At 38.1% G+C, this 70,192-nt stretch overlaps 6 protein-coding genes and 1 long non-coding RNA gene across 13 annotated transcripts; 4 read left to right on the top strand and 3 right to left on the bottom strand.

The window, feature by feature from the left end:
• The first annotated feature begins 18,013 nt into the window (after positions 1-18,013).
• Positions 18,014-22,641, top strand: LOC133851199 (uncharacterized). The gene is made up of 3 exons (XM_062287529.1): positions 18,014-18,562; positions 19,363-20,860; positions 20,956-22,641. Exons 1-3 carry the CDS (start codon positions 18,292-18,294, stop codon positions 21,131-21,133), a joined length of 1,947 nt encoding a protein of 648 aa, XP_062143513.1. The 5' UTR covers positions 18,014-18,291; the 3' UTR covers positions 21,134-22,641.
• A 1,355-nt stretch (positions 22,642-23,996) lies between these two features.
• Positions 23,997-32,142, bottom strand: LOC133851375 (uncharacterized). Of its 4 annotated transcripts, XR_009895800.1 has the most exons (11): positions 31,839-32,142; positions 31,475-31,567; positions 30,313-30,343; positions 27,642-29,025; positions 26,852-27,538; positions 26,684-26,767; positions 26,403-26,478; positions 25,981-26,297; positions 25,633-25,855; positions 24,738-24,764; positions 24,519-24,631 (listed from the first exon to the last, which is right to left on the bottom strand). XR_009895800.1 is itself a non-coding variant. In XM_062287774.1 (9 exons), exons 4-9 carry the CDS (start codon positions 28,983-28,985, stop codon positions 25,664-25,666), a joined length of 2,700 nt encoding a protein of 899 aa, XP_062143758.1. In that variant the 5' UTR covers positions 28,986-29,025; positions 30,313-30,343; positions 31,475-31,567; positions 31,839-32,142; the 3' UTR covers positions 25,488-25,663. The 4 variants fall into 4 exon arrangements, 3 of the variants coding, with proteins under 3 accessions (XP_062143760.1, XP_062143758.1, XP_062143759.1); XM_062287774.1 differs by lacking the exons at positions 24,519-24,631; positions 24,738-24,764 and having other exon boundaries at positions 25,488-25,855; XM_062287775.1 differs by lacking the exons at positions 24,519-24,631; positions 24,738-24,764; positions 30,313-30,343; positions 31,475-31,567; positions 31,839-32,142 and adding an exon at positions 29,774-29,873 and having other exon boundaries at positions 25,488-25,855.
• Positions 32,143-35,298: 3,156 nt separating this feature from the next.
• LOC133851457 (pectinesterase-like) lies at positions 35,299-37,680 on the top strand. The gene is made up of 2 exons (XM_062287892.1): positions 35,299-36,280; positions 36,986-37,680. The coding sequence occupies exons 1-2, from the start codon at positions 35,302-35,304 to the stop codon at positions 37,678-37,680; spliced, it is 1,674 nt and encodes a 557-aa protein (XP_062143876.1). The 5' UTR covers positions 35,299-35,301.
• A 931-nt stretch (positions 37,681-38,611) lies between these two features.
• Positions 38,612-48,886, top strand: LOC133883112 (peptide chain release factor 1, mitochondrial). 2 transcript variants are annotated; one of them, XM_062322324.1, is made up of 11 exons: positions 38,612-38,790; positions 38,896-38,999; positions 39,101-39,199; positions 45,991-46,174; positions 46,319-46,367; positions 46,459-46,537; positions 46,725-46,799; positions 46,886-46,963; positions 47,235-47,393; positions 48,193-48,288; positions 48,483-48,886. In XM_062322324.1, the coding sequence occupies exons 1-11, from the start codon at positions 38,706-38,708 to the stop codon at positions 48,684-48,686; spliced, it is 1,212 nt and encodes a 403-aa protein (XP_062178308.1). In that variant the 5' UTR covers positions 38,612-38,705; the 3' UTR covers positions 48,687-48,886. The 2 variants fall into 2 exon arrangements, with proteins under 2 accessions (XP_062178308.1, XP_062178309.1); XM_062322325.1 differs by having other exon boundaries at positions 48,193-48,298; positions 48,483-48,625.
• A 3,082-nt stretch (positions 48,887-51,968) lies between these two features.
• On the top strand, positions 51,969-58,813 carry LOC133851346 (protein RADIALIS-like 3). Of its 3 annotated transcripts, XR_009895797.1 has the most exons (3): positions 51,969-53,002; positions 54,928-58,658; positions 58,799-58,813. XR_009895797.1 is itself a non-coding variant. In XM_062287718.1 (2 exons), the coding sequence occupies exons 1-2, from the start codon at positions 52,716-52,718 to the stop codon at positions 53,922-53,924; spliced, it is 495 nt and encodes a 164-aa protein (XP_062143702.1). In that variant the 5' UTR covers positions 52,233-52,715; the 3' UTR covers positions 53,925-54,047. The 3 variants fall into 3 exon arrangements, 2 of the variants coding, with proteins under 2 accessions (XP_062143702.1, XP_062143703.1); XM_062287718.1 differs by lacking the exons at positions 54,928-58,658; positions 58,799-58,813 and adding an exon at positions 53,717-54,047 and having other exon boundaries at positions 52,233-53,002; XM_062287719.1 differs by lacking the exon at positions 58,799-58,813 and having other exon boundaries at positions 52,321-53,002; positions 54,928-55,276.
• A 2,335-nt stretch (positions 58,814-61,148) lies between these two features.
• On the bottom strand, positions 61,149-64,181 carry LOC133851096 (uncharacterized). The gene is made up of 2 exons (XR_009895739.1): positions 63,765-64,181; positions 61,149-62,992 (listed from the first exon to the last, which is right to left on the bottom strand). It is a non-coding gene; the product is annotated as an uncharacterized LOC133851096 (long non-coding RNA).
• A 2,362-nt stretch (positions 64,182-66,543) lies between these two features.
• Positions 66,544-69,912, bottom strand: LOC133852495 (uncharacterized). The gene is made up of 4 exons (XM_062289262.1): positions 69,599-69,912; positions 68,701-69,281; positions 67,321-67,836; positions 66,544-67,111 (listed from the first exon to the last, which is right to left on the bottom strand). Exons 1-4 carry the CDS (start codon positions 69,822-69,824, stop codon positions 66,971-66,973), a joined length of 1,464 nt encoding a protein of 487 aa, XP_062145246.1. The 5' UTR covers positions 69,825-69,912; the 3' UTR covers positions 66,544-66,970.
• Positions 69,913-70,192: the final 280 nt, after the last annotated feature.

Below are 70,192 nucleotides of genomic sequence, written 5' to 3'. Positions count from 1 at the left end.
GATGAGCATTCCGAGAAAAAGAATGGAGATTTTACGATCCACTGTCGGTACCACTTGCACCGACCCTTCTCAAATCTCTTCTATAAATTCGCTCATCTTCTCCCTTGAAAAGCACACCTTTGAGCTCTCAACTCTTCACGCTTTGAAAGCCAAAATTTTTCTTCTGGTCTAAGCTTGTCATCGCTTCCTGAGAAGGAAGATGTAGTTTCATAACCAATTCCAAAGTCTAAAGTTGGAAAAATGCAACATCACAACCAGATTCACAAACAGCGAAACAAGATTATTCTTGATCATGCAAGACCTTCTCTTCCCCATCTTCCTCTCCTTCGAGGCTTCCATGTTCTCATTTGGCAAGCTTTCCACCACGATTATCAGAAAACATCTGCACAAAGGAAAATGTTATATAAGAAATTTTTTCCTGTAATGAGGATTTCTTAAATGAAGTTTAGATTTTCAATTATGATGATGTTTTGAAGTATGAATATGATATGTTTTGGCTGATTCGAGTACTTTTGAGTATATTGAAATTTTGATGAACTGTCGGGATTCTAAAGAAAGATTTCCAATCTGATTTATATGGGATGAGTTTGAGGTTTAAAAGATTAATATCAATTCTATGATAGTAGCCAGTGATTACGGATTTTGATGATAGGTTAATATTTTAAGGCAATTCTGAATTTCGGAACTAGAAATATATGATTTTGTTATTGGAGGAATTTTTGGTGTTATGGAAATATGATTTGCAAAATTTTGTTGGAAAACAACATGTTATGATTAAATCCCATTTTTGAGGTTTATTTAGACCAGAATAATTTTTATGGGATAATACTGTTTCTGACCAGAATCGTGATGATTGTAATGTCAAATGTGGAGACTAGGTTTCGATACATTTCTGATATTGATGCTTAGTTGATTTTTGGAAAGTGAGAAACGCTACATGGTAGCCAATGGAATCAATTATATATCCGATAATATGATCAAGGAAACTAATTATGTTAATTGAGGATTAAGCCTTAGATTTTGAAATTTGCTGATTTACAGATGTGATGTTATACTTGATGATCTTAGAATTTCTGCATCTCTATTAAATATTAAGTATACCTTTGATGATTAATTGATCTATACTTCGAGGTTAAATCTTGCAATGGAATGCAAGGATATTGCCTGATTATAATTTGAGGTTTACCTATGATTAGAGACAAGATTTGGAATGTTATTGTCTTACACACTTTTTGTTGATAAAGGAAATAAAGATTATATTGTAGGACCTGATCTTAAGCCTTTATACCTTTGTCATGATATTAAGGATAGTTATGATTGATTTGAGTTACGTGTCTATGATATGATCTATGTTTTTTTTTAGGTTTGAAGAATTAAGACTGTCTTACTTGAGGATAGGAACTGTTGGATTTAGTAATAACGTTTAAGGATTTTCTAATGGAAAGGAATTTCAACCCCTAAGGATTATTAAGCACGGTTTTTTTATCGAGACGTTGAACTTTGAATAAGATTCTTCCCTAGTTTTGGAGGTGGAATTTCAATAACACAAGATGAAAGACTTTTCTTTGGGGAACATCGAATAGCAAGGTCAGAGTTACGTATTCTTAAGGTAGAAGACTGAATCTAAGTTAGGTGAGACCTTATCGGATAAATATCCTTTATAAGTATGTGACACCGCTCAAGTACAAGTATACTCTCTTGTTTCTTCGACAAGGTAATATGAAAAATGCAATAGTTTCTTTGTTTGGGGAAAACTTTATAGCTTTTGAATTTCGGGGACGAAATTCTGTTAAGGGGGGAAGAATGTAGCGCCCCAGATTTTTAAGCTATAAATTATAATGGTTTAAATTAATTTTAAAAAATTTTTAATAAGGAAGAAGAATAACTACGATTATTTATAAATGTGTATTTTTGTTTGTAGAAACGTTTATAGTTGCAATTTGATAAAAACTCAAAACAGACCTTAAACTTTGGAATAACGGAAACAGGGTCAAACGAACTCCGTTTTGGTCGATTCAAAATTCTGAACGCTCGTCTTGAAGTCCTCTAGCTACCCTCCAAATTTCATAATTTTTGGACTTTATTTGGTACCCGAAAACATCCGTGAAAAATATGACCCCTGTTCTGGACGGAAATTCACATTTTTCTTTAATGGGCCATCTTTGAACTTAACCCAACCCATTCCAATTGCTATCTACAAACCCAACCCACATTTCACATGTTAAATTCATATTTGGGCCATCTTTGAACTTAACCCAACCCATTCCAATTGATATCTACAAACCCAACCCACCTTTGAGAAAATAGTAATTTCCTTGAGTGAGAAACTAGGCATAGTAGATTGGTCTAGCAATGAGAATGGTTAAAAAATAATAATAATAATAATAATAATAATAATAATAATAATAATAATAATAATAATAATAATGTTAGAATAATATATTAAGGTTTGAGTGCATTATGGTAGGTAAATTTGAGTGCATTGTGGTAGGTAAGGTTAATTCCCATCCATTGGATCAAAATGTGTCTACTTGATCCTAACCATTCATTGTGCATTATGATAGGTAAATTTGAGTGCATTGTGGTAGGTAAGGTTGAGTGCATTGTGGTAGGTAAATTTGAGTGCATTGTGGTAGGTAAGGTTGAGTGCATTGTGGTAGGTAAGTTTGAGTGCATTGTGGTAGGTAAGGTTAATTCCCATCCATTGGATCAAATGTGTCTACTTGATCCTAACCATTCATTCTCTTATAAATAGAACCAAGATGGAAGACACAATACCCATCAAGCTTCACTCACACACACACACCTAAGGCCAAGAGAGAAAATTGTGGGATTTGTGTAGTTTTGTGTGGTTTAAGGCTTGAAGTGTGAGCTAGGAAGTATTTTGGTAAAAGCTCGATCCCGATGCTAATGGGAAGTCCAAGTAAGGGATTCTCTACCCCTTCTCAAATTATTTTATTACTTTAATTATTCCTTTATTTGCATAATTGCGATTTGATTCAGTATTTCAAATTATTTTGTTTACACGAAGGATTTGTTTTTTAATTGGTTTTGATGTGAAAATTATTGAGTAAAAATAATATTTTGAGAAATTATTATTTTAACCGAGATGTGAAGTCAACATTTTTGGAAGTGACAATAAAAGAAGAAAAATATTTGTAAAACCCTCCAACACGTTGCCCCTGGATATACAAGAAAAGAATGAGAAAGTTTTGTGAGAAAACTCTATGAGATATATATAAAGGAGAAATTTTTGAAAAAAGGGCACGTGTGTGGAGGAGACTATTTTGAGCCCAGTCGCAGAGATTCGCAGAGATTAAGTTCGGTACCGTAGCTCGAGATGGAAGCGCACCCGCTGATTCACTTAGTGAAAGCGGTATCTGTCTCTATGTCAGTCTAAGTGCACTTCAATTAATTAGCTGACGGGGGTGGGGCTTGTGGCCACAGGTAAACCGCGTTACCTGCCCAAGGTCACAGCAACGACCGCGCAACCCTACGTACACAGGGCGTAATAGTGTACTGGGCATATTATGAGTAATGATTAATTTCAAACATATATTATATCTTGTATATAAAAATGAGTTTTTGACAATTGTTTTGAGGTTTTAAAGAAAAAGAATTTAACTCAACTGTTTTATGGTTGAGGATTTCCTTACTGAGCATATTTTTGTGCTCACCCCTTATTTTGTTTTTTGTTTTCAGGTTATGAACATAGAGACGTAGGTGGCCGAGATGGGATCTAGGAATGCATTAGGTCATTGCATTTATGTTTTTCTTAATAAGTGCACTTGCACAACAAATTTAGTTTTCTTTGGATTTTTAATTATTAAATCAAAAATAATTGTTTATTTCGAAATAACCGTTTCCGCATTTATTAAAAGCTCTGAGTTTTAAAATCTTTATTATTTTTAATTTATTTAAATCAGCATACTAGTTAAGATATTTGGCAGACCTTACGAATCTTTGCAGTTTTTAAAGAGAAAAGGACGAACCTAACCCTTAGTGGTTTGGGGGCGTTACAAACTCGATCCCGAATGGGAAGTCCAAGTAAGGGAACCCTCTACCCCTTCTCAAATTATTTTATTACTTTAATTATTCCTTTATTTGCATAATTGCGATTTGATTTAGTATTTCAAATTATTTTGTTTACACGAAGGATTTGTTTTTAATTGGTTTTGATGTGAAAATTTTTGAGTAAAAATAATATTTTGGAAATTGTGATTTTGAGAAAAACCTCGGTTCTAAAGGACTTTGCAAATTTTGAGAAATTATTATTTTAACCGAGATGTGAAGTCAACATTTTTGGAAGTGACAATAAAAGAAGAAAATTTTTGTGAAAACCCTCCAACACGTTGCCCCTGGATATACAAGAAAAGGATGAGAAAGTTTTGTGAGAACTTTATGAGATATATAAAGGAGAAATTTTTGAGAAAAAGGGCACGTGTGTGGAGGAGACTATTTTGAGCCCCATTCGCAGAGATTCGCAGAGATTAAGCTCGGTACCGTAGCTCGAGATGGAAGCGCACCCGCTGATGAACTTTTTTCAAAGCGGTATCCGTCTCTATGTCAGTCTAAGTGCACTTTAATTAATTAGCTGACGGGGGCAGGGCCTGTGGCCACAGGTAAACCGCGTTACCTGCCCGAGGTCACAGCAACGACCGCGCAACCCTACTTACACAGGGCGTAAGAGTGTATAGGGGCTTAGTATGAGTAATGATTAATTTCAAACATTTATTATATCTTGTGTATAAAAAAATGAGTTTTTGACAATTGTTTTGGAGATTTTTAAAAGAATTTAACTCAACTGTTTTATGGTTGAGGATTTCCTTACTGAGCATATTTTTGTGCTCACCCCTTATTTTGTTTTTGTTTTCAGGTTATGAACAGAGAGACGTAGGCGGCCGGGATGGGATCTAGGAATGCATTAGATCATTGCATTTATGTTTTCTTAATAAGTGCACTTGCACAACAAATTTAGTTTTCTTTGGATTTTTAAATATTGAATCAAACATAATTGTTTATTTCGAAATAACCGTTTCCGCATTTATTAAAAGCTCTGAGTTTTAAAATCATTATTATTTTTAATTTATTTAAATCAGCATACTAGTTAAGATATTTGGCAGACCTTACGAATCTTTGCAGTTTTTAAAGAGAAAAGGACGAACCTAACCCTTAGTGGTTTGGGGGCGTTACAGCCGGTGTCAACCCAGGGGCATGTCCGGCGGTTCTGGCCGTACCCGGATCCCGGCAACCCAGCGAACCCGAAGACCCGATCAACCCGTTCTGGCCGTGACCCAGTGAACCCAGGGATAACCCGACCCCCTCAAACGACTAGCAACCTACAAACCCGTGTGTGTGTGTGTATACGACCCAACCAGACCAATAAACCAAGAGCCAAACCCGACCGGCCTATGTGAGACCCGATCCAGCAACCCAACTAGCCAAAACCCATCAAACCCAGTCGACCCGAAGCCCATCAAACACAGCAGCGATCCAACTCAGCCCAAATCTGGTCGACCCATCAATCATAAAGACCCATGACACCATGGGCTGACTTCAGCCCAGACCCGCTAAGCCGACCCGGCAGTCATCCCAACCCGTGACCCAAACCCGGAGACCCGACCCAGCGGCGACCCGTCTCCGGCAGACTTCTGGCGACTTTTCCGGCAACTTTCCGGCAGACTTTTCCGGCGATTTTTCCCGTGACCAAACTCACTATTCTCACTGGATTTTCTAGTAAAAATCCTCAATATGATAAACTAAGAAGAGTAAAGCTTGATCCCCATGCTAATGGGAAGTCCAAGTAAGGGACCCTCTACCCCTTCTCAAATTGTTGTGTTGTGTTATTTTAATTATTCCTTTATTTGCATAATTGCGATTTGATTAATCTTAAATCGGTATTTCAAATTATTTTGTTTACATGAAGGATTTGTCTTAAATTGGTTTTTGATGTGAAAGTTATTGAGTAAAAATGATATTTTGGAAATTGTGATTTTGAGAAAAACCTCGGTTCTAAAGGACTTTGCAATTTTTGAGAAATTATTATTTTAACCGAGATGTGAAGTCAACTTTTTGGAAGTGACAATAAAAGAAGAAAAAAATTTTGTGAAACCCTCCAACACGTTGCCCCTGGTTATACAAGAAAAGAATGAGAAAGTTTTGTGAGAAAACTTTATGAGATATATATAAAGGAGAAATTTTTGAGAAAAAGGGCACGTGTGTGGAGGAGACTATTATTTTGAGCCCCATATATATTCGCAGAGATTAAGCTCGGTACCGTAGCTTGAGATGGAAGCGCACCCGCTGATCAACCTTTTTGAAAGCGGTAATCCGTCTCTATGTCAGTCTAAGTACACTTTAATTAATTAGCTGACGGGGGCAGGGCCTGTGGCCACAGGTAAACCGCGTTACCTGCCCGAGGTCACAGCAACGACCGCGCAACCCTACCTACACAGGGCGTAAGAGTGTACAGGGGCTTATTATGAGTAATGACTAATTTCAAACATATATTATATCTTGTGTATAAAAAAAATGAGTTTTTGACAATTGTTTTGGAGATTTTTAAAAGAATTTAACTCAACTGTTTTATGGTTGAGGATTTCCTTACTGAGCATATTTTTGTGCTCACCCCTTATTTTGTTTTTGTTTTCAGGTTATGAACAGAGAGACCTAGGCTGCCGGGATGGGATCTAGGAATGCATTAGAATATTGCATTTGTGTTTTCTTAATAAGTGCACTTGCACAACAAATTTAGTTTTTCTTTGGATTTTTAATTATTGAATCAAACATAATTGTTTATTTCAAAATAACCGTTTCCGCATTTATTAAAAGCTCTGAGTTTTAAAATCATTATTATTTTTAACTTATTTAAATCAGCATACTAGTTAAGATATTTGGCAGACCTTACGAATCTTTGCAGTTTTTAAAGAGAAAATGACGAACCTAACCCTTAGTGGTTTGGGGGCGTTACAGTTTTGGTATCAGAGCAAAGGTTATAAGGTTCTGTAGACTTTAGGAGCTAGATCATTAAGATAGACTTAGTGGGGTAATGGGGAATCACATTCCGGCCTAGCAGAGTCCGTCCTTTCTTGTCTTGTATTCAGTGCTAGGGAATCATTCCCTATTTTTTTTAACACCTCGCTAAGGATTGCAGGGGAACAACGGAATACTACGCCTGCACGTGTATATACCCTAACTCCAGGTGATGTAGAAGCGTCAAACGAAGTAGTGACGGGTACACTTTTGATTTCATTCCACCAGGTTACTGTGCTCTTTGACTCTGGTACAACACATTCATTTGTGTCATACTCTTTTTCACGAGACTATAACTTGATGTCTGAGTAGTTAGATGTAGACCTAGCAGTAGCTACCCCTGTAGGGAATTGTATCATAGCAGTTTGACTTTGTGAACCCTAGGATTGATCTTATTAAGGTTGAAGTCTCTAAGTTGGAATCAATACTAAGGAGTAAGTTATGATCAGTATCAAAGTATGATAGGTTTTCAAGACTTGTTAACTAAGTGTTAAGTTGTACAATCTTTCTCGAGGAATAGCAAATTGCATCGGTTATAGATCAACTTGTTTGGATGGTTAGGTATTGATGATCACAATATTTTGAGGTATAGTCATGATTTATGGAATGCTTTTAAGGATATAGATTATAGAAATTCGGATGCTTAACATCTTGGCAGATTTATGGATATTAAGTCAATAAATATATTAAGCATCACATAGATATTTTAAGTGCATAGAGAAAAATATTGAAGTTTAGAGATTTCTTGATTTACTGTAGGATGTAAACAAAGATATCTATGATCTTGAATCTGGTATCCTTTTGGAGATGGACACTTAATCTATAGATACTGATTCATGTGTTTTAAGGACATATAAGAAAATAAGTTGGTCGAGTAAATTGATGATATTTGGGGCAATTATATTCTTGTGATCAGATAACTTTAGTGAAGTTAGAATATATTGAGAAATTATTGAAGTTTTCTAGAGGATAAGATAATCCACATGATAAGATGAATCTTTCGGAAGATCTTAAATTTGAGAAATGCTCTAATATCATATTTGAGGATTGATCAATGGTAAAATTGAATTGGATTGAGGTTAAGGTCGAATCCATTGACCTATGAGGATAATGTCTAAATGATAAATTGAAGTCTATGGACTAATTTGAAGATAAAGGTAAGAGACATAATTTTCGTACACCCTTTTGAGGATAAGAGAAACAAAATCTTTTCAGGTAAGAGTTATTTGCAAGATTTTATTTAAAGCTTTATACCCTAGCTGATGATGTAATACATGTACAATCGGAACAAATTTTTTGAGCTATAAGAGATCAAATTGAATTGACTAGAGGAGGTAGCTAACTAATTGAACATCGGAGAATTCTATAGACTAAGAATTTACTTGAGGAATTTATTTTTGCCTCCCACTAAGCTGCATTTGAGGATGATTGAGGTAAACCATATCTTGATTCATAGTTTGATGCTTAGTGTGATTTCCCTGATGTGATCTACGTGTTTGAGGTCTAAGGAATGAACGACTATCGTCTACTTGAAGATAAGAATAGGTTATGATATACCACTATTATTGATGCCTAGTTGAATTTTAGGAAAGTGAGTAATGCTATGTGATAGACAAAAGGAAGTTGTTCCTAAATCAGGCTACAGGAATATGGTAATTGATTGTAATATTAGATGTTGATAACACATTGATTTTTTGAGATGACTGATTTAATGAATTAGATATTAAGTGAATGTCTGATTCCTAGCTGAACACATTTGAGGTTTATACGATTAACCCTAGAATGTAAAGGAAAGATATGTTATGACTAATGGGTATCTATTATTCCAAATCTGGTATCTTTGAAGATAGGTGTATAAAGCGTAAATTATTGATTTATATATATATGAGGAAATTAGTTGATCAAATGATTTAATGATTTTTGGAGAGATTATTTTCCCTATGCATCTGACGAACTTTGGAGAAGTTTATATATATTGGAGGTCTTTCTAGAGCTTAAGTTAAATAAAATTTTGATTATGTGATTCATTGATTTTCTTAGATATCCTTGCTTGGAGGATAAGTTTATAATTAGCAAATCTGAGTATTGATTGACTGCATAACTAAATTGGAGTAATACTAAGGTTTTAATCTATTGCAATTTGAGGATGATAGTAATTATGCAGGAATAAGAAAGAAGATCATGATATCATACAAGAGTTATACCTTAGCAATAGATCGAGAAGAAATAACAGTTCAAAGGGTTTTAGCAACCTTAGGAGAGTTTTAGAGATAAGAACAGTACGTAGAGAATAATTACTGTCTTACAAGATAGACTACTGGTGATTCAAAGAAAACATAGACTTGCCAATAGGACCTTTTCTGCTTCATTCCCGGAGAGTTCGGTATGCTTATACCTGCAGGTATTTCATAGTACTGCAGTTAGTTATTTATTTTTGTTAGTAAAGAATTGCTAGATCAAATAGAATACCTGGCTAAGTTTCTGGGCGGAAAACCCTAAGGTTTTGGACCGCAAGCAAGAGATCCTTGTGTTGATCTCGGAGACGATTAGTGTTCTGCTCCAAATCAGTATATCTCCTTCCCAGGTCATTCGCATATGAGTCTACAAGTTTCTTGAGCTCTTTATTTTCTCGTTGAAGAACCCGATTCCTTCGCCTAAAGTCCATATACATTCGCTGCAAAGTCAAAATTTGAGCTTTCTGCGCTTGAATTTCATTTCCCCGAACTTGCAGACGTCGAGCCATATTTGCAACAGAAGAAGCACCCTGAATACTGAAAGCCAAAGAGTCATTGATGGCTTGAGCATCAGTCCTATCCGCCAACAACTTTTCATCTCGAGGAGTTATGATGCCTTGAGCCACGGATGCAGCTACTGCATCATTCAGCATCACAGAGTCATTGGTCATAAGATGACCTTTTTGCGATAAGAATAATGGGCGCCAAATTTCTGGTTGTACTACAGGCGCAGCATTCAGATCAAGATTATTTTGGGAAGAGGAAAAAGCCATTTTTTTTTTTTTTTTTGGAAAACTCAGGAAATGAAAATACTCCTCAAAGGACCTGAAGGAGAAAAGAAAGAAATGAAGCTGTTCTTCCAAAGATCTGAAGGGAAAGGAAAGTGAACTTAATCAGTGAACGAGACGCAGTCTAATCGACGTCATTCTGAGCCTGACCACCACTACCACTAGCAGACAGTTCACGAATTACGAGTCTCCTCTTTTTCAATTTTCACCCTTTTCACCTTCTCGAATTCCGAATTCACCCAAAGACTTTTCCGGATTCATCGCCGCACTTTCCGCAACTAGCAGTCGTAGAGGGGCATCCCGAGAATGAGCTGGATGAGCGTTTCGAGAAAGGTAGGAAGATTTTACGATCCACTGTCGGCACCACTTGCACCGACCCTTCTCAAATCTCTTCTATAAATTCGCTCATCTTCTTCCTTGCAAAACACACCTTTGAGCTCTCAACTCTTCACGCTTTGAAAGCCAAAAATTTTCTTCTGGTCTAAGCTTATCATCGCTTCCTGAGAAGGAAGATGTAGTTTCATAACCAATTTCAAAGTCTAAAGTTAGAAAAATGCAGCATCACGACCAGATTCACAAACAGCGAAACAAGATTATTCTTGATCATGCAAGACCTTCTCTTCCCCACCTTCCTCTCCTTCGAGGCTTCCATGTTCTCATTTGGCAAGCTTTCCACCAAGATTATCAGAAAACATCATCACAAAAGAGAATTTGTTGTGCAAGAAATTTCCTATAATGAGAAATAAATATTTTTCATTTCTGCAACCTACCCATTGGTATACTTCTTGTTAATGAGCATAAAATTCTATATTTGATAATTAATCATACGGTTGTATACTTGTTTATGTTTCTTGTTTATAAATTTGATACTTTACGTAAAAACTGTATTACTAGACTTATGTTTTAAAAATCTAAATTTTACCTTAATAGAAATTTTATACGAAGCATAGCCTACAAATTTCGAGGACGAAATTCTGTTAAGGGGGGAAGAATGTAACACCCCAGTTTTTAAAACATATTTTTAAAATTTAAGAATAAAAATGATTATTTATGTGAATAAATAATCGTTCGATTTATAAATTGTTTTATAAATATTTTCAATTGATTTTAATGAACTATGTTTTAGTAAAACTGATAATTATTTTATAACCAAATATTACTGGGTTTAAAATTTCAATCTAGTGAAATTACTATTGATAAAGACCTGGTATAAAAACACCTGCAGATGAACTAAATCTGCAGGAGATTGATGCTTTATTTTCTTCTAAACAATTCAGCCGTTTTTCCACTATGCTTAAAAATTAGTTTATTCTCCACTGCATTTTAATTAAACCGCACCATCTAAATTCCTCCACCAATAACAGATTTTTATATCGGTTATTCCCTCCACTCAGCATAAAATACAATCTCCAACCACCCCATCAAACGCATGCACTCACTCACCTCTTGATACCCTCGATTTTCTCTCCTATAAAACTGAGCATCACCCTTCAGAAAAATGCACACCTCCGCCTTCATTCTTTCTTCTCCTTTCTCCTTCTTTCTCATTCTTTTCCTTCTCTCTGAATTTTGAGAGATTACAGGAGACTGAGTGAGGAAGTATGAGACAGTGAGATAGAAGAAATTGAAGAGAGGCATGAACCAAAGATGAAATTTTGAGGTCAGTGAAGGAACAAAGACCCGGTTCCCATTTCTTCTTTATCCCTTCTTTTCTGTTCTCCTTCCTTCTTCCTTCTCTTTTCTGTGATTAAGAGACTTACCATCAGAGAGAGTGAGAGGATGAGATGGGAAAAGATATTGAGTGGGCTGAGAGGGAGAGTCAAGCTAGAAGGCTAAGGGTGAGACAAAGATTGAAAAATCAAAAGTTAGACCAAGCAAAACCCGTAGGGCCGTGAGGTCCAATCCACGGTGAATCTGCACCCACTGCCACCGGAAACCCGATTTCCGGTGGGTCAGTGAACAGGCCGGCCGTGAGGGATCCGAAGCAGGCCCGATCAAGACCCATCAAAGCCCGAATCCAGTGTTACCCGCAACTCGATTCACGACCCACGAACAGCCAAGACACGATCCAGCAAATCGGCAAGTCAGAGGCTGAGTTTTCGGCGGTCATCGCCGGTGTCAACCCAGGGGCATGTCCGGCGGTTCTGGCCGTACCCGGATCCCGGCAACCCAGCGAACCCGGAGACCCGATCAACCCGTTCTGGCCGTGACCCAGTGAACCCAGGGATAACCCGACCCCCTCAAACGACTAGCAACCTACAAACTCGTGTGTGTGTGTGTGTGTGTGTATACGACCCAACCAGACCAATAAACCACGAGCCAAACCCGACCGGCCTATGTGAGACCCGATCCAGCAACCTAGCAGCAACCCAACTAGCCAAAACCCATCAAACCCAGTCGACCCGAAGCCCATCAAACACAGCAGCGATCCAACTCAGCCCAAATCCGGTCGACCCATCAATCATAAAGACCCATGACACCATGGGCTGACTTCAGCCCAGACCCGCTAAGCCGACCCGGCAGTGATCCCAACCCGTGACCCAAACCCGGAGACCCGACCCAGCGGCGACCCGTCTCCGGCAGACTTCCGGCGACTTTTCCGGCTATTTTTCCCGTGACCGAACTCACTATTCTCACTGGATTTTCTAGTAAAAATCCTCAATATGATAAACTAAGAAGAGTAAAGCTTGATCCCGATGCTAATGGGAAGTCCAAGTAAGGGACCCTCTACCCCTTCTCAAATTGTTGTGTTGTGTTATTTTAATTATTCCTTTATTTGCATAATTGCGATTTGATTATTCTTAAATCGGTATTTCAAATTATTTTGTTTACATGAAGGATTTGTCATAAATTGGTTTTTGATGTGAAAGTTATTGAGTAAAAATGATATTTTGGAAATTGTGATTTTGAGAAAAACCTCGGTTCTAAAGGACTTTGCAATTTTTGAGAAATTATTATTTTAACCGAGATGTGAAGTCAACTTTTTGGAAGTGACAATAAAAGAAGAAAAAAATTTTGTGAAACCCTCCAACACGTTGCCCCTGGTTATACAAGAAAAGAATGAGAAAGTTTTGTGAGAAAACTTTATGAGATATATATAAAGGAGAAATTTTTGAGAAAAAGGGCACGTGTGTGGAGGAGACTATTATTTTGAGCCCCATATATATTCGCAGAGATTAAGCTCGGTACCGTAGCTTGAGATGGAAGCGCACCCGCTGATCAACCTTTTTGAAAGCGGTAATCCGTCTCTATGTCAGTCTAAGTGCACTTTAATTAATTAGCTGACGGGGGCAGGGCCTGTGGCCACAGGTAAACCGCGTTACCTGCCCGAGGTCACAGCAACGACCGCGCAACCCTACCTACACAGGGCGTAAGAGTGTACAGGGGCTTTATTATGAGTAATGATTAATTTCAAACATATATTATATCTTGTGTATAAAAAAAATGAGTTTTTGACAATTGTTTTGGAGATTTTTAAAAGAATTTAACTCAACTGTTTTATGGTTGAGGATTTCCTTACTGAGCATATTTTTGTGCTCACCCCTTATTTTGTTTTTGTTTTCAGGTTATGAACAGAGAGACCTAGGCGGCCGGGATGGGATCTAGGAATGCATTAGAATATTGCATTTGTGTTTTCTTAATAAGTGCACTTGCACAACAAATTTAGTTTTTCTTTGGATTTTTAATTATTGAATCAAGCATAATTGTTTATTTCAAAATAACCGTTTCCGCATTTATTAAAAGCTCTGAGTTTTAAAATCATTATTATTTTTAACTTATTTAAATCAGCATACTAGTTAAGATATTTGGCAGACCTTACGAATCTTTGCAGTTTTTAAAGAGAAAAGGACGAACCTAACCCTTAGTGGTTTGGGGGCGTTACAACTAAACAACCCAAGACAAGCGCTAAAGGTTTAATCTAGTAGCAGCCTTAAGAATTAGAGAGATCGATGAAGCGAAACAACACAAGTACAAGCGATTGCATTTAATTTCGTCGGGCGTTCTTTCTAAGATTTAATAATTTCTGACGCAGCAAATCATTAAATCTTAGTTGCTTCACAAATTAGAGGGATCAAACAATTACGGATTTGATATCTAACCCAGCAGTAAATTGCAACGAATAATAAACTAGTAGGCCTCCTAGTAATTAAATGAGACAATCATGAAAATAGACACAGAAGAACATCAGATACTCAAAGCATAAATTGAACAATAAAAACAAATTAGATCTCACAGTTTTATTGATTCCGAGGCTTCTGTTTCCTTCGACCAATTATGAAAGTTTAGCCGCGTAGGGCCATGATTAAAACTAAAAGGAGAAGTTAGAGAAGAGGGAAGAGAATGATGATTTTCTAATTTGATTATTCTCCCCCTTTATACACGTTCATCCCCATATTAGAAGCCTACAAAATCTCCTAAAAATATTCTAAATCTTATCTCTTATCTTCTAAATATATTATAAAGCTTATCATTTATCTTCTAAAGATATTCTAAAGCTTATCCTAAAATAACAATATCCAAATATGACTAATTAAGGAAAATATTAAAAATAAAATAAAGTCCTAATATAACTAGGAAGGTGGTATTTTCAACTGGACTTTCGTGCACAAGGTTTGAAAACTTCCGCAAATAGACTGCTTATTAGAACGTCAACTTCAAGCCTGATTTCGACCTTGATTCATTCAGTATCTCTCAAAAATCAAAACATGAAAGTTGTAGATCTTTTTCTTGGAATTCCAAAGCATCTTGAATCATCTCAATCGGAGCTTGGATGAGAGAATTATGCTCAGATTACTAAGTGATGTCGAAACTGTCCAAAAATCGCCCAATTAGCTTTGTTTTACATTTAACGCATCCATTTGCATCCTAAATCAAAATAAAAGAATAATGAGTACATTTAGGCATCAAATAAGGATAAAAAAACTAAACATTAAAGGAGAAAAATATGACATTTTCCATTCTCATCAAGATGTTTGTTAAAATTCTTGTTTCTTTTTTTTATTAAAAAAAAAATGTTTTTACTCTCAAAATAAAAACATTAGCAAATGATCAAAAACCCAGAATTCTCCTAAAATCACAAAAGCTAGTTTTACCTTTTTATTAAAAAACAAAAAATACCCTCCAATTCGAGCATGTTGGAGAAGCAAAGCCCAGTCCAATCAAGTGATGGCACTGACCAAACTTTGAAACGGAGCATAATTTTACAATTGGAAGCATCCAATAGATGTGAGTCGACTTTAGTTGGTCGGCGCCAAGATAAACAAACAAGTTGTTGTAGCTGTTTATACGAAAGGTAAAGTTAGTGGAAAAGCTGGGGAGTTTTGGGAGAGCTTTCTTGTGAAGTTCATGTCCAACGTAGGCCTCTTTATTATCAATGTGCCTTTCCTTTGCAAAGGAACATTAAAAAAAAAAAAAAGTAATCTCCAGACTTTAATTGAAGAGTAAAGCACACCAACGGACAAGACAAGACAAGAGGGTATATGTTCCAATTACTAATCTTAAAGAATGTTCTCGCCGGCAGTCTTAACTCTTAAGAAATAAGAATCCAAAACAAAAATTGAAAATTTCATGTTAGAGCATTTTCAGCAATAATAATCAAAATACCTATTAAAAAAGTATAGCTCTCTACTTTAAGCTATTTTTTTTTTTTTTTTTTTCTATACTCTCTCCAATGGATTCTGTATTCTACTCTTTACTTGTATTTGAATTTTTTTTTATTCTTTTTTTTTTTTATTAAATTTTTGTCATCACTCAGATGAAAGATAAAATATTGAATTTTCACGCATTCTTTAAGCTACACCGTATGAATGTTGCACCATTTCAATATTCTAACAAAATTATACAATTTATGAAAGCAAAGCAACCAAAAATAAAGTAATGGATATTTTTTTAAAAATAACAACAACAACAATACAAAAAAGAAAACAAGGCAACTTGAAACATACAATAAGACTAATAATTCTTCAGATTGACAATGCAATTGCCACATTTGCTTGATAAGGTCAAATTGCAGCTGAGAATGAGTTTGACCGTCTCTAATGTTCACATGCCTTTCAATGAACTCCAAAAATTCAGGGGTATGTTCGTGAGAAATTTGTACATAGGAAGTTTCATCGATTTGTTCATATTCAATGTCACTAGCATTGTCAGTATTTCGTTCATCTTCAATAATCATATTATGCATTATTATGCATGCTTTTTATAATGAAAAGTGGGTGGGAGAGAGAATGGGATACATGAATATCATATGGTTTTAGTTTTAGTTTTTCTCAATATTTTATTAATTATAGAATGAAAATAGCAACTTTGCCTCATCTGGATTGGAAAAAAAAGCTTGATAATAGTCAAATTCGACTATTTTGAGGAATTTAACTAGCATGCTGGAGATGCTCTAATTACTATATTTGTAATTTGTACACTAGAAATAGCTAAAGGATAAGCTCACTTAAAATGGGAGCAAAATGAGATATAATAGAGTGAGGGCTGATTGATACTACCTAATAATAGAATGAGGCAATTCCAATAACTATATGTTTGTGTTTGCGATTTTAATAAGTGCGATTTAAAAATAACAATTTTGAAATATGCGATTTGAAAATATGATTTTTAAAAACACTTATCAACGTTTAACAAAATTACAGTTTGACCTTTAAAATCTCAGTTTAGCTTCGAAAATCGTGTATTTTCAAAAAAACATCTACTTATCTGCGATTTGAAAAAACACGTTTTTTGCGTTTTTAAATCGCAATACTTTTAAAAACGTAATACCAAACGATTCATTTATCTGCGATTTTGTTTAAATCTCATCACTTTTTATTTACAAAATCACAATGTCAAACATGAGTAATTCTAGAAATAATTATACCGAGTAATGCTATAAGTCCTTCTTGTGTCACTCTAAAAATGAGGTGGCTTTTAAAATCATCATTAGCTTGTGATTGATCATTATTAAATTTAAATGATAATTTTAAAAGCCACCTTATTTTTGGAGGGACACAAAAGTGACACATAAAAGACTTATAGAATTACTCTGTTATACCCCTGTCCTTCTAATAATGATGTAGTTTTTAAAATAATCATTTGATTAAAATTTAATAATAATCATTCATAAATCTAATGTTGATTTTAAAAGATACATCATTATTAGCAGGACACAAGAGAGACATGGGTATATGACATCTAGAATTACTCGCAAGCACAACATAAGAAATACGAGTAATTCTAGAAGTTACTTTTGTGTCAGTCTAAGAATGATGTGGCTTTTAGAGTGCGTTTGGGATTACGATTTCGTAAACAATAAGTGATTTTAAACTAAATCGTAGAACATAAATCGTTTGGGAATTGCGATTTAAAAACGCAGGAAATTTGCATTTTTTTCTGCGTTTTCAAATCGCAGGTAAGATGATATTTTTTTTAAAACGCAGGCAAATTTGCGATTTTAAATGCTAAATTGTGATTTTGCCAAACGCTTAACTGCGTTTTTAAAAATCACTTTTTTAAATCGCGATTTTAAATCGAAATTTTTAAAATCGCAAACCCAAACGGACCTTTAAACTTGATCAAAATTTAATAGTGATTAATTACAAGATCAATAGTGATTTTGAAAGCCACATTATTTTTAGAGAGACAAAATAGAAACAAAATATTAACTTCTGGCATTACTCAAGAAATACAATAAGAATAAAATCAAAACATTAATAGAAAATATTAGAGTACAATGTGAAATTAATACTAGGGTCTATAATATTAATGGCAAATAATCTCAACAAAATCAAAATTTAATATTGAGTATATTTTTGATCTATTCGCATACCTCTTTTTTTTTTCTTTTTTTGTTGAAAGAAGATCTATACGCATACCTAACGAGTAAACGAGGGGTCTATAATTGACAAAATCAGGAGTGGCGAATACGCGGCCGTATTCGGAACGGAGGTCTTCCCGTGGGCCCGCCCATTAGATGATGGTCCTCTTTTGAGCGCACCCTAGGTTTAAGACGAGGTAGCTTACTCTCAAATACAAAGAACAAAAAAAAGGGGTTAGACGAAGAAGTAGTTGCAGAGACTCCAAGACAGACACGGCGGTGGAGAAGCGAAGAAGAAGAATCGCCTTTCAATTCAATTTGTATAATTATATGTAAAAGAAAAAAAAAAAAATTAGAGAGAGAGAGAGAGAATTGTAGAATCGAGCGAGTGATTGATTGATTGATGCTGTAATATAATAATTAATTACGCGCGAGGATGGTTGGGGATGTGAACGGAACGACGTCGTCGATGGCGGAGGCGCAGTACGTAGGGGCGAAGACGTCGGTGTGGTGGGACATAGAGAACTGCCAAGTGCCGAAGGGGTGCGACCCGCACGCGATCGCGCAGAACATAAGCTCGGCGCTCGTGAAGATGAACTACTGCGGGCCCGTCTCCATCTCCGCCTACGGCGACACCCACCGCATCCCCGCCTCCATCCAGCACGCGCTCTCTAGCACCGGCATCGCCCTCAACCACGTCCCCGCCGGTACCCTTCTTTCTCTAACCCTACCTTGATACTTTTGCGGATTCTCTCAGATCTGCGATTTCTGCGTCGCTTTTTTTTTTTTGTGTGTGATTTTGGATTCTAAAAGATCTGCTGTGATTGTGGTTTGATTTAGCTTTTCTGCCGCTTTGTTGTCGATGGATGTGGCTGTATATTTGTTGGTTTAGATTTTAGCTCCGCCTGTTTGTTTTTTGGTCGTGTTTCGTGTTCGTTTCTGGGTTCATCGGAAAATTCCTAACTTCGCTTCCGTTTCGTCTATGAATGAACCCTAATTTTGCGAATTAGGGTTGAGATTTTGTGTTCCGCGATTGCGATAATATTCCATCTTGATTTTTGCATCAATTTTTCACTCTTTTTTTTTTAATAAGAAATTGGTTCGTTTTCGCTGTGTTCGGTGAAGATTATTGAACTTAAGGAAGATTTGGTATTTTACTCTTATTTATGTGAATACTAATTTTGATTAGTAGGCGTTAGTTTCTCTTACTTATCAAAAAAAAAATTGATTAGTAGGCGTTAGTTAAATTTATTCCTTTTCTTGCGGTACAGAAGCTCACGTTTTGTTTGCTTCGTCTGTTCCAGAATTGTTAACCGCACTTCCATTCGTCTATGAACCCTTTGATGCAAATAACTTTGACTATCTCTATCCACGATTTTCGTTTTCTTTTTTTTTTCTTTTTTTTTTTCTGGCCAACTCTCTCAAACTTATTGATGAACTACAAGATTAGATTGTGATGTTTTTCGAAGTGTATTTGTTTTCATTGACATGTGAATGTGTGTAACAGGTGTGAAAGATGCGAGTGACAAGAAGATTTTAGTTGACATGCTGTTCTGGGCAGTAGACAACCCTGCTCCCGCGAACTTTATGCTGATTTCTGGTGACAGGGATTTCTCTAATGCACTCCATCAGCTGCGCATGAGGAGGTATAATATTCTTCTAGCACAGCCCCCAAAAGCGTCTGTGCCCCTTATGGCTGCAGCAAAGACTCTATGGCTTTGGACGAGCCTCTCTGCTGGAGGACCCCCACTTTCAAGTGGTGAGTCATCACAGTTTGCTAACGGTTTCCATACCACTAATCATGAAACATCACAATACCCAGTTTCTGAACCCATTCAGTTAAGCCAACCCATGACGGCCGGCAATTCTGAAAACCTTTCTTTTGGAAATCAAAGACCTCCTAGTGCTGGAAGGGTTGGTGGTGATAACAAACACAAAGGGAAACTTACTCGAAAATCCACAAATGAGCCGAGCATATCAAGAGCTTCAAGCGTGCCAGTTTCTGTTCAAGAGAGTAAAAACAGTGATTATCCTTTCCAACCGGATTATACAGAAGCAAAGCAGTTTAAGAAAGCCCCACATGAATTCTTTGGCAGTAATGAGCCTGAAGTCTCTGTAAGTCGGTCTACTCCCAATTTCTTTCCTGGCAGTTCTGATACTTCAGGGAGTAACAGTAATTTTGTAGGAAATCCACAAAATCAATATCCTCTTCCTTTGAGGCCAAACAACCCCCATATGCAACCTTCTTTTGGACAGGGTAATCTGTATCAGTCTAACTCTCACAATCATGGTTTTCAGCCAATTCCTCCTAGACCTGATGGCCCTAGATATTTTCCAGCTCCCCACACCAATGTGCCTGATATGGCTAGGCTAAATATCCATGAAAACTTCAGCTATGCCCCAACTCCTCCTAATGTCCATCACCAATCTAGAGAAGAGTTTAGGCGGCCAAGCTCAACCGAACCTCCATATCCAGCTCGCTTAAATGTACCACAAAAAGGCCAAATCCTACACAATGGCCAAACATTTCACCATGATAATATGAACAGGTACCCTCGTGGTTCTGAATATCTGCCACCGGCATCCTCCCCAATGGTTGCTAACGCTGCTTCTAGTAATGGTGTCTGGGGATCTCAAGGACGTCCACCACCTTCTGATTATGTGCAAGGCCTTATTGGTGTTATCCTACTTGCCTTAAACACCCTGAAAATTGAAAAAATTATGCCTACTGAAGCAAACATAACTGATTGCATTCGTTATGGAGATCCAAAACACCGCAGTACTGATGTAAGAAAGGCCTTGGATAGTGCAATTGAGCAAAATATGGTAGTGAAACAAAATTTAGGTGCAATGCAGTTTTATGTTGGTAAAAATGGGAAACTGTGGAAGTGTGTTAATCCTATGGGTGGTAATGGGACACAGTACTCAAAAGCAACATGGGATGCCATACAGAAGTTTCTTAGTTCTTCAGCTGGCAGAACGGCAATGATGTCTTCTAAGTGCAGGTAGAGGTGTTTAATAAATTTTTTGCTACTTTGTTTTCTTGGATGAGACAATTCTAACCACTAAATTATGTGATTTGTTTGTCTTTGTTCTGAAGATATGAAGCAGCCTTGACTCTAAAGAAATCATGCTTAGAAGATCTTGCTTTGGGTGATGTACTACAGATCTTGAATGTGATAATTTCCGTGAAGAAATGGATTATTCATAATCACTCAGGGTGGCAACCGATTACCATTACTCTTGCTGCTGATAAAGGTTCTGAAACTGGTGATTGATTAAAGTAAGATCAGTTTTTTTACTAAAAAAGTGGCAAGTCTTAAGATGGTTATAGGTTCGAGTTTGTTGACACTTAATTGGATCTGTTGACTGGAGGAACATCGGCCACGTTTGAAAGAACTACACTATAAAAAAAAAAAAAAATCCATGTTAGATGGAACTTTTAGATTGTGGATTAGGTAGTGTTAGGTTATTTGTTTTTACCTTTTTATCTGCTGGAAACTAGCTCTGGTATCTACAGAAACCTACTTTTGGTAAGGTCACCTATTAAACTAGTACAATTCTCCCACAGCGCGGTGGCTATAAGCTGCTCTCTGGACCATATTCATATATTTTTAAACGTCTGCACTTGAACTGCTGGGCTGCTGTCAGAACAAGTCAACCATTAGACGTTTGCTCCTTGCCAGATTTTACTTAATTGGAGTTATTCCATCATAGTCCCTTTTTTAAAGGAATTTTAAGAAAGGCTCAAGGGAAGAGTCATAAGATTTTGTTTAAGAACATGAAGTCGTAAGCAATTCATACCCGTGGATGTGTAACATTTGTAGCTGGCCAGCATGATCAGGTTATGATGATTTGTTTTGATATAAGGCCTTTGAATATAAGCTATATTGAAGATGCATCCATAGTTGCCGAAGGTTTTGGAAGGATCCGTGCCATTTCAAGTGAAGTAGGGAGGAATCATTTCATGGTCCAAATTAGATTCTACAGCATTTAAGAGTGTACATGTTGCAACATCATTTTAAAATTTTAAATGATGTAACAACGTAGTTAACATATACACCAGTAGATGCCGTGAAATCTAATCTAGACCATGAAATGGTTCCTCTTCATTTCACTTTAAATAGAGAATTATCCTGTTCCGATGGTTTTCAGATGGCCATTATGGCACTGTGGTGGGGTTTGGCGGTTTACTTAACAGAATCAGAATGGAGCAAAGCTGAAGAGAAAAAAGATTGAAGCAACTCCTTAGACATTAAAAAAGTATACAAGGGCTGATCACTTCAGAGTTTCTTCATGGATGATGACTCATTGTATTGTTTATGCAGACAAGTATGCGCGAATGTCTACTATTTTTGGACCATGGATGGGGAAGGTACGTACGGCTGGAGCTTTGTGTCTTCAACTTTTGGTACCATTTGTATCAATTATCTTGCTGGTAGAAAACAAAAGGATTGGAAGAGCACTGGTGCTATCAATTTGAATATGTATCTCTATTTTCATTGCCCTTGTATGGTTTTTTCAGCTCAACGTGTGGCAGCAGGTTGGTTTGGAAATTGGTCCCATGATTGAAATATTTTGGGTATGTTTCAAATTTGATCTTGTCACTGTTTATTTTCTGTTCAGTTCCCTTTTTTTTTTCTTTTTTTTTTTTAGCTCAAATTTGGGAGAGCGGATTGGCTTGCTCTCGGACTGAATATATTCTATGGGGAATTGTAACTCAAATATGGTATTGGAGCCCTTATTTATTAGGATAGGGGCAATATGATATGCGTTTGAGTTTGTATGTTTATGTGTTGTGTCGGAACAAAATGAGAAATATGTTCGTGCCAAAATGGTAATCTCTCTGTCGGTGTCCGTGTGTCTGGGTGCGTGTTTCTCGTGTCTTTGTGCTTGTGCTTTGACGGAGACTTTTGTAACATGCCAAAGAGCAAGCCAGAAATTTTGTCAATATTGTCGAAATTTGAAACTTAAGACCGACCTACTAAAACACGGTCGTCGCTGGACTGCATTTAATTAAATGTCTGTCAAAAGGTGTTCCTATTTCCTATGGGGTCGGGGAAATGAAGATGATCAATACATGGTTTAGAATAGACTTTACGAATTTAGTAGTTTTTATCTCACAATAAAATCTTTGATTGTTGTAAAAATGTTTTTCGTCCAAGACTCTTTTGTGCAGTGTGCCTCCAACGGCAACACTGAATTGTGCTTCTAAGAATAGCAATGCTTTTCACCCTTATCTTACTAGGCTGTGAGCCCATCAGACCGATCATTATTGTCACATAGCTTGGTGAGATGGGAGTGAGATATGGTTTAGAATATAGCATTACTCATTAAATATATTATGACTTTTTCAAAATAAAGAGGGAAGAGAGACGATTAAAAAACTAATACATTGGCAATTAAAAACATTCTTTCATCAAATGATCAACGCTGAGCAGAGTGGCATTCAGTCAGCAGGCATTACCTGGGCTGGCATGTGGCATCCTCTGGCTCTTTTGACATGGAACAGCATTAATCCAACACTAACTTATTCGAGTGGGACTTCTATGTTTCTTCCTTTTTCAACTTTCAGGAAAAAGATGCCCACGTGTTTTTCAAATTCTCATAAAATGAAGCAAATTGCAAACATTACTTTAGCGGACAATTATTGCCGTTCTTCCTTCTAAAGACGAGCTGCCTGATAAGGCTCAGCATCGACCCACTCACTCGGGGGTTCATACTCAATTACTCGTACTGACGACTGAGCCACAGACAGCCGGTGGTTGACCATTGAACTGAACCAAACTCTTTCGGTTACAAACCCAACTGTGAATGGAATTAGTACAACTCTAGAAATTGAAGCAAAGAATACAATAGTTATGAAGGAATAAGAACATAAGATAAAAGATGGTTCAACATCCTAAACCCGACCCCTGACCCAATCGTGCTCAAATTAACAGTTTATTCTGCCCGACCATAAGGGAGTCGAATAAACCAACTAAAACTGATCAGGTACGGTTGGAATTGTCGGGTCAGCCCAAACAAGCAGGCGTACCTGACTCCTGAATTCCAAATGATAATATACTTCATACTAGAATGATTCTAATCCAGAATTCAAGGACACAAGGATATGTTCAAAATTTTCACTATAGCCCACCAGAATAAACCTTCAAAATAGAAGGGAGAGAATTATCACATTTTCTTTATCTTCTTTTCAAGACATCTATAGTTTATCTACATTACCAAATTTTGGAATCAAATCTAACTTGAAACCGATTTGAGATGTTTTCTCATTCTGACCACCAATTCAGTTCGTGGTAAGAAGATTTTAGATGAGCAAACAAGGAAACTTACAACGAAAACCAATCTGAAATAAAGTTACATTTAAACCGACCGCCAATACCTATTGCACTGATGCATTATAAAGTACAATAAATGCAATAAAATTAACTAATCTTCCAGAACACCAAAAGCAGCATGATTCCTCTTGGGGGCCGGGGATCAAGGAAGAAAAGGATGGTGAGAAGGATATGCCTGCTTTTGCTTTTTATAAGCCCTGAGAAGCAAGTAATAAAAAGAAAACATATAACCATTTAGGCTCTCTGATATAATATTTTCATGAAAAGAAAATAACCATCCTCAGAACTGAGACAGTTATCACCTTGCAGCATTCAGTCCCCCGAGTACAACTGTTCCCAGAATAATAAAAAGGAAAGGGACTCGAATCAAAGCAGGATTTCCTCTTCGCCCCTGTGCCCTTGGAACTCCAGTTCTGACAACTCGTACATTTGTGACTAACCAAGATAGATGATATATCAGGGGGAGAATTAACAAGACTAGCTAAATCAAAAGATAAAGAAAACGGAGGTATAGAAAAATACTTTCACTAAAGGAAGTTACCTGAAGCTGAACCTTCTCCTCTTGCACCTGTAGTAGGCATCACATGAAATGTTTTAAGTAAAAGCATGTCAAATCTGTTGTTGATGTTTTTATTACTACTTTTATTATTACTGTTATCATCATCATTAGTATTCCTTTTTTTTTTTTTTTTAATCATCATAACCTCCCGAGTATATTCACTTCATAATCCTTCCAATATGGCGCTCGGCTTTCATATCATGGTTTGCAAGCTCAAAGCCAAATGTAGATTTTGAATGGACAAACTGTGACCGACTCAGAAATCATATAACTAAATTCGACCCTTATTAAACAGAACAGGACTCAGTCACTTGTATACCAGGGTTTATGGAAAATTAGAGCTATGATCATAGATATGAACCACATTATTTGAAAATTGGGATCTAGCAATGACATTGAATACAGAAATTAGATTAAAAACTGAAAGTAAAGTAAGGTATAGGAATTTGATTAAAAGAATGCATAAATTTGTGCATTATCAAAAGAAAATTGGCAATACATAATCGAGCCATCTCCCTAGTACTTGCCCCAAAAAAACAAAAGTTGGATAGTATTCTAAAGAATTATGATATTGATACTACCAGCCACCAACATATCCAGAGCTGAGAGGGGAAAAGAAAAAAAGTATATAAATAGTGAAGCAGACAAAAGTATGGGTTGTGGCAGTTGACTGCCAGCACTGGGATATGCTTACCTACCAAAAGAAAGATTTTAATCAAAGAATCAAGAAACTGAAAACATGTCTGTATAAATTGGCAAGAACTGAATACCTTAATAATAACATATCAAACAACAAATTACAAGAACTGATCTTCAGTAACACCAAACCACTTATAAATACTCAGTAATAATTGCATAAGCATATATCGCTGCTTACTCCAAATTTGATGAGGCCATATACAGCATAACTAATCTGTCAAATGATCAGCAATAAAATCAAGCGCATCATCATCAGTGATTACAACCCCAGCTGCAGGGTTAACATCCAAAGGTTCAACCACACCAACCGATGTAACCTCTTCTGCATGTTTATTTTCTTCATTCTCATTCTCATCCATCTCATCTCCATATAGTTGCTCCATCTCATTGTAAAGGATCTCCTAAAACAGGACAAAGGATTCAAAAATTCTACTGGACTACTGAAGTTTTAAATCTTCTAAGCAGAACCTTAAGTAATGACAATGTGCAAGCGAAAATTCTTGGACAAGGAAATGCATAGTGGTACCTCATCTTCTTGCAAGGCTTGTTTCTCTGTCTCCACAATCCAGTCATCTAGTATGCTTTCCAGCATGTCACTATCAAATGAGATCAAGTCATCAGGCTTACTTCCCAGCTGGCGTTCTCTAAGTCGCAAGTTGTAGTGGACATAGGTAAGTTCATTCCATCTCTTCCGAGACAGACAGTTACGCCTTATTCTGTGAATTTGATCATAGATACTCCAAGTATGTTCACATCCCAAAGATGAGCACGTCTGACTTAGTATACGAATGGCAATTCGTTGCAGCTCTAAGCAACTTATCCCATGTTGTTGCCACCATGCAGCTAATAAGACACAATAAGAAACAGTACAATTTTTTATAACTGAATTTTTGCCTACTAAAAAAATCTAGACTAATTAAGTTGCATAGAGTGTGCCAACAGTATCACCTGGATCAAGCTCTGTTCTAGTACTAATAGCCAAATCTGTTCCGAAGTCAGCTTTGGCGGAAACAAAATCAGGAATCTGATATGATAACATTGGAAAATTGGTTAAAAAAAACAGAAAAAAAAAATGCCCAGAACAGTTATAACTGCTTTATAGGTGCAACTACTGCAGCTGAATGAACCTTTTCACCTTGAAACACCAAGCAACTAAATTGCTTTGAAATTAGTTCACCCATGATAATAGGATGACAGACAAAAAGATAAAAGCAATAAGAAACCAGTACCTGCATGGATGCAGAGATTCTTTTCGCACTGTCTGGTTCTAGTCGAACAATACATTCATTTAGACCACGAATCACCTCAGGATGCTAAATCATAGAGAAGTAGAAACTTAAAAATGGGAAATAGAGAAAATTACAACAAAGTGCTTATATACTAATTACTTTTCATACCATAGTGAAATCTGGTCGATACCGGTATGATGGGTTGAGAAAGTAAGCAGCTACACAGAGAGGATGGTGGAACAACAAATTCCAGTGGTTGTCTATCACACTCCAGAAAGGTCCATATTTTCGTGCATCATCACCGTGAATGGCTTTGATTGCAAGCTTAGCTCTATACATGTCCATATATACAAAAGAAATTGACCGAGTTTCATCACTGTCTATCTTTTGAAGAGCTCGTGCAATTGGTTCTAAAGATTTCTTCACATATTGCATCTTCTTCCAAAATGTGACATTTAAGACAATTTTCTCAACTTCTTTACCTTCATCCGATTTGGCGAGTTGGGAAGAAAGCCAGTTGTTTGATTGAAACATTCTCTTAAGAACAATCCTTTGGTCCAACAAGCTCTGTAAAGTGAAAAAACTAGTGGCAAACTTCGTGACAGATGGCCTGAGAAGTTCCTGTCCCTTTGTAAATTCTTTCTTCATAAAATGTACCAACCATGTGCTGTTATAGATAAACCTTGTAATTTTTTTGGCTTTATCAATACATTCTCCTACCCATTTTATGTTCAGAAAATCTTCAAGCATTTGATCAATGCAATAGTTAGCACATGGCGTCCAAAATAAATTTCTCCTTTTCGCTTCAAGCATCTTCCCAGCAGTCTTAAAACTGGCAGTGTTCTTACTAATTACCTGTGGTGGAAATTAGACAGAAAAATCTTAGCAGACAGCTTCTCAAGGAAATTCCAAAGGCGAATTTGCAGAAGAAAAATCAAATATGAAAAGCTAAAACTACCTGGACTACATTTTCCTCGCTAATCTCTTCCACCACTTTGTCAAACAGCTTAAAAAGGTTTGCAGCATCTTCTATTATGTCAGTGGCATCAGTGGAAGAAACAAAATATAAACCACGAGGGCAAGAGACCAAAAAGTTTATTAATGTCCTACCCTGCACATCTTTCCAACTATCAGCCACAATGGAGCAGCCAGTAACTGCCCAAGATGCTTTAAACTCCGTTAGATACTCTTCAAGGGTAGTGATCTCATCCTGAAGGAATTGACCAGATATTAGTCGGCTGAAAGGGCCTTTCAGACCTTGCCCATATTGGCCAACTAACTCTAGCATTTTATGGAAGTACGGGGAGTTCGCGGCATTTGAAGGGATTCCTGCATGATAAAAGAATTTGCAGATAGCAGATATTACTTCCTTGCGAGTTCTCTTTTCACATATCATCTTTGCTTTTACTTGCTTGAAGAGTGGGGATGTCTTGTATTTTAACGATTTCAAAAATATGGAATCTAATCTTGATCTCTTAGGTTCAGCACCATTGACATTGGTACCAGGAGACCCCCCCTTGACATTATTTCTAATGTCACTGTCTGAAACTTTATCATCAATAGCCAGAATGTCCTTACTTATACATTGCGAAAACCCTTCATCCTGCTCTTCCTCTTCATTCTCATTATCTGAATGCAAATAGCATGTAGATACTGTGTTAATATCTGGTTTGCGAGGCCTTCTCCCAGTACGGTGCCATTTCATGTTCTCCTTAATCTTAATATGCACATCCTCGGGCACCTTTTCACAGTATGCAACTTCTCCAGGGATCCTAGCCAGATGTTGTTTAAACCGATTTATGCCTCCACTAATTATTTTTTCACAATAATTGCATTTCACCCTTTTCTTCTTTTCATCTTGAGGAATACAATGTTCCCAACCAGGGTCCACACATCCTAATGCCCGGAAAGGGGAGAAACCCCTAAACAGCTTCTTATCAATCACTAATTTTTTTCCTTTCTGTTTATAACCAACACTTGCTTCTCCTGCATAATTATACTCATTAGAATGGAAATTTAAAGATCCCTGTTCATATTCAGACTGCCTTAGCTTTCTACCAGAACGGCATCCTTCCAGGTTTTTCCTCATTCTCAAGCATACATCCTCTGGAACCTTTTCACAGTGAGTAACTTCTCCAGTCAATCTTGCCAAATGTTGCTTCAATCGAAAAATTCCACCACTGACTATTTTCGCACAGTAGTTGCATTTAACCTTCTTTTTCCTGTGATCTTGAGCAATACCATGCTCCCAGCCAGGGTCAACATATCCTGAGGATCGAAGGGGGCTCATCTCTTCAACCATTTGGCAAGAAGACGACAGTAGAAACTTTACTCTTTTTTCCCTGATTATATGATTGAAACATAATCAAATAAAAAGCTTCAAGAAATAGGGAAAAAAAAAAAACCCGACCCTAGGTATCTAAAAGTTCTGAAGCATCCCTTAGAACATTTGATGCAACGGACTGAATGAATCATCATAAAAGAATACATCATCAATGACAACAAAGTTGCAGGAAAAAAAAATGATCCCAGAATACTAAAGTCGTCATATTTTCATCATTTTGTTGAGTGCAATCTCACAGGAAATTATCAAACAGGACAATAAGGATCTCGAAATAGCCCTACACATTATGATAACATTATACATAACACTGAAAATCATAAGCAGAAGAGTTCAACAAGATATTGGAAATGGAAAATATAATTTTTGTTTTATCACCCTTCTTACCTCAATCGAAAATTATTTGGTGATATGTCTTGTACAAACAAATATAATAGGCAATCGAACAACTAGTAAGTTTTTGGATATTATTTCACCATGAAATTCAGACTTGATACAACTGAAACGAATTCCCAAAATTGTCATAAATTCTTCCAAACTCTCAATTCATCACACTCGATAATTTTTTTAAGAAAAACCAAAAAGAACAAAAAAAAAAAAGGGGAGTACTTGGAGTATTTTATTCGAAAGTTTGACTCAAATAATTGAAAAGACAGATCTATAACTTAAAACTATAAAGCATTTCCTTTGACCAGTTCAGTTCTGCAAATAGCATCGACAAGGAAAAGAAGAAGAGATTTAAGTCATACAATGTATTTGCCTCTTTGACACACTGGACTTCATGCCCCAGAATATCCAGTTGGCTTATGTATCTTCTTCAGAATCCTCAAATGAATCGCTTGAGCAAGGCTAAGCTAATAATAAAAACCACAGTAAGAGGTAATGGGAACTCAAAACTTGGGGCAATGGGATAAATGTGTGTGTGTGCGTGTGTATGTGTGTGTGAGCGAGAGAGAGAGAGAGAGAGAGAGAGAGAGAGAGAGAGGAAAAAAGAAGCAGCAAATCATAAAACAAGTACAGATACTATGACACAAAAGCTCAGCCAAATTAAGTTCATTTCAATTTTCAACAGCTTGCCAGAAACAGCATAAAGTGCCAGGTTCAGATAATGCATCATTCCGAAAGTTCAGAATGTAATTATTGACATCTTGAGCCAATTATGCTACATTATGAGATCAAGAAACTGAGAGTCACAAGTTTGTCCATTTATAGTCCATTTGGGAGTTTGCAAACCATGACTTCGTTGAACGCTTTGATCTTTCTTAGAATAGGAGAAATGGAGAATTACCAGACAGCAGGCAAGAGTATGCTTCTGAAATCTGTAACAAGTTACCATATTAAAGTATGTTATTCCATCAATACAATAAAACTGAAACATTATGTGAAAGAAAATCCAAAGCTTTAGAAATTCATACATTTTATGTGACTGCTTCAGTTAAAAAAAATAAAAGAATAAAAAGATTACTCCGATACTCTTCCTACATAAACAATGGCATAAATAATCCTCATATTATAATGGTGGTTCATGTACTCAGTGTCTTTGGCTTATTTAATGTGAAGCCAATACTAGAAAAAGGCTATGGGCAGAATAAACAAGCTCTAAACATATACAGACAGAAAATAGCTGAAAGGTGACCAGTTATCTCATTGTTCAAGCTGGGTCTAAAATTTATCACTAGGACATCAAATGCAAAAAATACTTTGCTTTATTGATGTTGACCTAAAAAACTTCTTGGGCAGGCAGGAAACGTACTCTCCAATCAACGACTTGTTTTTTGCTCCTGTTTAAGACTAAGCCTTATTTCGAAATAGTGAAATATGATTTTCTCCCATATGTAGGGCATTCTTTATTCAAAAAGGTAAAAAAATATCTAACATTCTTTTATCGCTTACAAAAAACAGTACTCCAGTTTTCTCCTTGCTCATAAACCTATACATAAGTCATACAAACTCTAATTCTCCACTCCGCTCCATCTAGGGTCCATTATTTTGCTGATCACAAGCGATCATCCCAAAGGCTAAATAAAGTACCACCCTAGGCCCAAGGGGATTAATTGATTGGATACCCGAGAACCATAATCTTTCCTAGGAACAGCTTCTACAAAGATAGATAGGGGTCAGGTTTGTTTGGCATCTATGCCCCCTGCCCTCCAAACGGTATGGGAGCCTTGCAGCTCGCACTGCTCGCACTCCTAGATCTTCACGGCACCTCCTCCACCCTAGTGTGAGCTGGGAGCAGCTCTAAAAAGCGAGGCCTACTTAAAAATTAGCTTTCATTTCTTTTGGTTAAGTAACCCACAGATACCACAAAACATATCCAAATATCTTCACCAGGTTCAAACATTTGCATATAATGATCTACCATATGTATGTTACGCATGTACAATAGTATAACTGACAATGCAGTTAGCAAATAGAACAAATACCTAAACTTGCGAATGCATCCTTACCAATTTGAACTTAGATTCTGCATGAGGCTTTTCTTGAGTTGGAAAAAGATCGGGATGAGACTCCCATACCTTCGTTCTGTAAGCTGCTTTAACCTACAAACATAGCACAGCGATTGGCTTACCAATCAACTAAATATTAAAAGAAAAATAAATCTTGTGCACCAAAAACCGCAACTTGTACATTCCCCCAAAATCGCAAATTATCAACTTGACCCAAATTTCAGTGCGAGCTAGAAACTACGATCCAAACTCAGTAATTCAGCTACAGTATCAAACTATAACACAAACTCCAAACTAACACCTATCACGAAAAAAAAATAAACCTGACTTTGCAACACAAATTTATGGGATAAGCGGGATTTACAGAGAGAGATAGGTGTGCTTTAGGGAACCTGAGAAAGGGTAGGGCGAGAATCGGGAGGGAACCCTAGCAAGGCCCTGGCCTCATCGCCTTGCATTTCTGAAATTTCTGAAGGTTCGTCTTCTTCGTGATTTTGGGTACCTTTATTTTGATATTGGGAATTCTCGGGTCTGAATTGTCTGACAGGTCGAGGGTTGGTAGTGCCGCTAGTGCGTGATCAAGATCCTGATTATGGTCCACACATAGGGGACAATTTGAGTTCCAATGTTGATATTCAATCGTCTACACCCAGCACCCACCCATGAGAATAAGGAATTTTTTTTTTTTATTTTTTTATGCTCCGTTTGTTTCGACCTAAAATGATTTTCGTCGTAAAATGATTTCAGGGTAATCATTTTTTTAAAAAATATTTTTCGTCAAAAGTATTTTTCGGTGTTTGGCGCGTACAGAATTACAAATTTTTTTTTTAATATTTTTATTCAATCATATTAATCTATAAAAATCAATTTTTATTCATAACATATAAATATTAATGTAAAATAATATAAAAATCATCGGATACGAGATTCCATCACTGACCGACAGGATTCCGGCCACTTTTACAGGATTTCGGCCAAAACTGCTTTAATATTTTTATTCAATCATATTAATCTATAAAAATCAATTTTTATTCATAACATATAAATATTAATGTAAAATAATATAAAAATCATCGAAGACGAGATTCCATCACTGACCGACAGGATTCCGGCCACTTTTACAGGATTTCGGCCAAAACTGCCGGAATCCGACCGTTCTGGCCTGGATTTTCTGGCCAAATTCTGGCCAAGTGGCCGGAATACAATCAGTTTGGTCACGCGGAATCTGGGTTGACCGGATTCCGGCGAAGATCGCTAGATTCCATTGTCGGATTTCGATACCGGCAAGATTTCGATGATGGTCGACTGCTTTAACGTGAAGTTTGACTGTGTCGTTTAAAATGGGTCGAATGCGTCTGACGTCTTCGGAAAATGATTTAAGCTTTTAAAAAGCGTAAATCATTTTCTGAAATTTACAAAGCTTTTTTGGTCAAATAGAAATCATTTTTCGGTTAACTATTATTTTCACTCATACCAAACACCGAAAAATGCCGAAATCATTTTCCATAAATCATTTTAAGCCAAAACAAACGGAGCATTAATGAATAAAACCTTTTATGGAACAAACACAACATTAGGGCCTATTAATAATCTTAGGAAAAAGACTCTTGCACAACAATTGTGCAGGTTTATAGAGAAATGGGATGGAACCCATGTGGTAGGACCCACCCCATATCTCTACAAAGGTGCACAATAGTTGTACAAATGTTGTACATCAATCAGGTTTCATAATCTTATATGAGAATAAGATTATGAGACCCAATCATATTTGGGCCTATTGTTTAATTAAACAGATAACTTTAACTCGTTAATTTTGTATTGAGTTTATGTCAAATTCACATGTCGTGGCGAATCATAACTACAAGATTGTATACATAAACTTTAATTTGATCTCTTTAATTAAACTGATCAAATTCATTGATCCTAATCCCTAATTTTGTGTAGAGTTCGTATATATTGTCCGAAATTGTTAATCCTAGTCCGACTGAAGCAGAGTTTAATTTTGAGACAGTTTGGCTCTATGCTTTTTCTAGTTTGTGAAATAAATTATTTGGGTGTCTTAAGAAAATAATAATAATAATAATTATTATTATTATTTGAGTGGGAAATTCTTCAACAATAGTGGTTATTTTAGCTATTTAAAATATATATATATTTTTTATTTTAGCTACTAGTTTTTAATACAAACTCCAATAAATTATTTATCACACTCTTTTGTTTCTTTAAATATTAATTTTCAATGTATTTTTTATTATGAAAGTTGAGGGAAAGGGAGAGAGATGGGAAAAAAATAATTATTAAAATATTAAAATGTGCTACAGTGAAGTGAACTGTAGCAAAATATATGAAAACACTATATTTTGAAATTTGTTGAATGAGTAAAATGGTTTAGACTAGATAAATATAGCTATTATGAACTATAAGAAGGATTGTTGGAAATGCAAAAATGTAGAAGAAGATTGAAACCGTTCATTCAAAATAAACAGCCTGAATATAGCCATATAAGTTAAAAAATAAGAAAAATGCAAGAAGCTAATCAGTTACTAAATTACCTTCACCTTTTAAGATAGTCGGCCAACTCCTTTCACTCTTGAGAGTTGGTGGGCATTTAAGGGCGTGGTTGACATGGGTTGGTCACCTCTAAGGTGTGGTGCGACTAACCTTGAGGACTTAGGCTACCTCCAAGGGTTAGAGGATAGTACAACCACACTAGAGGGCTTTGGGTAGTGGTGTGATCGCTCTTGAAGGTTGGGACAGTGGTGCGATCACCTTCGAAGGTTTGGCGAATGATGCGACCATCGGTAAGAATTGAAGGTGGCCAATTACGCCTTTGTCCGGTTAGACTTAGAGGCGATCTAACCATCCCAACTACCCGTTAAGGAGTCTAATTAATTAACCCCTTAAAAATATAAAATAGTGCTAGACCACTATTCAAGGAGGAGGTAATTAGGTCACCCATTTATTTAGCTATTTTTTTTGTTCAAATTTTTTTTTTTAAGCCGTATGTGACTAAATTCATTCCATTTATTTTGAACGAAGGATCTATTATTAAATATTTGAAATTAAAGGACCTCAATCCCCAAATCAACTCTGGTGCATAAAAGTACAATCAAATAACACATAAATCGAGAATAACAGAACACATGAATTTCAACATTTTTCTTTATATATATATATATATATATATATATAGTTATGGACGACAAAGGCAGACAAACGTTGGGATATATATGAGAGCCTGATCGACCAGATTAAAATTGGAGCTGATTAAATAAGGTGTTATGTGGTACTACTAATTAAAAGGTCAGACAATGAAGAAGGAAAAATTTCACCCGTACGATTGCATAATTAGTCCATAAAAGTCCTCTGTCGACGCAGAGCCATTCAAACCCACCCAAAACAACCTTTTTTTTTTTCCTGGGAATTAATATTGGTTAAGAAGTTTTTTTATCGAACTAATTTTAGCAATTGCAACGTACGCGAGTTGATCTCTCTTTGCGAGTTTTATCCTTACCCATACCATACAACTATCATACGTACTCAAACTCCGGTGAGCCACTCAATCTTTAACCACGTTCACCACCGTCCATGCATGCATTGACAGGGAAGCTAGACTTGCTTTTCACCCTAATTTAAGAAGCTTACCGGCACCCTATAAAAAGCTTCCACATGCAACCCCATCTTCTTCAAACGGCGCCCGAGACAGACATCATTTTCTCCGACCCGCCATTTAATCAGCGTTGGCGGGGAATTAAGCTGGAGTGCCTGCTTTGATTAATCGGCAGGTACGTAGAAGAAAGAAATAGAAGAAGAAGAAAAGTTCGAAGATGATTGGCAAAGTAGCTGTTTCGGTTACTTCTGTCATTCTTGTTGTTGGTGTGGCGCTTGCCGTGGTGGCTGTAGTTCACCACAATGCGAGCAAGCGCGCCGGCGAGAGCCTGTCACCACAAATGAAGGTGGTCAAAGACATTTGCAGTAAGACGGATTTCCAGGAGGCTTGCCAGAAGAGCCTTAGCCCCGTGGCAGACAAAGGAAGCACAGACCCTAAGGAATTCATCAAGGCGGCAATCCAAGCCACCATCAACGAAGTTGCCAAGTCAGCCAACTTCTCTGACAATCTCGTGAAGAACGCGTCCAACATCCCGAGAGTGAAAATGGCAGCGGAGGATTGCAAGGACTTGTTAAACTTCGCCACCGACGAGCTCCAGACCTCGTTCTCTACGGTGGGGGACAGCGACATGCACACCATCAATGACCGGGCTGACGATCTGAAGAACTGGTTGAGCGCTGTCATCTCGTACCAGCAGACATGCCTTGATGGGTTTGAAGCACCGGAATTCCGTTCCGCCATGGAACAGAATCTCCAAGACGCCTCTTCACTCACCAGCAATGCTCTGGCTATCGTTTCCGAGCTCGCCGATATCCTTAAGGCGTTTGGTTTAGAGTTCAATATCAAGCCCAGCGGTCGCCGGCTTCTTAGCCAGGACGGGTACCCGACATGGTTCTCCGGCTCCGACCGCAAGCTCTTGGCTATGGTTGACAGCGGCAGGGTTAGACCCAACGCTATTGTGGCCAAGGATGGCAGTGGAAACTTCAAGACCATTGCCGCAGCGCTTGCCGCTTACCCCACTAACCTCAGAGGCCGATATGTTATCTACATTAAGAGTGGAGTCTATAACGAGTACATTACCGTGGAGAAGAATCAGAAGAACGTGTTCATGTTCGGCGACGGACCCAGAAAGACCATCGTCACTGGCCGCAAGTCCAACAGCGGTGGCTTCACCACCTTCAAGACCGCCTCTTTCTGTAAGTTTTCGATTCAATTCCACTATATATACCTTATCAAAATTTTGGGTTCGTTCAATTTATTGATGACTTTAATTTTCTAATTCATCGTTACACATAATGCCAATGCGAGACATACAATTAATAAATATAAATCTAATATATATAGTCCCATTAAATTCAAGGTGAATTGAGAGATGAGACCAATTTGAGTTTAGATCGAGACAAGCAAGATCGTTACTTGTCCTTAGAGATTTAATAAGAATGAACGAATGAATTTATTTATTTAGTTTATATTTCAAATTTTATTTTAATATTTAATTAAAATAAGAAGTGAATTCGGAATGCTTTGATACTATATTGAGATTTAATTGAAATAAGAAGTATATTCGGAAGGCTTTAATATTATGTTGAGAATAAAAGTGTATAATAATATAGATTTTTCATTAAACCAACTTTGTGGTATTTTCTCTTCTCTAAAAAAAGGTGAACCTATTTTCAAAGAGAAATGATGAATTTCCTCTTCCTCTTCTTCTTTCATCCTCTCACCTTTTAAAACTATTACCAAATAATTTTCTCTAAAAAAAATTCAAATATTATTTCACATTTAATTTATATCATACCAATGACTTATTATTACTATTAAAAAAAAAAAAAATTCAACAACAAAACTCTTTCATCAAACACATGCATATATAAGAGTGACTATCTATCTTGTGCATGCAGCGGCGATAGGAGAAAGGTTCATTGCCAAGTCAATGGGTTTCCAAAACACAGCTGGTCCTGAGGGACACCAAGCCGTGGCTCTCCGCGTCCAATCCGATATGTCGGCCTTCTTCAACTGTAGAATGGATGGGTACCAAGATACCTTGTACGTCCAGGCACACAGACAGTTCTACCGCAACTGCGTCATCTCCGGCACTGTGGACTTCATCTTCGGTGACTCCGCCACGGTTATCCAGAACTCGTTGATCATAGCTAGGAAGCCCATGGACAACCAACAGAACACCGTGACGGCGCAAGGAAGAGCCGACAAGCGCGAGACCACCGGGCTGGTGATCCACAACTGTAGGATCGTCCCAGAGCAGAAGCTCTTCGCATTGAGGTTCAAGATCCCAACGTACCTGGGGAGGCCATGGAAGGAGTACGCAAGGACTGTGATCATGGAGACCACTTTGGCAGACTTCATCCAGCCAGGTGGGTATATGCCATGGGCGGGAAACTTCGCGCTCAGCACCTGTTCCTACTTTGAGTACGCGAACCGTGGCCCTGGCGCTAGGACCGTCAGGAGGGTCAGGTGGCAGGGTGTGCGAGTCATCAGCAGGAGAGAGGCTCTTCAATTCACTGCCGGTCCTTTCATCCAAGGGAACCTCTGGTTGAAGGGCACCGGATTTCCTTTCCTGCTGGGCTTGAGGCGTTGATGGCCGGCATTCATGCATGCAAGGAGATCGAGATAGAGAGGGAGAGAGACAAGTTGAGATCTATCGTGTTGTATTTTATGAACTAACATCGTGCGCGTGGAGTGGCTAAAATTGTGTACGCAAGGCTTCGAGCTAGGGAGACAAAATTAGATAAGAAAAATAAATTATTCGATCATATAATGGGCTTTGTACGTTTATGGCATGCATTAGAGAGTTCTCAGGTCCCTAGCTCTTTGTCCGATTGTATTTTGATTTTGGTATATCACTTTAATGCGAGAAAAACATTGAATATATATATATATATATAATGTTAAAATATATATACCATTAATTGAAATTAAGAGGAAAAACAAAAATTAAGTTATATTACTTGATATTCAACAAAAATGGAAACAAACACAGTGATAATTTACGTGACACTTACCGTATAAATTACTAAAATGCAAACACTTAATATGTTTACAAATTAACGTGATAATTTAAATAATGCTTATTATGTCGACCAATAAAATATGAACTATCACGTGACAATTTTTGTAACATTCATTTTCTATAAAATATAAGTGGTTAAATGAATTTGGAAGAAAATATATAGTAGTTAAAACTTTAATAACCAAAATATTTTTTCTTTTTCAAATCAAATGACAATTGTTAGATACATGCATAGTTGGCTATATATACATAATATAGTTTATTTTCACTTTACAATCAGATTTGCCTGTTATTCAGACAAAATATATATTTAAAAAGGAAGAAATTTTGTGTTGCCCTCTCTCTCTCTCTCTCTCTCTCTCTCATATTATATCTGTTCAATTGCGGGCCTCTTGCTCGGCCCAAAACCTAATCGGCCCGCCATAGGAAAATCCCCTCCACCTAATAAGGGGCTTAAATAGCAGGCCTGACCTGGTCCTTTTATACACATCAGGGAAAACAAAGAAAAGAACACGAAGGAAGAAAGAACAAGAAGAAGAAGAAGCAGTTTCAGAGCATAAAACTACATCGGCCTCCTCCTCAGCCAAATAAGAATGAGGTGGCGCAATCTGGTGAGGGCTCTGAAACAATTAGAATCCGCCGCTTCGATTTCCAGACATTTTCGCTCTTACTCAACTGGTGAAGCTCTCTCTCTCTCTCTCTCTCTCTCTCTCTCTCTTTGTTTTGAAAAGAAGAAAATTATTTGATGTTTGTGAGGTTGAGAACAATCTTGAAAAATGACAGAAGTGCAGCAACCTCAGCTGTCGCCCGACCTCGTCAGAATCATGGAACGAAGGCTGTCGGCTATAGAACATAGGAGCGCTTGTCTACACAATCTCATCAACCAGGTAATACTTTTTATTTTTATTAAAAAGCGTTTCTCATATGTTTGATGAAAATGCACCGAGAAAGAAATAGTGGGGGAGTTGTTGATGTTGAATGAAGACAGCCAGAAGCGTCACCGGCGGAGTTTGCCAGGGCCAATAAGGAGCTGAGGAAGCTCAGTGGGTGTATGGACCTTATAGCGCACTTGAGGACCAAGCAGAAGGTACTACTACTCTCTTTCTAAATGTCGTCGTTTTATCTTTTATTTTTTATTTTTTTGTTTTGCTTTCTGTTGGAAGTATTGGTTGGTTCTTCTGTGACAAGTACTTCACTGTATTGGGTATTTTAGGGAATTTAAGGGGAAAATTAAGAAGAAAGATGGATGAAATTTGCAGTGGAAATGGATATAACTGAAAAGAACATAAACACGGCACAATTTGAGGTTGCCAGCCTCCAAGAGAAAACCTCACAATTCAACAGATGACCCTTCCTACTGTTAGAGGGGACTTATATACTATCCCTTACAAAACGCATAAACACCTTAACAAAACAACCCTCCTAAATTACTGGCTAAAACGACAGGCTACAAAACATCAAACGGCACTTTCCCCCTTAGTCCAAAACGCACCGCATAGCTTAAGCACACCGATTCATAGCCTTCTAGAATCCTCCAGCTGGACCGCATCTCTCACAACTCCGAAATGCTGCCACCTGTCCTTATCACTTCAACTTCAACTCAACTCCTTCTCTCCACTCAACTCCCTGGGAAGGATGTGACAATACTCCCCGGGAAGGCTATGACAATACTCCCCCAATTCAAAACACCTTGCCCACAAGGTGTGTGTAGGCGTCCTGGAGGGTGCGAAACTCCTCCCAAGTCGCGTTGTCGGCACTCTAGCCATCCCAACGGACCAACAGTTCGATGAAGGGCCAATTGTTTTTCGGTCTAGAGCGGTGATCAAGGATCTCAACTGGGTCCGGTCGTAGGACACTACTGGACTCCACTGGTGGCAGCTTGGGCAAGGTGGAGGATGAGGATCCCAGTTTCGGCTTCAACTGGGAGACGTGAAAAACAGGATGGATCCGCGCCTCCGGTGGCAAATCCAGTTCATAGGTGACCTTCCCTACCTTGTGGATGACACGGAAGGGGCCATAGAAGCGGGGGGAGAGCTTTAGGGCGGGGCGGTACGCCATTGTTGATTGCCGGTACGGCTGCAACCTCAGGTAAATCATCTGCCCTAACTCCAATTTCCTTTCCGTACGCTGGAGATCTGCATATCGTTTCATCCTTTGCTGTGCATGCTTCATATTTTGTTGGAGGAGGGTGAGGATTTGCTCTCGATTTCGGAGCACTTCATCCACCGCCTCCACTCGGGTAGTACCCGGAACATAGCTTAGGAGTCTAGGCGGGGGTACACCATAAATGGCCTCCTAGGGAGTCATTTTGATAGAGGAGTGCCAAGAGGTGTTATAGCAGTACTCAGCCCAGGGTAGCCACTGGATCCAAGTTTTAGGGTTGTCTTGTACAAAGCAACAAAGGTAGGTCTCTAGGCATTTATTCATGATCTTGGTCTGCCCATCTGTCTGTGGATGGTAGCTTGTACTGAACTTGAGGGTGGTACCCTGTAGGCAGAACAACTCATGCCAAAATGCACTAGTGAAAGTAGGGTCACGATCAGAATTGATCGATTGGGGCATACCATGCAGCTTCAAAATGTTTTGGATGAAGAGTTGGGCCACCTTGGCCGTTGTGTAGGGGTGAGAGAGAGAGATGAAGTGGCTGCCTTTGGATAGCTGATCCACCACTACCAGAATTACAGAATGACCTTGGGATAGAGGAAGCCCCTCCACAAAGTCCATTGTGATGTCTGTCCACACCCGGTTTGTGATAGGAAGGGGTTGTAGTAACCCAGCAAGCAAGATATTTTCATTCTTGTTTTGTTGGCACACATCACACTCTCTTATAATTTTTTTTTATCTCTTTCCTCATACCCTACCAATATAAATCTCTCTTGGCTCTTTGCAAGGTCCTGTCATACCTGGAGTGTCCTACAGTAGGGTCATTGTGGACATAGAGTAACACCTGATTCTTGATTTGGGGTGACTGCCCAAGTAAGATCTTGTGCTTGTAGAGTAACAACCCATCTCTAAAAGAATACATGCGGGTATCCAATTCATTTTTTTGCCACTTTTCCAACAGCTGGTGGAGCTCCTCATCTTCCACGTATTGCTGTTTTAAATCTTCCACCCAAGTAGCAGTAGTTATAGAAAGGAGTGAAAGTGAAAGTTCTTCCTCCCAACCTTCCTTTTTTGACGGGGCATCAACCACTCGGTTTTCAGCTCCCTTTTTGTACTCCACCACAAAGTTGTACCCTAGTAATTTTGTTATCCCTTTCTGCTAGAATGGGGTTCCCACCTTCTATTCCAGCAGAAATTTTAAGTTTTGTTGGTTAGTTTGGACCATAAAGGACTGACCCAACAAGTAGGGTCTCCAATTCTGTATGGTTGTGACTAGGGCAAATAGTTCATTCTCATAAGTGGACATGTGTAGTGCCTTGCCCTTGAGTGCCTTGCTGAGAAAGGCAATTGGCCGGCTGCCTTGCATAAGGATTGCCCCTATGCCTATACCACTTGCATCACACTCTATGAGAAAGGGTTGAGCAAAGTTTGGAAGGGTTAGGACTGGGGCATGGGTAACAGCAACCTTCAGAACTTGGAATGCCTCTTGAGCCGGTTCTATCCAGGAGAAGGAGTTCTTTTTTATCATGGCCGTCAAAGGGGCAGCTATGGAACCATACCCCCTTATGAATTTTCGATAGTACCCTATCAACCCTAGGAAACCCCTCACGGCCTTGATGGTTTTAGGGTGAGGCCAGTCCACCATGGCCTAAATCTTCCTCAGGTCAGCACATACTCCTTGTGCAGAAACAACATGACCCAAGTACTTCACTTCAAAACACCCGAACCTGCACTTAGACATCTTGGCAAATAAGTGGTGCTGTCTCAAGAGGTCTAGTGTTTGGGTAAGGTGCAACAAGTGTTGTTCCATATTGGGGCTGTAGATTAGGATGTCATCAAAAAATATCAAGATGAACTTCCTCAAGAAGGGCTTAAAAATGGTGTTCATAAGGCTCTGGAAGGTCGAAGGGGCATTGGTGAGCCCAAAGGGCATCACCAAGAATTCGTAGTGGCCAGCATGAGTCCTAAAAGCTATCTTAGGAACATCAGCTTCCACCACTCGGATTTGGTGGTACCCGGACCTCAAGTCCAGTTTAGAAAAAAATTGTGCTCCCCATAGTTCATCCAATAACTTGTCCACCACCGGAATTGGAAACTTATCCTTGACAGTTACCTTGTTAAGAGCCCTGTTGTCCATGCATATCCTCCATGCGCCATGTGCCATGTGCCTTCCTCACTAACAGAACTGGAGAGGAAAACGGGTTGTGGCTAGGTCGGATCACCTCTGAGTCCAGCAACTCTTGTACTATTTTCTCTATCTCTTCCTTCTGGTAGAACGGGTACTGGTAAGGTCTCACTGAAACCGGTTGGGCCCCCTCGTGCAGTGTGATAGAATGGTCTTGAGCTCTGTGGGGAGGTAATCCCTTTGGCTCTTGAAAAAATCTCCATAATCCCTAAGGATGGCTGCCACGGGTGCAGGTAACAGTTGTTGTTCCATAACTATAGGAGGATGTTGGTCTCGGGTGGAGGTGCTGCTAGGTTGATCGACTAACTGCAACAATAGTCCCCTCTGCACATTTTTAAGAAGTTTGAAGGAATCACCTTCTTCCCAACTCATGGGAGGACCCTGTTTAATCCCCGTGCCTTCCTCACTAATAGAACTGGAGAGGAAAACGGGTTGTGGCTAGGTCGGATCACCTCTGAGTCCAGCAGCTCTTGGACTATTTTCTCTATCTCTTCCTTCTGGTAGAACGGGTACCGGTAAGGTCTCACTGAAACCGGTTGGGCCCCCTCGTGCAATGTGATAGAATGGTCTTGAGCTCTGTGGGGAGGTAATCCCTTTGGCTCTTGAAAAAATCTCCATAATCCCTAAGGATGGCTGCTAAGGGTGCAGGTAACAGTTGTTGTTCCATAACTATAGAAGGATGTTGGTCTCGGGTGGAGGTGCTGCTAGGTTGATCGACTAACTGCAACAATAGTCCCCTCTGCTCATTTTTAAGAAGTTTGAAGGAATCACCTTCTTCCCAACTCATGGGAGGACCCTGTTTAAGCCCCAGCAAGGTACAACTAACCCCTTCATGGAGAAACTCCATCTTCAATTCGGTAAAGTCCCATAGGATGGGTCCTAGGGTCCGGATCCACTGGATGCCCAAGACTGCATCATAGCCGGCTAAGGTTAGGATAAACAGATCAGTCCTAAAGACCTGACCCTGCATGCGAACTTCCACCTCCCAGCTTCTGCTCGGGCTAGCAATCTCTTGGCCATTGGCAATTTTTACTATAATATCTTGCCCCATAGGATTAATCCCCAGTGTAGCAGCCAATTTTGTGTCAACAAAATTGTGTGCTGCCACTGTCAATTAGGATAATTACTCGGTTGGTCTTGATAAACCCAACGATCCTCATGGTTTTAGGACTCGGGGTTCCTGTGATTGCGTTAAATGAAATCTCAGGAAATTCTTCCAAGAAGAATTCTCCTGGGTCCTTTTCCCCCGGTGGCTCGGCAATCACTGCCTTGCCCTCCTCTTTGTCCACAACTTCTATAAGGAAGAGTTTGGGTACCTGGCAGACGTGGCCCCGAGTCCATTTGGAGTCGCACGAGTAGCACAGGCCCTTCCTCCTCCGTTCCTCCATTTGGGCCTGTGTAATTTTTTGCACAGGGACCAAGGCTTGACTTGGGTGGTTGCTTTTGGTCCTTGTTTGTCCTACCCCTGTTGGAGGTAATGAATTATGGTAATACGGGGCTTGCTGAGTACCCCTAGTGTTAGGGAATCCATTGCCCTTGTCCACCCCTATGGGTAGGTCAGTAGAAAAGCCCCTACGTGTTTGAGAAAATTGTGCAGAGCGCCACCCAATTCTAGAATTCCTTGTAGGATTCATTACGCATTCCTCCTAGATCCGAGCCAGTGAAGAAGCATCCACAAGACTCTTGGGATTAAACATGTGCACTGAAAGCTGGATCTCGTCCTTCAACCCGCCCAAGAAGCAACTCAGTTTATGTTTTTCCTCGGGTAATCGTTGAACCTTTAGAGCTAAGGTATCAAACTTAGTTTTGTAGTCTTCTAGAGAGCCGTCCAGCTTCAATTTGGAAAGGGTCTCCATCGGATCATCGTAAGCCCCCTTGTCGAACCGGATCTGAATGGCCCGAACAAATTCCTCCCAATTGCTAACACACTTACTAGCCTTAAGCTCCTGGAACCAGACCATAGCTCGACCCTCCATATGGAAAGAGGAGATGAATAATCGCTGAGCATTGGGAGTGCTGTAGTGGTAAAAAAATTGCTCCGCCCGACAGCACCAAGTTTCCAGGTCCTCACCTTCGAACTTTGGAAATTCCAATCTGACTGTCTTGGGTTTGAATCCATCATTAGAGGCAGATCCTTCATGATAAGAGAATCCCCCTCCATTGAAATGGTAGTGGGCATTGTCACCCTGCACGCCCGAGTCTTGGTGACACCCACTGGTCCCAACTCGGTTACCCAACAGCGACTGAAACATCTGCCGCATCTCTAGTTGCAAGTCAGTGATCTTCATCTCCAGACCGTGCAGCTCTGCCTTAGTTGCCAGACCTTGCAAGTCAGCCTTAGCCGCCATGTCTGCCATATTCGCCTGTAGGTGGGTCACATGTCCTCGGAGGTCTCGCAATTGCTGTGTTTCTTCAGCCATAGCTTGGGACCTTGTTTTCATAGACTAAGGATCAATGCTCTGATACCAATTTGTGACAAGTACTTCACTGTTTTAGGTAGTTTAGGGAATTTAAGGGGAAAATTAAGAAGAAAGATGGACGAAATTTGTAGTGGAAATTGATATAATTGAAAAGAACATAAACACGGCACAATTTGAGGTTGCCAGCCTCCAAGAGAAAACCTCACAATTCAACAGATAACCCTTCCTCTTGTTAGAGGGGACTTATATACTGTCCCTTACAAAATGCATATACACCTTAACAAAACGACACTCCTAAATTACTGACTAAAACGACAGGCTACAAAACATCAAATGACACTTTCCCCCTTAGTCCAAAACGCACCGCATAGCTTAAGCACACCGTTTCATAGCCTTCTAGAATCCTCCAGCTGGACCACATTTCTCACAGCAGGAACTCCGAAATGTTGCCACCTGTCCTTATCACTTCAACTTCAACTCAACTCCTTCTCTCCACTCGACTTCTCTTCTTCAAGATTCAGCCTTTACCCTTGCTCCCTGGGAAGGCTGTGACATCTTCCCTATGATGAATTTGTGAAATCGATGTTGAATTTCATGCATAGGTGGTAGTGCGGGCGTTTATGCCTTTGTTTGTTTTGCATTGGGTTTTAAGTGAATTGGTGCACATTCTAGTTGCCTTTCCATGTGCTACGTCAGTGGTTCCAAGGATGTAGGGATTGTTTGATTATGTAGTAGTAATGGCCAATCAAATTTAAGTGTGGGCGAGAAGTCACGGGCTTTGAGGTCCATTATGTTCCCCCATCTTCTTATTTCTTCTTTCAACTGTAAGAGCTACCAAGCAAAAATCATGCCCTCTTTATTTCAGTTGCCTTTTCTTTTTTCCTTCACCCACCTTTGAAACTTTGATCTTGGGGATAGCAAAACACCCAACTAACCACCAAGCCCAGGAAGGTTTGGTCTTCATTATTTCAGTCTAAAATTTCTTTGCTTAAAAATTTCCAGCTTGTGATGGTTTTCATGCTTGTAATTGAAAAAGTAAAAGCATTCAAGCCATCACGGATAATCTAAGTCAGTTTATTTGTACATGTTCTTCATTTCTATGGTTCTTGAGTGACCAATTAGTTAATGAGGCCGGATGGTAATTTGATGGTTGTCTTTTCATTTCTGCAGGAGATTGGTGGGTTGAAGTCGCTGATGGCTGAATGTCCAGAAGACAAAGACATGCTCGATATGGCAATTGAGGAATTAAGTCAGGCTACTGAAGAAGAGAAAAGGCTGCAGAGTTTGCTGCTCAAGTCTTTACTTCCAAAGGATGATGCTGATGAGAGGGACTCTATCTTGGAGGTGAGAGCAGGTAACAAATACCTGGTAAAGATTGACATCTAACTACCAATTTTGTTGAGACCAACTTCCTTGGTGTTATGTGTTCCAATTTTATTTTTTTAGGCATTCATTTTATTTTTGTTGTCTTTTTATGATGGATGGAGCCTTTAATCAGGAACCGGAGGGGAGGAGGCTTCTTTGTTTGCAATGGACATATTTAAAATGTAAGTTACTACAACTGGTTTAGCATCACAAGTTGTAAATTGTTTTACAGTTTCTCAGTTGAGAAGTTAAATTGTGTTAATTATATGACAGGTATGAAAGATATTCACAGAAGAAAGGTTGGAAATTTGAAGTTGTAGTTATAGCAGAGTCTGATCTTAGAGGATACAAGGTTTGTGTTCTGTAATCTGTTGAATGTAAACTTTGACCTTTTCATGAGCCCTCCTTCGATAAAATGCAAGTTAAATTTTTTATTCATGTGACTTACCACTCATAGATAGTCTTTAGTTTTTTCCGTATTACAAATGAATTCATCTTGTCTTGATGATTCCTCGTTTTGACTTAGTTCTCCATTTCAGGAAGCTAGTGCAGCAATCTCAGGAGTTGGTGTTTATGGGAAACTTAAATTTGAGAGAGGAGTTCACAGAGTTCAGGTTTCATGAATAACTACCACCTGCCAACTAACAATTATGATATCAGGTACCGATGCCAACTACTGACATATTCCTTTTTTTTGCAGCGAGTTCCAGTGACAGAGAAGTCTGGACGTGTTCACACCAGTGCTGTTTCTGTTGCCATCCTTCCTCAGGCTGATGAGGTGCTAACTTTTTGAGTTGACTTTGTATGACATGCTATCTGAATGACTGGGGTCCAACTACATGTGAGAGTTGTGTTTGGTTCCCAGATGGAACTTCCTTTTAACTTTCAGTGTTTTTCATTACAAATGACTTATCGCTTATGTGTTTGTCAATAGTGTAATACTATGGAAGTATGAATATCTGATTGATAGTTCTCTGTCACTGAGGTTTGTATGTTCATACGAGGGGAATGTTCTTTCATTTATTGTACACATTTTGGGCCTTCTGCAGGTAGATGTCCAGTTGAGGAATGAAGACTTGAGAATTGATACGTATAGATCTGGTGGTTCTGGTGGGCAGCACGCAAATACCACCAATAGTGCTGTTAGAATAACTCATATTCCAACTGGGATGACAGTGGCCATACAAGATGAGCGATCTCAACATATGGTATTATTTTCTAAACTTCTGCCAACTGTTTGGCATATTCGCTAGATTTGACACCCTTTCCCTGATTTAGCTATGAATTCTATGCGAGCAATGAATTTATCAGTGGAAAAGAAAAGAGTCTTCTATCAAGGAATATAGTAATTTGCGTTGGCCTTAGTTGGATAGTGTTTTTCACCTAACATTTATTGCTGTAGCACTTTTTGTTTTTATGCGGTACACAATTGAGAGGACTATTAACGTAGGACAAAAGAAAAACAAAGATAGATAAATCCCATGTTTAATAGAGTTTCATTGGCTAGCAATAGAGTTTGGTAAAGTCTCACCACCAAAGGGAAGATAAGTCGCACTTCAAAAAGAGAAATTTCATCTCAATAGTTAAGAACTTTAATAAAATACTTCATTGATAATTGTTTCCTTAAGAGATATATATAGATAGATAGATAGATAGATAGATAATTGCCTACTTATTCTAGGTGATTGAAGATAAATGAAATACAAGAGATATATAATAGATAACTAGAACAATTATGTTATCATCGAGAGTTGTAGTCCATCTGAAAGAGTCATAGTCCATCCGAAATTCATAGAGCATACAAATATGTATTGGAGTTGAATTTCCTTATCATACAAAATTCCGTGTAGTTGGAACTTCTCACGTAAATTACCGTTGAAATTTAAGAGAACTAAAACAACTATGAGTGTAGGCAAAACAAACGTGAACATGCTCTGTACTCCCGTCATATTCCTGCATCAACTATGCCCTTAACGCAGCTTTCCCATTCTCTTTTTTTCTTTCCAGAACAAAGCCAAAGCACTTAAAGTGCTGTGTGCAAAGCTATATGAAATGGAAAGGTCTAGAATTCAGATCAGTCGGTCAAAACTTCGATCAGAACAGGTACAAGGGGGTATGATATGGATATTGATCATCTTTAATGTTTTACTTTGAGAACTCCAAAGGGTAGCTCAATTGGCTAGGATCACGTCTCATGAAACGGAGGTCACTAGTTAGAATTTCTCATTGCAGCCAATTACTTATTGAAAAAAAAAGGTTTACTTTGAGATTGATATGAAGCTCGTCATTTTGAACAGATTGGTAGTGGTGACAGATCTGAACGGATCCGTACATACAACTTTCCTCAAGGGCGTGTCACTGATCATCGTGTTGGCATCACTCATCATGCAATAGATGATGTGATGCAGGGAGGAAATCTGGATGTCTTCATCGATGCTCTTCTTTTGCAGCAGGAAATGGATGCAATGGCATCTTTCAGTTCTTCCAGAGATACCAGTTGATTGATATTAGTCCACGACTCCACGGTGTTTCTATTGGTGCTGATTCTTTATTGTTTTTCCATTTATCACAGTTTAGCATCATAACAAGTGCACTTTTATGCTATAATTTTTTTTATGGTACTGAGATTCAATTGTAAATTGCCTTTTCCATTTCTTAATGGACTGAAAGAGAGGGTGTGTATACTAATATTTTGTAGGTATGATTATGTTGTGTCATCATCTTCAATAGATGCTACAGGATTTGGATCCAGCGCATTTCATTTTAAATGAACGGTTCTCATGGGATGGTTCGACCACTTCAAACTGACCATTGATATATTATGTATCGGATCTCAATTCATGCTACAGATACGGGTTTACCGCCATTGTCATTTGTGTAAGATGATATATTATGCAGCCACTCATTCATTCGCCTTTGAGGAGCCGGTGAGACATTGCAACTTAAATGTACTTTTCTTTTGAGCCAATTGCAATTAATCTCTGAACCAAGGGCTTCATGTCTCATTTATCAACGATGACCTATAATGAGCCTCCACCCTTTCCCTTTCTTGCGGAGAAGAAGATAAAAAAAAAAAAAAACGATGACCTAAACGATGACCTAATATATCGACTGTGCAATTTAATATTGAAGTTGCTTTATTCTTCCGAAGTCGTCAATACATAATTTATATATTGCAATAAAAAATCGATATATGAGCAGGACAAGTTGTAAGGTTCGCAATGGGGCCAAGTTTCACAGTGGTATATTCTTCAGTGCCAGCTTTGTTTGCAGAAACTGATTATGGATAGACAATGGCAGACTCAGGATTTCGGTTCATTAAGGGCAATTTTATTTTATTTTTCAAAAGAATTTTAAAAAATTGTTTTAAAATATTAAAAAATATAACTGACATTAAATAATTAATTCAATATTAAAAAATAAACAATTTAAACCAGGGTTAACTCTCTCTTTTTTAGCTAAGATTTGGGTTAAATACCTTACACCAATGTGGTTTAAAATTTTTATCTTTTGTTTTCTCAATTTTCATTTTTTTCATAGGTTGTACATGTACTATGGAAAAAGACAAAGATGGTACATCCGTCTATTTTTCCAACTAAAATTGATGTATTTTCATGTCAGCAACATATAATACTATTAAAATTGCGACACGTGGCCCTTATATATATATATATATAGGTTTTTGCCCTTGGCATAGACCACGATGGTGGTTCGGCCACCCCCATTTTGGCCCTACTCCAAAAACTGGCATTGAGGGTGGTTAAGCCACCCCTACATTTTTTTATTAAATGATCAAAATATATATTAAAATAAAAAGTAAAAAAAAAAAATTTGGGGCCACGTGTCGATGTGGAAATCCGTAAGTTTTGGAAGGAAAAATAGACGAAAGTATCATCTCCGTCTTTTTTCATAACATAGATACCACTTACAAAAAAAAAATAAAAATTGAGGGGGCAAAAAAATATTTAACTCACAAGATTATTGACTTGACCGTCATAAGCTACCCAGCTTGCCCCAAGTTAACAACACTATGGTGGTTCTCTCTTTGTTTTGCAGGAGGCCCATCACCTAATCCGGCTGCGCAGAATTTGGTATCATCATGCATTATGTATGGAATCCAAATCCTTCCCTTCATAAAATTTCATTTATTTTTCTAGCACTTTTGAAAGTCGATTACACTTTGGGGGGTCAGTTATTTGTAGAATCCTACTGATTTTTTCAATGTTTTTGTAGGTGGATCAGGAGGGTCTTTTGCCTCTTCTCGCCTACCTTAGCTTCGCCTATGCATATAGAGATCGGGTACAATGAGTTGCCTGTATTGGCAGTTCATGAGAGACGGCTCAATGAAACTCACTCACTTTGACAAGTATTCAAACAACCCATATTGTAAAGTTTACACCTGTCCGAACAAATAAACCCTACCAATTTACCAAACACTCGCTCACGAACTACCCCGGTTGCATTCCACCGGACCTACACCCCCATTTGAGTAGTGGGAAGGGTTACTTTCAAATGAATTGGCAGAGGCATTTGTCAGCTGTTTCAAGGTGAGATGTGGGCATTTAATTCCGTGGGTTTTTGGGTTATGATCATCCTGACTCATCGCCATCCTTATCCCTTGGCTTGAAGAGAAACCCACCAATCAGCGTCCTCTAATCGTCATCCCGAAAGCAGGTATATATATATATATATACATATGCCCCACATACACGAAGAAGATAATAAAATCATCATGGTTGGTGTTATCTTGTAATTAAAACATAAAAAAAAGAAGAAAAGAAGATAATATAATCATGATTTGTAGTCTAATCTGCTAACAATATAAGTGTTAATTAGCAGCTGCTTCAATAAAGGTAGGTGTGGGGACGAGAGTCGAGAGAGATCTAGAGCCGGCCACGAGACGGGATTGTGTAGGGTGGCTGAGATCAATTGTGGGGTCACAAAGTTGGCGTGGAAAATATGTTGCCGCTTTTTCTTACAAGTTCTATCTTCCTAACATTGGAAATAAGACAAAGAACAAAGGGGTTTTTCAGTCATGCTCTCTCGACTGCCATTATGATTGTTGACAAATCCTTCAAATTATTTATGACCCACATCTACGTGCATAGTTTTTGTCCTTGGGATCCACGCAAAAGATAATTTGCTTACTAAAATTTTGAGGGATGTTTTTGAAGAACCAAAAGTAGAGTATTTCTACGAAATAAAAAAAAAAACAAAAAAAATTGCTGGAGTTAGATTCCATGTTGGTGACCGCCTAGCGACAACCACCGTGATCGTGGTCGTGATCTTCTTGGGACCATATCGGGCCTGCTAGATTGTTCTTGCCGCTACCGTAGGATTGCCAGACAGTGACCCGACGACCATGTGGTGATTCTAAGATATAGCGGTCACCACCACTATTATAGGGTGTTTTTATATGGTTTATTTGGCAAAACTTTTTATAGGTATTTTTTGTTTTTTTGTTATAATTTGACGTAATTGAGAAAGTAGTTTTGAGAAGCGAGAAGAGTTTTCCAAAATTTTGGCAAGTTAGGTTAAATTTTGGTGACAAATATAATACAAGAATCAAAGGCATAGATAGGATGCAAATCCCCTTGATCCAGAGCTGTCCGGATTGAAGGAGACATTTAAACACATCTTTGACAAAACCCTAGGAACCTTCATACAAGGAAAACCAAAGAGTGGGGCTGCCTTATTTTTCACTCACGACCCACGACCATGTCCAATCGAAGAAAATTCATAAATAAAGAAACATATCCTTTTATCTCTTTTGTGCCTTACATCCATCTTTCTACTCCAACTCCTTCTCTACCCACTAAAAAGTCCTTGATATTGACGCGATTGGAAGTAGGAAATCTATCAGAAAAGATCAGGCATTATGTAATCCCACCCACAAAAGTCTCTTTCTTTTCTTACAAGATAGAAATTAACGTAAGAACTTTGACAGATAATCCATTGGCAGCGGATAAAAATTTGTCCATTCCTTTCTATTATTGAGTCGATTAAATTACAACCTTGAAAAAAAAAATTACATTTGATTTGGCAAACAAAGAAAAAGAAAAAGAAAAAAGTAACAAGGAAATAAGAAAAAGGAGATTCTTGGTCTTGCAAGAAATGGTTAATGAAGTATTGGGTTTTGTCTGTTTTTGATAATTGGTTTCCAGTTTTGGGCCAAAGGGATCAAATTGAATGATATAATAATAACAGTACCATTTCAAGATATTACGATTATTTTATATATTTCATTGCTTATGTTTGGTTTAGATCTGAGCTAAGGAGAGCCTGTTGTCTCCGACACAAACTCCTCCTTAATAAAAACAAACAAAAGAAGAAGATTTGCAGCTCAGAACAGATATCTGACACCCCCTCCAAAGACTTAGGGGTGTTAGAATCTGGTCAGGAGATTCTTCTCATCCCAAATTTTTTTTTTTTTTTTCGATGAATACTAAAATGTAACTGAATTATTGGGTTTTCCCTACTTCTCTCAAAGAATCGAAGTGAGCAAAAGGGTGTGGTCTAGAGCTAGTAATATGGATGATTTTCCCAAGGTTTTGTGTGGGTGGAGCTGGGAGGAGAACAAGTTGTTTGAGCTGGCTTTGGCAGTAGTTGATGAACAGGACCCAGATCGGTGGGAAGTCGTTGCAGCCATGGTTGGAGGCAAGAAGAGTCCAGAAGATGTTCAGAAACATTATGTGATCCTTTTGGAGGATTTGCAGGTTATAGAATCTGGTAAGCTTGACCATAAACTGGGGGAAGCTCAGCCTTGTGTTCAAGTTGATTGCTCACAATCCATATGCTGGACTGATGAAGATAACAAGTATGCAATTCTCTCTTGTTGCAGCTCAATAGCTTTAATCACCCTCTCCTTTGGTTTAGTTTAGATTTGCTTTGCATGTTCAATTTTTTTGTTTTTCTTTTATGTTTGTCTTTACCACTGTTCTGATCTCATTAAGATGTGAAAGAACAGATATTCCGGTTCACTTTGGTATTCAAGGAATTTGTTCCCTTCTTTTCTTTGGTCCCTAATCTGTCACCTTCTCAGCATATGCGCAGTGGAATTAAATTAAAGTTTTGAAGGTGCATTCTTCATCCAAAGAAGGGGAAGATAATCATACAATAAAAAATCTGTATATGGAGTTTCGTATTAACTCTCATCGATTCTTGAAGATGTATTCAAAATCTCTTGAATTCATCCAGTCCTATTATGGTCTAAACATCAAGATTCAACAAAACAAAGGCAAAGTAAAATTATCTGGGTTCAGCTAGAGCCTACAGTTCGTCCTGCTTTTCTCCCCTGCGTCATCTGGGGCCAAAATGCAGATAAAAGTATAGGCCTTTGTCTTTTCGGTGTGCTGACTGCCTCTGTTGCATACTATTTGGTCTTCCACTCATCCTCATTGCATCTCTTGCAATAGAATAGGCATCAAGCATTAATTTCTCCTAAAAAAGTGCATAACTTTAAGCAAAACGAAATGATTAATGAGGGTTGTAGAAAATGGAAATCGAAGTCCATGATGGGTGTTCTTTGCAGATTGGTTCTAAGTTCCACGGTTTATGGTATTTGGAGAGCTAGAAATGAAACAAAGTATCATGGCAAACCAAAAACAGAGGAGCAGATCCTGAAGATAATTTTCTGGGAAGTTCGGTCCAGAATTTCAGGCAAAGGAAAGTTCAAGAAGAATAGGGAAAATGTTAGCATTTGTCAAAATTGGAATTTAGATGTTAATATACTGGTTTAACACCAGTCTGTCTTTGTTTGTTTTGGCTTAGTGTTTTGTAGCAGGGTTTTGTTGCTCTGGTTGTGATGTGTATCAGTTGGTGTTGTGGACGTTGTTTCACACTTTTGATTCTTTAGTTGTTAATATTATTGGTCTTCTTATTCATAAAAAAAAAAAAACGAAATGATTTAAAGAGATCATTTTACATACAAAACAGATAGAAGACACAACTATCTGTGTTTAATATACATGGATCATTAAATATCCCTGGATTAGATATTAAATTCTTTTTTTCACAATTCTACGTAATAACATCCGGAACTCTGCTCTATTTGAATGTTTCATTTAAATTTTCTCAATGCCTGGTTTGCTGGTCTGGATGGTGGGATTGCAGAAATTTTAGTTCAATCCGGAAGCTCAATGAGTCCTACGGTTGAACTGTTGTTTGTCAAGAAGTAAATGATGCCTCTAGGCTCTATCAAACTGTTCATTTTTCAAAAATTAGTTCACAGTAAGTTGTTTGTCACTCATCATATGCTCAATGAGCTGAGGTTTCAGATCCATGAGGTGTAGAACTCCAAAAAGTGGAAAGAGAAAACAGTGGAAGTTCGTATCAATAGCTTGACCCCTTAATTATTTCTGCAATCAGTGGTTGCAGAGCATTTGGCCATAAAAATGATGTGAAAATGGCTCCTTTTGTTTCATCATATAATGCAGTCATGTGAAGTGAGTAAGTTGAATGCTGCTGGATACAGAATGTGGCATTTCGGTTGTCATGTATGTAACGTCTCATAAAAGTACTAGTTACATCTGCACTATCACTTCAAAAAAATTATTATGTTTAAAGAGATAATGCATATGTGGCTAACGATTTCTTTGGATCGTTCCTGTGTGGGTCTTACACATCGCTTAAAAATTTGCATAGGGTAGATTAAGGCCTGCACACCTGGCCTAGTTCCCGTAGAGGTATATATTAGACAAAAATGACATGATTTTCATTCATTTTGTAATTCTTTGATTTCAGCTTGCTCGTTCGATTGGACATAAGCTAATCTCTGGAACCAATGGGGCTGTCAACTGAAGCAGATTGATTTGTCTTCAAGAACATGTCCCATGAGAATATATGGCCAGCCATGGGGCTATCCCACTGAAGCAGATTGATTTATATAGAAGAACATGTCCAGCCTGAACAAACCAGCTGTTTATGGGTTAGTGTATTAGTTTGAATTTTATCCATTTATTGCAAAGATAGTCAATCAATCTCTTTTTCTGTACCACGGAAGGAGGTTGTCTGTGAAATTGCAAGCAAGCCCAGAAAGACTAAGCTTTCACACTGTAAACAGCAGAAATGGGTTTATAGCTTTGTTTATCAACTCAGACTCAAATCACATACAAAGCCTGTGCTTGGCCCCGCTTCATCTGCAAACCATAATTGTGAACTCACCCTAGGCAAGTCGAAACAGAAAAGAAATGGATGTGAAATTGCGAACATGTATTTCATTCAGTTGCCAAACAAATGCTATTCTCAAAACTCTACTTCCCAGCATCATTCTTCAACACCCCAGATTCTTCCAAGTTCCCAAGAATCGAATCCTGTTGCATAACATGTTTCTCCTGAAACGGCAGTTTCCTGCAAACAAGAACCCGCCTTTACAAAATCACATCGACCCCAGAAACACAAACTCCATTATGCCGCCATGTTTACCCATCTACTTCTCCCTTAATCCACATAATGCAAGCTTCCAGAATTTTATACGAGTCCCAGATATCCTTACATATCAACCCACAAACAGATTCATTGTTTTCAATCCATTCAAAGAATTAAGGCATGTACACTCATGTTAAATCATTACTTGTCCCAAAAGCCTAAACTGATAAGAATAAATAAATTTTTAATTATTTAATTTATATTCAAACAACTCTTACTATATACAGCAGCCCTTTTCATTTCTGTAAGATACATTATCCAAACCTTCTTTTTCTTTTTCATCTCTGCCAGCATTGATGCCCGGGCCCCCTTTTGGCGAAAGGGCATTGATGCCCCTTCTGGTAAAAGGGTTGGAGAGTTGTTTGACTAAAACGGGCATCTTATTATGCAGCATGGCGTGTGGGAAGCTGACGTGAGAGATTGAAAATCTGGTTTAGGTTTTCTTTTACCTACACAGAGTATATTACTGCAGTATATATAAACAAATAATGCAGTACACGTTAATGCTACAAGTTCTAGCAATTCAAACTATATATGATGTAATCCTAAACTATATATGATTTCAGGAACAGAATAATTGTTTTTCTATCTACCACTAGCTGGGCAATTCAATTGTTGAGATCTCTTCAAGTTTGTAACAGTAGACAATAATGAAAGGGATAACGTGGGTGTGCATTCACCTCTGCAGTTGAAGTCTCTTCAATATCTGAAGCGCATTCGTCTCTGACAGCTGAATCTACGAACACTAGATCTCACAACACTTCTATAAAGCCTAAAAAAATCTAAGAATTATAGGAAAATAGAGGGAAAAAACTAGCTAAGACTAAGAGTATTATTAGGGTTTTAACCTTGAAAGCAAAACTACAAGAATCGCAATGTTTTCATACATGCCCACCAAAAATAGAAAGATCCATTTGTTTCATGCGGTTCTTCTAAACATCATGCAAAAAGGTAAGTAGTAAATAACCTAAGAAAGATCATTCAATGTGGTTGAATTAAATTTATTTGGTTTTGTTTTTATGGAAGTGCGTTTAGAGTTTATGGTGTTGTTGGATGACACAATAGATTGTTGTGTTTGTGCATGCCATCAAATACTTACTTTCAGTACCGGAAATAGAAAGAGAGGCTAATACCATGAACATCATTGGTTACACACATTTAGATATCTTAGAGGCATGTAACGCTTGTCCAAGAGATTTTAAATGTATTGAAATTCAAAACATTCCAAAGGAAGCCGGTGTCAAAAGATCAACGGATCTAAATTCTTCCGTACCACTAGCACCGAGTAGTACTGGTGTTGATGGAGCACAACAAACTTGACCAAGGTTTAGGAGATGGTGGGGGTGCGTTCGTTTGTTATTAGGTAAATATTGGAAGCATCAGGAAAATTGGATGGAGGAAACACGTGGCACATTGATGGTATTGGCCACGATGATGGCAACCATAACTTTCCAAGCTGGGATCAGCCCACTAGGTGTCGTTTGGCAACAAAATACATACAACTCCATAGAAGGTTTCAACCGTAAGCAAGATAATATATGTGAAGCCGGCACAGCAGTTATATCGTATTCCTATCCTGATATCTACCTATTGTTCTTAGGTTGCAATACCACATCTTTCTTTGCATCTATGTGTGTCATACTTTTGGTCATTATTGGATTTCCTCTTAGGAGCAAGTTATTTATTTGGCTCTTGACATCAGCCATGACTATCTCAGTTGCGTTCATGACATTGACCTATTCAAAAGCAGTGATTTTGGTGACCCCGAATCATATTCTTAACTGATTTCAGTCATTGGGCATGAAATACTTACATATTTGGGAAGGAATGTTTCTGTTTTTTAGTGTAATTCACATAATTCGCCTACTCTATCGAATGGTTAAGAAGTTGTGCACTTTCATAGGCAAGTCAACAACGGGTCTAGCAGAAGTCTCGTCTAATGTCTAAGAGGGAAACATGAAACTATCATGATCAGAAATTCAGTTAGATATTTTAGAATAAAAATCCTATCAAGCTAGCCATTGATAAGAAAGAATGTACGTAGGGGTAAGGTTCGGGTAATCTCATTGTAATATTTAGGTTAAGCGCTAAGTTCATTAGTCCTTGGATTCTAATTGGGTGATGTTATATATGCATAAATTGGTGATTTAACGATTAATAATGCATGGCTAATAGAATTTGGAACTAGCTACTTTCTCTCTTTGCTATATTTCATTCTATAAGCCTTGCAAAGAACTTGGCTTCACCCATTTCAACTATTTATTAGTGGTGATAAGGTTTTATGGCTTTTCTCATTAAATCATCGTCTTTGCGTGTATATGCTTGTTTATGTAGTTCCAGATTTGGACTCTAACAGAACTTCTACCGCTTCAACCTTCTTCGCCTTCGGGTGGTTGTCGCTGTTCCTAAGTAGGGGTATAGATAGACTTGTCTTACTCAGTGCCCCTTTAGATTCTGTAACACCTTGTACGACTACTTGAGAGAACCGGATTACTTGTTTGACTCATTTCCTACTCTTTGTAACTATTTCAATACAATTTTAATTTGGTTTGGGTCTATTGTTGAGGAGTCCACCCATTTTTCATTTATAAGATCGTTTACTTTTTCTTCCTTTCAGAAGTGAAAATGATCCTCCTTTGTAATCTATTTCCTAATTCAATTTTTTTTAAAAGTTTTTTTTTTTTAAAAAAAAAAAGCCCTTTCTTCCTATGATTCCCTACACAAAAGGATATGAAATCTTGTAAATGACGGATAATTTTCCATGTCACTTCGCTTCGATGGAATTTATTATATGGACAATCTATTTCGACAAACAAAACATTGTGCTTCATAAAGCTGACCTTCACACTTTGGAGCAAATATATTTTTACGATCAAATGACTTTGCCGAACTAATTCCCTTCTAATAAATTCTTGCCAAACTTGATCATAACTTGCCTCATCAAATGCGATATAGTGCTTGTGTTTACAGTGAAAAGAGAGAAGAAGGATTACTGAGAGGGCTCTGGAGAACATATTACAAGAATCTCTGCTAATGACCATCCAGTGGTATATTAGAAACATTCATCGTCCATGTTTTCATTATAATTCCCTAATTGCTATTATCTTTTTCTCCATTTCTCAACCATTAGAATACAAAATATTGATAGTATAATAATTATGAAAGATTTTCTTTTTCTATAATTAAGAATGGAAAGAATTACAAGGGGGAAGGAGTTTCTGAATGCAACCAAAAAAATGATCTGGGAACAGCCCATCCAACCACAGTATGAGGGCAGAAGTTTTAGCTTTTATGAGGTAGGGATGAAGCATCGGATGTCAGAGATAAGGGGAGCTATTTTCCGGTCGACGGCGTGACAACGAGGGAGTCACCTCTCCCTCACCTTTTAGGATGAAATTGGAGTCTCAAAGAGGCTGATGAGGGATCTTGCCTGGATAATTTTCCCAATAGAGTCACGGCAGACAGCTGGAGCAGAGAGAGAAGTCTATGGCAGACTGGCAATATCATTTTACATGCTGTGTCTTTCCTCTTGAACTTCTTGGCAGTTTGCCCAAGTAGAATGTACCTCGATCTTCTTGGTCAGCTATTATGATCCATATTGTCTTGTCGTTTTAGTTGTGATTCCTCACCACCCACGGTCCCACCCATTTTGAAAAAAAAAAAGAAACAAATAAAAAAAATAAAAAGCCTTTTTGCTGCGGATAAAGCCACCTCAAAGATCAGAAGGGAATTACTCAATAGCATTTATGCTATATGTAATGTTATTTTTCATATTTATTTTATATTTATTGATGTTATACTCATTTTATATCTGCTGACGTGATGTATTTTAAGTGACTTTTTTTTTCGAATTGACTGATGAAAAACCACTTAAAATATAGGAACAAATATAAAAAAGCTACCCAAACTACCGATCGTTTTTAAAGTAGCATTATGAACTTAGAAGTATAGTAATATGACCCCCAAACTACCAAAGAGTGCCAAAAATGCACATTTTGTCAAAATATTCATATAATACCCTTATCGCATATCATATATTCAATTAAAAATAATAAAAATAAAAATACTTTAAAAATCGAAGAAAAATTAAAAATATTAAAAAAAACACTGAAAAATAAAAATATGAAGGGACTGCTCGAGCAACCCTTTTGAGCCAAATTTTGGCCAATGGAGGGTTGCCAGCCACCCCCAAACCCGATCTGGAGTGGCCGAATTACTCCCAAAGGCCTTTGGGATGGCACAACCAACCCTAAAAGCCTTTGCACCACCCCCATTTGGCATAGGGGTAGTTTCAGCCACCCCTTACGCCCGGTCTAAGGGTGTCCGAACTATCCTCATGGGCCATGGGGTGATTCGGCCACCGTAAAAGGCCAAAAATAAAATACGCTCAGGCCAAACGGGGGTGACCATTCCACACCCAAGGCCCTTGGGAGTAGTTCCGCCATTCCAGATTGGGCTTGGGTGTGGTCAGCCCACCCCATTGGCCAAAATGGGGATGGCCAGGAACCCCTATTGGCAAAAATGGGGGTGGCCGGCCACATTGGCCCAAATCACGCCACCCCTCCATATATGTAGTTTTTTTTTTTTTTTAATATTTTCAATTTTTAATTGTTTTAATTTTTATTATTTTTTAATTGAATATATAGCACGTGACAATAGTATTATAAAAATATTTCTATAAAATGGGCTGTTTTAGTATTCTTTGATAGTTTATGACTTTATGGGGTCATATTAGTACATTTAAAAGTTCATAGTGCTACTTTAAAAATAACTAATAATTTGTGGAACTTTTGTATATCTATCCCTAAAATATATTTCTTCAACGATATAAAATGAATATAAAGAATAACAGACGGCAGAATATGGGTGATGGTGTGTGTGTGGGTGACCCAATAAAATAAATAAATAACGGGAGAGAAGAAAAAAAGAAGAGAGGCACAGCCAGGGAAGAGGCAGTGCATGAGTAGAGCCACGGCCGGCTCCTATCCCGTCGATAGCTCCATCCATGCTCTGCCCGTTCCCTGTCTATGTTTGTCCCTTTGCTGTTCCTCTCTCTCTTTCTCCCCATATTTACCCTTACCTCGTATTTGTCACCATCTCAGCTTGCCCCAACCTTCTTTAATTTCACCATTCAAGGGGCTTCTCTGTTTTTGAGGATGCTGTCATTTTGTTTGTTCTATTCTCTATATATAACGCAACAACCACATCCACAAACACAAAGGGTGCTGTCGTACACGTACATGAGAAGTAGTACACCAAATTTGAGTTGAACAAAGCTCGCTGTGTACTACCTCTTTTGTGTACCAAATTCCAAGAAGAATGACGTGTACTATCATCCTGCTCCTAGTACTCTCATCTAACCAATTATGGTACTGCACCGTCGTTTCTGGAACCCAATTGACTAGAAGGTTGGAGTTTCTAGAATTTTGATCATTAAATAATCCTGATAATAAATATTAAGATAAGAAAATTTAAATTAATTAATTTAAAAATAATTAGAATTTAAAGAACTTTACCTTGAAGCTACTCCAAAACACTTGAGAATCTTGATCCACACATTACTCATTGCTTAAAACAATTTCTGTATCTTTCCCTACCCCATATCATTCAAACAATCAAACTCACTGATATGGTTTGAGTGCAATAAGAAAAATCTAAAACTAGCAATGGGCAAATTACATTTCCTTGACTTTGAAGTTGTGATATCAAGGGAAAGAAGATGACAACCCTGATGTAAACTGCAAACTTCTTGGCTTGCCACCAAGATCCATGCACCATGGACTTTCACATCAATATTTGGTCGTTTCCTTGGATCTCATCCTTAGCCCGACCCTCTTAAATCCTCCAAACCTCAACATCTTAGCCCCCCCTATTCACACCCTCTTTGACTCCAACTCAGCCCAACAAATACTCAGCACCCACCTTACTCAAACCCCTACTTTTGACCGCTGGATCTGGGCTCCATCTCCACGGCACAATTTTCTGTTAAATCTGCACATGAAATGCTCATCCACCCCCATCAAACCAGATCCCCTCCTATGGACTCAGTAGATTGGAATTATCTTTGGAGCCCAAAACTCCAACATAGGCACAAACCCTTGTTCTGGAAATTCATATGGAACTCCTTATGGTCAGAGCAAACATTGGAAAATTTGCCCCCTCGGCTCCACTGACAATGAGTTATGGATGTGCCCCATTTGCCAAGGCCCCCTTGAAACACAGCAGCACATCTTCTTAGACTGTCCATTTTCAAGGATCATCTAGAGACATCAGAAATGGCCACTGGATACCTCGGCTTTTCATAGCACTTCCATGGTCCCATGGATCCAAGCCATCCTAAGACCTCAAGCACATCTGGCCTTTCCCCACCGAGACATTTTTGAATTCCACATCACTGCAATTGTCATCCTATATCAAATCTGGTTTACAAGGAATCAATTGTTACACAAGAATATTACCCCCGACATCCATAAAAAACTGAAGCTTATCTCTAACATAGATAGAGCGCACATTTTTGCTAGGAAAAATTCTCATCAGGGAAATAACTGCTGGCAACCCCCACCCTCAGGTGCAGTTAAGGTCAACTTTGATATTGTAATTCACCCTTCTTTTGCTGTGGCAATCGCTGTTCTTAGTGATTCAAATGGAGCTATTATTTTGGCCATAAACAAAAAAACTCCCAGCCTTGGATGCGATTATATTACTTATAAAAAAAAAATAGAGAGGAGGCCTATGCAGCTTTGTTGGCCGTGAATATCGCCATTATGGAGGGCAGTAGCAAGCTTTTTTTGGAAGGTGATTCCTTAACCACAATCCTGGCAATCAATCGAGCAAATCTTTTCTGTGACTGGGCTATTTCACCTATCATTACCAACATCCAGCTCAAGCTTCAACAAGTTCAAGTCTGGACCACATCAAAAACCTCTAGAAGTGCCAATTTTCATGCGTACCACATCGCAAAGTGGGCTGCTTCTAACCTAGTGTTTGGAAGCATTACCAAAATGGAGTTTGAGAGAGCCTCCTCCCTTGGATAGAAAGTGCATATTTGCTGGCCGAGTGAGCTCTCCCATTCTCTCTTCCTTTAGAATCAACAGTGTGAAAGACCCCCCTGTGTAACTTTTCCTTGTTCCCCTGTATTGCTCTAGAAAAAAAAAGAAAAAAAAGAAAAGGAAAGAAAAAAGAATGCCATGGGTAGCTTAGCAGGAACAAAACAAGGCACAACTTTCATGGAGAACATGGTATTTCTTGATGAACATCCGCTAATTGTCACGAAGCAAGTACTCAATTATAATCAAGGAATCAGGGTTGTACTTCCACATCTGTGCCATCTCCAACTTCGATTCATCAAAGTTACTCCCATCGTTTACATGCGCATCTCCTCCTGTGTATGACAACAAACCATCACTACTCAACAAGAACCTCCCCACCTGATTGACATATAACAATAAGCTTTCTCCTGGTTCATGGTTTGGCAGTGAAACCAACAAATGAACTCAACTCTGCTCAAACAAACACTACTCAATAACAATACTTAGGAATGCCTATCAAATATTAAACTTTAAATAAAAAACTGCTAAGAAAAATTGATCAGACAGACTACTATACATTCAGCTTCTGACAAATTAACCTGTGTAAGAATCGCACGCAAAGCTTAGCTATCAAAAAAAAAAAAAAAAAAAAAACCCTATAGTCTTATGCAACTGGTTTTCTTCCTGATTCATTCGGAGTTTGTTCTAATAACATAACTAAATTATATTAAGAGTATCCAACTCAACCCAAACAAAAAAAAATACTAAATGGTCTTCTAGAAATCTTATACTTGTTACGGGGTTAGCCAGCTGCGCAGCAAAAACTATGACCTTAAAAGAATTCTTCGGGTTGATCCAATTTCGAGAATAAAAAATTTCTGTTTTGTGTTGCATATTTCAAGTGTCAAAGCCATTAGGCATTGATAGTAATGATCGCAATATCACGTAATATAACACTTGCACAGTTTCTTATTCAACTTTACCGAACAAGCACACTCATTTCCCATTAACTTGTCATAGAAGAAATTATTCTTATCTGAAGCTGCATTGCAAGCGCATCTTAAGCAGCATATGAAACAAATGTCCAAAAGAGAAGTATACACAGAAGGATAAAGAGAAACAAACCTGACCCACTGAGCAAGGTTTTTGACATGTCCATACAAGTGGAGGGGCGATCGATACAAACTAGTGACCTTCACTTTATTTATGAGGCGCGGTTCCCGGCCAATTTAGCTGCCCTTAATGACACTGGGCAAGGTTGAAAGTGAGCAAAAAGAAAGAAAGAAAACCCTAGCTTTCAGAGGCTAGAGAGCATCATTTGGGCGAGCAAAACCTGGGTTTTCCAGGTTGGTTTTGAGAAAACTGAGGGAAGAAACAGGTGGGAAGTAAAATTTTGGTTTTTGTGGGCCTAATTACAAATAATTTGGAGTTTGGATGTTTCTGAAAAAATTTGGGATTTAGGGTTTGGCGAAAGCCTCTGAGTGAACTGAAACTCTGAAGGCAATTTGTAAAAGGGAGTTTTTAGTAGGGGCCAAAAAGAAATATGAAAAATTACTGAGAAAGTAGGCGACTTTAGTAAGTGTAATGCTACAAATAACTTCCGCACATCTTTTTATGGTTTTTAAAATTATTATTTAATTTGTGATATATTTTTATTTAATTTTAATCTAATAATAATTTTAAAAGTCATTTATAATGTAAAAAAATAGGTAAAAAAAAGTAAGAACGTGTATATATTACTCTTTTCGAGTACATGAACTTGGCTACTTTGATTAGTGAATGGAGTTGAATAATTTTTAGGGTTAAATACTTTTTCATTACATGTGGTTTAACGTGAAATTAAGTAGAGTTTTTAGTTTTAAAAAGTAACGTAGATGGTATATGTGAACATAAATGTAAGGGAAGTGTTACTTACACACTCACATTACACGCACATTATACATTCTATTCACATGGAGTGAGATTCATGTGAGTGAGACCCACCACAGAGGTCCCATCTCATGTGAGTGGGGGTGTGTGATAAGTATGTATTATAGGTGTTTTTTTTTTTTTTTTTCTTTTTTAATATCATAACTCTAAATGTAATTGGCCCTTCGATCCATGTTACATCTAATAATCTAAAAAATAATCAACTTAAAGGTGAGGACAGAATCGCTCCGTTCTCTCTCCTCTATCCCTTTTCCTGATATTTCTTTTGTGCAAACCGCCATGGGAGGGAAGCACTGTGCTTCCCTCCCCACCACCCATCTCCGTTTTCATACCTTCTCCTTCCACCCCAGCACACAACCACCTTTCCTTGTCACTTTACATCATTTACCTCTTCACAAATTTAGCAACCTTACAGTTTTTCAAGCCTTTGGAGATAAGGCATAAGCTTCATCTACCCACCTATTTTACTTGCTTTTTTCTTGTTTTTTCGTGGCTTGAGTCTATACACCAGCTATTCATGATCTTTTCCTTCACCTTCCACCGAATTTTTTTGTAATTTTGGCAAGGGGTTTCGTTTTAATTTTTCGGATCTAGATCTACACTCCTCCAACAACAATTACAAGACACGCACCTTATCAACGGGTTCACCAGCGTCTCCAGATTCCACCGGCGGTTGCCGTTCACTCCGCCGCATCTGCTCCCCCGTGCATGGCACACACGTTCCAAAGAGCTGTCTGCTCTCTCCGGCGCGTAGATGCCATGTTTGCTCTCCCCGCTTTCCACCTTGACCGTCTCCGGTGTTTCTGGGCTTCGCCGGCAAATCCGACTGCTGAGAGGCCTCTCCTTGGCGGCACGTGGGGAGTGGGAGGTGGGAACCGTCGTGGAAGGCTCCCACCCTACCTTCCTCTAGACCTATGTTGTTTACTTTATTGTTTTTATGTTATTATTTTTTTGGGTTTATTTGTTGTTACCATCTCCCCATGTTTATCTCTGTTTTGGTGATTGGGTCTTTGTGGCTCAATTCTCTTGTGATATCACCTTCTTTAGTGACTCCGGCTTTGTGGCATCCGTGCCTCAAGTCAAAGGGTTCGCATCTTCGGAAGCATTGCCCTCGCGTACTTACGTTCATAATTTAAATTTTAGGTTGCCTAGGCCCTGCTGTGTTTGTGTTTTTTTAATTTTTGTTGTAATCGGTAACTGTTGTATTTTAAAAAAAGAAAAAAAAATAATCTAACGACTTGCCATGTCAACCTATCAACATTTGCCAAGTGTTCAATATGCCATACTAATATTATATTTTAAAAAAAAGTTAGGCCGTAGTCAAACTATTCTCTTTGATCAAATATGAGCGGTTGACCGAGCGGCCACCTCCTAGATTATTTTTGTTATTTATTTTTTTAATTTTTAAATAATATTAATGTGACATATTTGATTAGTTTAATGTGGGACGCGGTTAGTTATTAGACCGAAGTGCATTTATCAAATGTCAATAAATGCCATCTTTTTTACTTTTTAAAAGTATGTTTGATTTCGTGTTAAATCACGTGTCCTTGTAAAGCTTAATATCTCGGGTAAAAAATGGCATCATTTCATAGATTTCTTACTAAGATTTTAATATCTCGGGTTGGGTCGGGTCAAAACTAGTGAAAATTTCTTATCCAATTTTGACTTCTATATTCTACATTCTACCTGCCTGGATCGAAACCGGGTTGGATGCCGGACCGGCGGCTTTTTGCAAACCCCTATTAAATGGTAGGGACTTCAGGCCAAACTTAATTTACTTTTCTGTACATACCTTTTTGGTGTCACATCTCTCTGGCTTTTATGCTTTATACATAAACAGAGGATCCATATGCCGGAAATTTTGGTTAGTGTTCGGTGCCAACCCACATGGTAGGGTCCATTCTACTCTTTTGCATAACGAAACTACCATGACCTCTCCTAACTACATGAATATTGTCAAAGTTGCAGGCGGTTGGGTAAGAGCTGCTACAACAATTCCATTTGGATAAGTTTCCAATTTGTTACAAAAACAAGAGTCATTCTTGAAGATCTTTTGATTTGACAATGCATTGAGAATTGGGTGTTGTTATGTTTCAAGAATGTGAAATTCCGGCCCCGGTAGATGAGGATCCACCATAACGTAAGAAAGCATGATGTAGGATTGACCTGCCTCAGGCAGCCTAGAGTGTTTGAGTCCATCGAGCGCGGGTTGGTCACACAACCGCTCTCTCTTCGGTAGAGAAACTCAGACAGTATAATTTTAATCGGTTTTTTTTTTTTTTGCTTCCTCATCCTATCACACTCTATATCTACTCCATTCTAAATACAATTTGGCCTTTTATTTTCTTTTGCTTGACTTGGAAGTAAGAGAACAATGGGAAGAAAAGGTTGGAAACTATTTATGAATTTGCGGATGTGTCGATCAAAACGTCGAAGCCACTGAGAGTCCATTCTGCGATTTCATCTTTGTCACTAACAAAAATTTCAGTACCTGCATCTATGGATGTCCATATTCTTCTAGCAGGAGGGGTACCAGGATCCTATAACAAAAATAAAAATATAAGCTATTGTTAAAATATTGATTAAATAATTAAATTTACTATTTTTTATCGGTTTAAACTTCTGAGATATGTCTTGATTTAACACGATATCAAAGCAAATGTCATTAATTTTTAAAATAAGTGATGATTTAACAACGATCAATCAATCAGATAGATTCATTATGTATAGAAGTAAATGACTAACTAACCTGGTAGAAGTAGAGTCTACTTGATAACCCACCAACATCAAGCTCCCACTTTCTTGCATCACCTACCCATCCCTGCCCTTGCTTGGTTGGATAGCCATACTCAGCCCATATGGGGTGAGGCAGCAGCTGAACAAGCTCTTGAGCCTGAGGATTGCTGTAAGGATCACAAGTGCTTACAGGTTGCTCCAAATGTTTTGCATTACCTGGAGCACAGTAGTAGTGATAAGCTTTGTATGGGAAGTGAGTGGTATCATTCCTGTAGATCTTTTTGTTGTCTCGAGTAATATGATATGGTGGGCAACTGCCCAAACTTTTAGGACTGCACCAAGCTGGAGTGTCAGGGTTGATGATCATCTCACTGTATCTGGTTACATCAGTGAGCACATCTCCATCACAGGGATCACCATTGTTCTTCCAACAGCTACCAATATCTATTAGGTAGAACTGGCTCTTGGGCCCTCCTCCTTGTTTGATATCCAAAGTCAGCCTGACCTTAAAATTAGGTGACTCTGGTAGCTGAAAGAGAGCTGAAATTGTTACTTGTGGCATAAAAGGAGCACATGGAAGACAGCAGGCTGAATGCTTTTTTCCTCAGTAATTAAGAAACACAACTGTCAACTCTGGTTTGGGCAGTCAAAGTGTCTAACTGGTTACAAGGTGGTATTAAATTAATAATTATTACACTCAGAACCACCATGTGCAACAAAGTGTTTTTTTTTTTTTTGTAATCAAGATGTATACAAAAAGCGCAAGGCACCCCCAGTATATTAGAAGTATACAAGAGAAGACATAGTTAGAATGAGAGTTTGCGGAACACATTCAAGATGATTAGTTAGTTTAAAGGCATTTGTTATTTCAACTTCAATGAAGATGCTTGTGAAGTGACAGATGAGAAACCTTTTTTTCCCCTTTTGTTGTTGATTAGTTGGGGGTAAAACGACGGCCCACCTCACGGTTTGCAGAGCTCAGCATTAACAGAAGAAAAAAGGAAAAAAAAAAAACTAACTCATGCATGTATTTGCAAACTACATATGCAAGGCTCATGTGATCTATTATGACCTTTAGGGAATCTTATTCATGGTCTAGAGTCTCTGTACTGAATAAGCTCTATGCTTGACCATGAGTAGGTGTGAATTTTTAATTCATAAAAACCAAATAACTAATCTATTCAGGTCAAAAGGACAATGGACAGATAAACTATTTATGCCTCGACAGAACTATAAAGTTAGACCCAATGTAGAATCAGTTTAGGTAAAAATTGCAGGAAGGTCAATTAGCAGTCCAATTATGGGACTCTCTAGTTATACTGACAGAAAGTTACACATGGATCATGAATTAATGAGTTAGAAAAGAAAAGAAGCTTATACAAGTTATACTTACTGTTTTGAGCATTCCTCTTGTGTCATAATGGTAACCTCCAGAGAATCCTTTGGTTGCATCAGCTCTGAGGTACAACATCAACCATGGGTACTTCTTGGAAGTTTTTATCTTATGACTGAATACCCAACTCCCAACACCAACTTTCTTCTCCCAAACCACCTCAAAGAAGGAGATTCCATCAAGTCCACCCCTAATATCAGAACCTAAATCATAAGTTCCATTGAAATTTCCTCTCAATGTATCACCATCTAATAATTGTGTATGTTGATGATACAATATGGGCTGATTCATACAGCCCTCCCCAAAGCAAGGAAACCTCCCCGGACTAAAAGGAGGTACCTTTTTCCCATTCTCAGGACACAAGCCAGATTTAGTGTCATAGTTACCATTTTTCAGCATAATCATCCAAAATTGCCATGGAATTGGTGTATCTGCAACTTCACATAAAGAACCCAGATAGAGCTCCTTCTGTACAGCATAAAGGTCTGCATTATTTACAGCTCCCGGGCCCAATCCCGGGAATGTTTTACCCACCCCAAGTTTGTTATCAGCTTCTGAAACCCTGTGTCTTGGAGAAAAATCTGCCCATTGTACCAATATTCAGCATCCAATTAGAAAACAGAGAAAAAACTAAACAACAATCAGCAAGTACCATAAAAAAGAAAAGAAATGATGTCATGGGTGAATAACGAATCATGCATTCAAAACATTAGCAAATAATGAACGCGCCCATTGGCCATTGCCATGATATTTTGATCATATATAAGGGAAAAGATTTGAGTTTCTGATATCAAACAGGGAAAATGATAAACTTAAGAATTAAAAGCAAAACACATAGAAATGAAGAAAAAAAATCACCCTTCTTTACTCTTACGTTTTCCTCTAAGGCGGTACTTACCTGAAAGATCAAAACAGTCAGCAGCTCTTGGGCTCCCCATTCCAGGAGCTTCTTCCCCAACTTCATTGCAAAAGTTCCAAGCTTCAAGGGCCACCCTCAATTCATCTCTTCTCATTCCTGGATCTCCCACTGCTGAGATATACTGTATCCCTCTTGCACCGGAAACACTGATCACAACCAAAGCCACCCACAAGAACAGCACATGCAACTGGTGCTCCATTGCCATTCCCAGGTGTTGTGAATTGTGTTTCCCAGACGCAACAGCAGGGGTGTCTTCTTTATACAATTCGGGGTAAATGAGTTGTAGTGTTCTGGCATGGTGACTTTTGCCTTTTCATTGTTTTTATATTATATTTGTAAAAAGAGGGAGACAATTATCTGTTTTATCTCTCCCCAATGTCAGCACTGTTCCCCACTTCCCCCTGTTTTTTCTCCCCCGAAGCCTGTTTTTTGTCATATTATTTAACTAAATCGTACAATCTCCGACGAGCTCTTTAAATTTTACTCAAAAAATTTATTTTTATTATTTTAATTATTACTTTTAACAAATTTTTTACACTAATTCTATAAATATTTTTAGAAAAAGTACGCATA

Source organism: Alnus glutinosa, chromosome 12 (genome assembly GCF_958979055.1).
Source record: "Alnus glutinosa chromosome 12, dhAlnGlut1.1, whole genome shotgun sequence".
Lineage (NCBI taxonomy): Eukaryota > Viridiplantae > Streptophyta > Magnoliopsida > Fagales > Betulaceae > Alnus > Alnus glutinosa.
This window is presented reverse-complemented; position numbering and strand designations above follow the sequence as displayed.

Excerpts from the sequence above, each read along its gene's own strand:
- LOC133851199 (XM_062287529.1), top strand. The coding sequence starts at position 18,292 with ATGGTTGGGGATGTGAACGGAACGACGTCGTCGATGGCGGAGGCGCAG. Across the intron at positions 18,563-19,362 it reads CCTCAACCACGTCCCCGCCG|GTGTGAAAGATGCGAGTGAC; the intron begins GTACCCTTCTTT and ends TGTGTGTAACAG. Across the intron at positions 20,861-20,955 it reads ATGATGTCTTCTAAGTGCAG|ATATGAAGCAGCCTTGACTC; the intron begins GTAGAGGTGTTT and ends TTTGTTCTGAAG.
- LOC133851375 (XM_062287774.1), bottom strand. The coding sequence starts at position 28,985 with ATGGTTGAAGAGATGAGCCCCCTTCGATCCTCAGGATATGTTGACCCT. Across the intron at positions 26,479-26,683 it reads GAATCTCTGCATCCATGCAG|ATTCCTGATTTTGTTTCCGC; the intron begins GTACTGGTTTCT and ends TTATCATATCAG. Across the intron at positions 25,856-25,980 it reads AAGCCTTGCAAGAAGATGAG|GAGATCCTTTACAATGAGAT; the intron begins GTACCACTATGC and ends GTCCTGTTTTAG.
- LOC133851457 (XM_062287892.1), top strand. The coding sequence starts at position 35,302 with ATGATTGGCAAAGTAGCTGTTTCGGTTACTTCTGTCATTCTTGTTGTT. Across the intron at positions 36,281-36,985 it reads CTTCAAGACCGCCTCTTTCT|CGGCGATAGGAGAAAGGTTC; the intron begins GTAAGTTTTCGA and ends TTGTGCATGCAG.
- LOC133883112 (XM_062322324.1), top strand. The coding sequence starts at position 38,706 with ATGAGGTGGCGCAATCTGGTGAGGGCTCTGAAACAATTAGAATCCGCC. Across the intron at positions 46,368-46,458 it reads GCAATGGACATATTTAAAAT|GTATGAAAGATATTCACAGA; the intron begins GTAAGTTACTAC and ends ATTATATGACAG. Across the intron at positions 46,800-46,885 it reads GAGGAGTTCACAGAGTTCAG|CGAGTTCCAGTGACAGAGAA; the intron begins GTTTCATGAATA and ends TTTTTTTTGCAG.
- LOC133851346 (XM_062287718.1), top strand. The coding sequence starts at position 52,716 with ATGGATGATTTTCCCAAGGTTTTGTGTGGGTGGAGCTGGGAGGAGAAC. Across the intron at positions 53,003-53,716 it reads TGGACTGATGAAGATAACAA|ATTGGTTCTAAGTTCCACGG; the intron begins GTATGCAATTCT and ends TGTTCTTTGCAG.
- LOC133852495 (XM_062289262.1), bottom strand. The coding sequence starts at position 69,824 with ATGGCAATGGAGCACCAGTTGCATGTGCTGTTCTTGTGGGTGGCTTTG. Across the intron at positions 69,282-69,598 it reads TGACTGTTTTGATCTTTCAG|ATTTTTCTCCAAGACACAGG; the intron begins GTAAGTACCGCC and ends TACAATGGGCAG. Across the intron at positions 67,112-67,320 it reads GTAGACTCTACTTCTACCAG|GATCCTGGTACCCCTCCTGC; the intron begins GTTAGTTAGTCA and ends TTTTTGTTATAG.